This window comes from Thunnus thynnus, chromosome 18, assembly GCF_963924715.1.
Source record: "Thunnus thynnus chromosome 18, fThuThy2.1, whole genome shotgun sequence".
Lineage (NCBI taxonomy): Eukaryota > Metazoa > Chordata > Actinopteri > Scombriformes > Scombridae > Thunnus > Thunnus thynnus.
Window position 1 is genome coordinate 9329929 of NC_089534.1, and position 71263 is coordinate 9401191.

At 39.6% G+C, this 71263-nt stretch overlaps 4 protein-coding genes and 1 long non-coding RNA gene across 9 annotated transcripts in view; 4 read left to right on the forward strand and 1 right to left on the reverse strand.

Annotated features, from left to right (window-relative positions):
- Nucleotides 1–2154, forward strand: part of LOC137169715 (uncharacterized) — an 8718-nt gene extending 6564 nt beyond the window's left edge. For both annotated transcript variants that reach the window (XR_010924519.1, XR_010924518.1), the window contains exon 3: nt 1936–2154. This is a non-coding gene — a long non-coding RNA (uncharacterized lncRNA). The remainder of the gene's footprint in view (nt 1–1935) is intronic.
- Nucleotides 2155–9219: 7065 nt separating this feature from the next.
- Nucleotides 9220–12895, forward strand: zgc:153383 (uncharacterized protein LOC751751 homolog). 2 transcript variants are annotated; one of them, XM_067572870.1, is made up of 5 exons: nt 9220–9548; nt 9832–10047; nt 10300–10366; nt 11399–11496; nt 11586–12895. In XM_067572870.1, the coding sequence occupies exons 1-5, from the start codon at nt 9396–9398 to the stop codon at nt 11790–11792; spliced, it is 741 nt and encodes a 246-aa protein (XP_067428971.1). In that variant the 5' UTR covers nt 9220–9395; the 3' UTR covers nt 11793–12895. The 2 variants fall into 2 exon arrangements, with proteins under 2 accessions (XP_067428971.1, XP_067428970.1); XM_067572869.1 differs by having other exon boundaries at nt 9225–9548; nt 9832–10053.
- Nucleotides 12896–31883: 18988 nt separating this feature from the next.
- On the forward strand, nt 31884–36025 carry LOC137169370 (proteasome subunit alpha type-6). The gene is made up of 7 exons (XM_067572496.1): nt 31884–32070; nt 32999–33093; nt 33637–33718; nt 34181–34336; nt 34882–35060; nt 35425–35519; nt 35815–36025. Exons 1-7 carry the CDS (start codon nt 31995–31997, stop codon nt 35870–35872), a joined length of 741 nt encoding a protein of 246 aa, XP_067428597.1. The 5' UTR covers nt 31884–31994; the 3' UTR covers nt 35873–36025.
- Nucleotides 36026–37814: 1789 nt separating this feature from the next.
- LOC137169317 (NF-kappa-B inhibitor alpha-like) lies at nt 37815–40151 on the reverse strand. The gene is made up of 6 exons (XM_067572407.1): nt 39848–40151; nt 39169–39274; nt 38824–39031; nt 38620–38708; nt 38244–38504; nt 37815–38135 (listed from the first exon to the last, which is right to left on the reverse strand). The coding sequence occupies exons 1-6, from the start codon at nt 40078–40080 to the stop codon at nt 38106–38108; spliced, it is 927 nt and encodes a 308-aa protein (XP_067428508.1). The 5' UTR covers nt 40081–40151; the 3' UTR covers nt 37815–38105.
- A 10497-nt stretch (nt 40152–50648) lies between these two features.
- Nucleotides 50649–57701, forward strand: LOC137169196 (breast cancer metastasis-suppressor 1-like protein-A). 3 transcript variants are annotated; one of them, XM_067572231.1, is made up of 11 exons: nt 50649–50935; nt 51184–51274; nt 52076–52203; nt 52529–52608; nt 52786–52882; nt 53382–53471; nt 53627–53691; nt 53795–53834; nt 54187–54316; nt 55841–55932; nt 56241–57701. In XM_067572231.1, the coding sequence occupies exons 1-11, from the start codon at nt 50800–50802 to the stop codon at nt 56294–56296; spliced, it is 1005 nt and encodes a 334-aa protein (XP_067428332.1). In that variant the 5' UTR covers nt 50649–50799; the 3' UTR covers nt 56297–57701. The 3 variants fall into 3 exon arrangements, with proteins under 3 accessions (XP_067428332.1, XP_067428333.1, XP_067428334.1); XM_067572233.1 differs by having other exon boundaries at nt 50802–50935; nt 51129–51274; XM_067572232.1 differs by having other exon boundaries at nt 50650–50935; nt 55841–57701.
- Nucleotides 57702–71263: the final 13562 nt, after the last annotated feature.

Below are 71263 nucleotides of genomic sequence, written 5' to 3' on the forward strand. Positions count from 1 at the left end.
TCTCTTAATATGAGTAGTCTGAAGTAAATACCAGTTTATTTAAGCATGTAAGATTATTTTATTCTCTTATCTGAGGTATGTATTCATCATTGTTGTCATTGTTTGTGGTGGAAGGAGGAATAGTTTGACATTTTAAAAAATCTGCTCATTTGCTTTCTTGCCAAGAGTTAGAAGAGAAGATCAATACCAGTCTATCGTCTGACACTAATATCTGAAGCAACAGCCAGGAGACAGTCTTGAAATACTCCAGCATGAAATCCCCACAAAACCCTTTTTGTATGGATAGGTGATCATATTTTCAAACCCCCAAACCAGGACACTTAAATTATTTCAGCACATAGTACATCTACTGACACACCATGGACAGCGCCGCAAAAATTATGTTTTGTCTCCCAAAATCCACCACTATTCCACAAACTGGTCACGACCAGTTTGCACCTTGTAAATAGCAAAAACCGAGAAAGAGCCTTTAAAGAAAGTTACCTTTAAGGAGATTGCTGGGTCTTCTTAGTTAGAATTTCTTTTCTGGAGCTCTCAGGGAAACCACCACTCATGTTTGGCAGTCTTAATATGATCTTTTACATTGGCATTTCCAGCATGCGTGACTGAAAATGTACTCTTGCAGTATGTGCAGAACGCAGCGTTTTCGTTGCCGGGTACATTACGAAGGAAGGAGTAAGCCTCTTGAAGCTCTTGAGAAAAGACCGACATGCAGCACGACGACGCTAATCGTTAGCATACTGACAGGTCCTGTCAGAAAGAGCCGCAAGCGTCATAGGCTAGCAACAGCCTTGACAACGACACATTGACTGATCGACATACATACAGCAAACAGTGTTGAATTCAGATGCATAGTGCATTTTTTGTTTTTATATTGAGTTAGGTAATAATGAGCGGGCCAGAACATAATAAATGTCTATGTAAGTGCTGAAAACAAGTATATTATAATTATTATTTTAATTGTGGTGAAAACCGGGACAGTTTGGTAGTGAATGTTGAAAACCGGGGCATTTTAATGTTTTACAGATATGTGTTGGGACTCTGGGCAAACTCAAACAAACAAACCAGGACAAACTGGGACGTCTGGTCACCATATGTATAGATTAAACAAGCAAGATAATTTAACATGTTAATTAGTGAGCTTTAGAGGTGCTGGAAGGCAGATTTTGTTACCAATAGACAGAGCTCAGTTAGCTGTTTCCCCCTCTTTCCGGTCTTTATGCTAAGCTAAGCTAACTGGCTGCTGGCTGTAGCTTCTTATTAACTGTACAGACATGAGCTGGTATTGATCTTCTTATCTAACTCTTTGCAAGAAAGCATATGAGCAACAAAGTGTCAAACTTTTTAAATGTAAGAACATCAGCTGACATACAAATGATGTCACTGGAGCCTGGTGTATCAGTATAATTATAAATGATGATGGTACCAACTGAGCTGTGTTTAAAATTACTTGCTGTGCATCACAAACTGGGGGTTGCAGATACAGTGCACATATTCCTAATGATGGCCAAAGGTATCTGACTTAGAAACAACTGTATATTCTTACAATAGGAATGAGTGACATTATTATTTTTGGGCAAATAGGCATGGAAATTGTTTTGCTAGGTTGGCTTAGCACACAGAAAAGCAAGTAAACATGATCTATTGACAACAGGGTAACTCTGTGTCCTTCTTTTCCCCCCCTCTCCGTCGTGCACCCCTAGCATTTGCTTGTACTGCCTAAGCCAGCAGCCAGCTCTGTGCAGAAAATACACACTTGTGAGGTGTTAGGTGGAAGATTACATGCCAAAAAAACTAAATTAGCCTTGACCTCCACACAGCTGTGCCACTTTAAGTGAAGCAGACTTAGCAGTTCAGTATATTATCTTTGTCTTTTTGTCTTTTACCCTAATCACTCTAAATCACTTGTTTTTTTTTTAATCTTCCCTTTTTCAGCTGCACCTCGGCAATTTGACAGGAAGCTGTACGACCCACCTGGCCTTCAGTGACATAGCCAAAAAAATGGCTATTATGCTCCAGAGTGGGAGGATGGTATTTAGAGGACAGCAAGACAAAATGTATTCTACTGTTTTTATATGTGAAAAAACAAAATGTCACCTTGGGGTTTGAAATTCTGAAGTCTACACTTTCATTAAAAATCTGGAAATTGTTCTCTGTCAGACTTTTTAGTAATTAAAATGTATTTTAATAGATTCATGTTGATTCATTTTTTATATTGAAATATCTGCCAAAGTAAATTTGAACAAGTTAATAATACAATTTTAATATCTGCCAACAATACATGGTTTAGTGTTTTTACTAAGTTTGGACTGCTTCATACACAGTACAGTATTCTGGGGATGTATTTCAAAATGTCAAATTTGTACAGCATCAGATGGATTTCAGCAGAAAATTCATTAGTGAGACTTGCTTTAAAGGCAAAACATTGACTTATTTGAACAGACTTGTTGCCTTAGTATTTTTTCTGTCATGGAGAGTAACAGGAAATGGACCCAAATGCAGGACAGCAAACCGAGCAATTCTGAAAAAACTTCTTTATTAAAGAATCACAGACAAAAAACAAAGCTGGCTGACCAGAACAGAACGTAGAACACGACTAAACACACAGAACAGAACCAGAACGAAGGATCCAGCAAAGACTGGACTGAAAGCCAGAGCTAAAATACCAACTGAACTAATGAGGGAATGGGGAACAGGTGACTAGACCAGGGGCAGACTGGGAGTTGACTGGCTAGGGAAAACACTGGGAGCAGGGCAGGGCTAACGAGGACAATGCAGGGCAAGTGTGAAAGGAAAAGCAGAACAGAGACAGACACACCCACAGCACTCACACAGAGACAGACTGGGAGGCAGAGGAAAAAACACCAGGAAGACATAGAGCACAGACCAACTAATACAGGCAACCAAAGTAATATCATGTCAGATAGTCCTTCAAAAGTCCAACTCAAAATAAGCCCTCTCCCACACAGTCCAGTCCAAACAAACAAGGGGAAAAATCGAAAGGTCTCTAGAGGACTGGTGGAGAATGGCAGCTAGACATAGACATGACATTTTGAGTTATTTTTTAAATTATTTGATGAGCAAAATATGTAAAAGCACAAAAGAGTTAATTGAATATATTAACATAGTTTCAGTATTGAGCCAACTAAAATTTAGTTGTAGACTTGAAAATCCAACGTTTATTCAACATAGATAATAACTAGTGACTTCAGTTTGGTTTCAACGGTGGGCGTCAATGTAGATTCAATTACTTTTGCCTGACGACATTTCGGTGTTGTTTAAGTTGGATTTTTCTGTGGGTTTACAACTCGAAACTCAAAAACAAAGTACATACAAAGCAGCACAAAACACAAACAACTCACCAACAAACATACCATAGAAGTTTCAAGCAAGCAAGAAACAAGCATCAGATCACTCATGACTACATGACTGATCCCTCTTTAAAAACTACTTCAGTTTGAGTTAAAAATGTTCCCAGTCATGATTCATTTTGAGTTCTGTAGGTAAAGAGTTCCACATGTTGATCCCCCGAACAGAAAAAGCTGTCTGTCCAAGTGGAATTTACGAAAGGGCATCCTACAATTCCCAGCAGACACACCTCATTTTACAAAGCCAGAAACCCTGAGAGGTACCACCAGGTCACTGAGCACCTGAGGAGCCTGATTATTTAGGCAAATTCTGAAATTTAAGATGTAAGTCTAACATCAGGCCGAGATATTTTACTTGCGAAACCTATTCAGTACGTTGCCTATTAACCTTTCAGTTTAACTCATAAACTTCAGACGAGGACCAATCCCTGGAAGAAAAGCAAACTGGCACAGTTTTCTTAATGTTGACTGACAGACATCAGTTTTCAAACCATGCGGCTATGGACCGTAATTGCTATGATAGCTTGGTAATGACAGTTCTATCCATTGACTGTATAAAAATATGGACGTCACATCTCCGTTTCCTATCACTATGCAAAAGTGAAGCTAAAATATTTCCTTTCTGGGAGGAGCTGCCATGTTGCTTGTGTGATGCTATTTGGAGCCAGAGTCTACGCAGTAGAGTTGGAAGGCGGGATGACGGCCTGCGGGAGACGCCCCTTCAGTTGTCCTGCCGCCTGATGGAGGTTTGAGAGCGGCTGTCATAGCTGTCAATCATGATGTCACTCCCCCTTATATACCATCAAATAACTAATTAAAAAAAACTTGTCAGAAAAACAAGCACTTGGAAAAACATCAGTATGATAATAACTGCCTAAAATGACAGAAACCATCTTTGGGAAAAATTTATTTGACGTGTACTTTGATTTTTTAAGTTTGGCTCATGTCCCATCCATTAACATGGAGAGGGTGAGATTTATGACCTATACTGAAGCCAGCCACCAGAGGGCAATCAAGATGTTTTGGTCTTGTCATCCATTTTTATATGCGGTCAATGGTCCTACCAGAGACATATATGACCATATCGTCCGCACACATCTGGAAACCTGCTCCAAATATAATGTAGTATGTTGGATAAGATGAGAACAAACTCATGGAGCTAACTTTAGCTTGATTAGCTGGCTATAGCTAATAAAATCTGCTAGCTAAAGTTGTCATTTCAGATGGCAAAATTGATGGTTGCCAGTTAGAAATAAGAGGCCTGCTTTTGTATACCTCTGTCTGAAATCAAGTAGTAGTTAGTAGTAGTAGTTTCAACAAATAATCAATTAATAATTTCAAATGGTAAATCTGCCATCACTGTAAACTACATGTTCTGTGCGAGAATGGAAAGCTTGACATGCATAGCAACACGGCCATAATCTTAAATCTGAAAACGGGAACTGCATCGTGGACTCGCTAAGTCAAGCCTGTCTGCATGTATGAGTTGGGCTGCAGATGTTTTGAGTCTTTCTTTCGAGGTGCTTTCATAGATAAAGCAGAACATTTCTCTTATCTAATTCTTGTGTTTGATTAGTGTTATATCCAGTAGGTAAGAGCAGTTCAACTGCATGACAAGTAACATCCTCATTCACTAATTCAGCCATTCAGTGTGACTAACCTTGAGCTAAAGCACAGAGAGCACAATAACTGTTGGCCATGTAAGTGCTAAATGTCCCAGTGAGGAGCTGTGAGGAGTGAAGTTGAAGAAAGGCCATTTGAAGAAAAGTAGGTGATTCATTCTTGGTCTGACTGATGTAGCTTACATTAGTAAGTAATGAGAATGGAGGAATAGAAAGAAATAATGTAAAAGATTTCTTTTCTTTTTTTTTATTACCTCAATGTAACCACGCAAAATGTACATTTTATTCCAGCCGTTTTTGTCGATTCGCCCCCTCCTAAAACCCAATCCCTCCCGTTTCTGTTCCAGTGTTTTGCAGAGCTGTTAACAATACTCCTACAGACTCAGTGAAAAGCATGTGCGAAGTCATATAGACCTATAACTATCTGGAAGCAATGGGCCAGTGAGAGGGATGATTCACGTCGACAGCAGAGCTCATATCACCCGGAGTGTAAAAGGGACATTGCTGGAAGGGAACATACCATAATATGAATGCTATCATTAAAAGCTGGGAGAATGCTCTGCTTACCATGAAGCAAGGACACACACGACACATGCATTGTACATAACTGTACACGTATTCACAAAATACATAAACACACACAGTGCACACAGCTCTATCTCCCCTGCACACACACTTTCCACAATTCACAGAGCTTGCACAGGACACCTGAATAAACTTTGCACAGGGTTTAGGAATAATAGCTCCGTGCAATCCTAATATCTGCACCCATACCACCATCATTTGAGAGCCATTATACTGGAACTGATTTTATAAATATGCTCTTATCCAGTCTGGGCAGTCAAATCAGAAAGTCTTTATTTGAACATGCACAACTTTGTCTCAAAGGCAGAAAAGGTGAATGTTTCTACAAACCTGTTACCACTTACAGATTGCTTTTTATACCTTATTTGGTGCAGTTGAATCATATCCTGCACTGTTTACCCTCTTCGTTTTGGCTCCTGTCAGGAGAGGAGAACGCTCCAATCAAATCAGATCTGCATGAAACAACAAGCTCCCCGGCCAGCCTCATACAGGTGATTTCACGCCACTATTAAGTGAATCCTGGAGAGGGCAATTTAAGGTGAGAATCCAATCAAAAAATATGTACTGTCTCCTACAAAACCCGTAATAAAATGCACTTACTGATTCTTTTGGCTGCTGTAATTTTCCGACACCTGTCCAAACACCTCCTGGACCATAATTTTGTGGGTTTGACTGCTTACTGGACTTCTGCACTTGAAATGGATGCTGAATGAACTCTTAACGCTTAAATCACTCTGCGCACTACATCCTTTTATTTGTTGTTGTCCATCAGTGTTTTGGTGTTTTGCATGTTTATGTATGATTTGTGCTTTTTTTTTTTTTTTTTTTTTGTATATTCTCGCTGCAAACCAATTTCCCAGACAGTGAAATTAAAATTAATGGTCAAATATAAACTATTTATATTTCATTTCTTTTATTTATAGTACTTTATGTTTTAAAAAAAGTTGTTATTAGTGTCTACAAATGGTGTGTGAACACAAAAATCTATCTATAAATACCATAACAGATTTGGGTTATGGTATGGTTATGGTAACCTGCAGCATCTCAAAGTTCACCAACTTGCATCCTCATTTGAAAGCAGTAACCTTTTCATGAGATACTACAGATGCACGGTTGCAGTGGTTGTCATTTCACCCTTTTAAGAAATCCATAATTTTTGACAGCTCAAGATTAATAATGTTTTTTTCCAATAAACAGCTGACCTGAGCAATTGTGTGACTGATTACAAATAGCCTGCTTATACTCTGTTGTCAGTTGTTAATGGGAAACACCACAGAGCCAATGAAAAACTGCAACACAGTGTCGGATTTGGACTAATCCAGACAAACTAGGTGAGAGGAGGTGAAACTGTAAATCCTGGGAGAGCGTAAATTTAATATCCACAGAAATGGAGAATGATACTAAGAGAACCTATAAGCATGAGGGGATCCAGGGATTTTCCGGAGATGGGAAACATACTTTGGCTCAGAGCTAATAACACTGTTTAAAAATGAAGCTGATTTCCTTATGCACCTCAAGCAAACATTTGTGTGAAGCCACAAAATAAGGCTGACATGCATCTTTTATTGGCAGACTACAGCTTTTACATCTGATGACATCATAGGTCTGACAGGAAGTCTTGTGGTTTCTGGCCTCCAGTAAATTCTTCCAGTTGAAGTCGCTTTGCTGCAAGCCCTCCAGGGCGAAAGCAGGTAACTAAACAGAGGGATTGATTACTGAATGTGCAGATGTACAAGTTTCTGCTGGCGTTTTGTGTAAATCAAGATTCAGACCCAAATAACTCACTGCCCACTCAGACACACACAGCTGCCTAAGAGGAGTCAATTTTGCATTGGATGGAGCTTTAGTGACATCTAGTGGTGATACAAAAGTTAATTCAGGCCCGGGACAGGTCACAAGCTTTCTGCTTTGACTCAAAGATAATACTGACACCATGGGCAGACTATGGGCATCTGGGCACAGACTTGTAAAAAGCGCCCACCTCTAAATACTAGAGACATCCTATCCCCCACCCCTGGCATCATTTGTAGTGTCTATTTCCATAATATTTTGCAGATTAAACAAAATTCTATAATTGGTTGCAACTGGTTTCATGCTGGAGATAAAGAAAGGCTGTCTAAATCCTCTCCAGACCATCCTGTCACAAGAGATCCACTCTGACACTCCTCTCCACAGGTATCATTCAAATTACTGTACCATACTATACAAAACATTACAGGAAACCATCAAAGGAAACCTGTGATGCAGGTGCAAACTACTAATTACTAATTGTGTTACAGACTTACTGATGCCTATATGCATTATACTGTACTAAATAATAGTAGAAATTAATATCAGATCAGACTTGTAGATCTGGAATTACTTAAGATTAAGCACAGATGGATCAAAGGATCTGCAAACAGATGCAACACGGTCTGCAGTTGAAGTATGGGTGTTAGATATGGAGGCCGTTTTGGTTAGCCACATAAACCTGCAGCAATCACTAGAGAACCATCACTTTGTCCCAACTTAAATTTATTCTGTTTGTCTCACACACATGTATGCACACACCAACATCTGTTTCATAGAGTATGCAGATTGTTATGGGTATGTAATTCATTTACAGCCAAACGGCATTATGTGTGTTCTAGGGGCTCAATAGTTGACCGAGCAAGGAGTCTATAGGTATCCATGGTGACAGATATTTCCTGCTCATGGTGGAGAGTGGAGAGTGCATCCTAAACTATTTGTTTCATTAGATCCTCCTCTGCTGATTGCCTATTCAATAGTAATGGATCAAGATTAAATAGTATCTATCATTGGGAGACCAACTGAGCTATGAGCTTTCCAACAAGAAATGTTAATAAGAGCCACTTTAAACAGAGACAGAGCAACTTTGGCGTCCTCTGACTCCAGCCCTGAATAACCCATCCATTACTGAAACATGGGTTTTGATTTATATACAGTAGACCCTTTCACAATTATAAAATTCCCCTGTTCAGCTTTTACTACAGTATTTTATGCTTTTGTCTACACATTGAGTAGGAAGTTACAAAACTCATGAGTTTGGAATATAGGCCTTCTTTTACAGCAATACATTTTGACTTATTACTATTGTCATAGTAGGAAAAGCACGGGTGTTGCTAAAAACATTAATGATGTCTCCCTCCTATTCAAGTGTACAGTATGACAGTGTGATAGTGAGGCAGCATGCAGCAATATCAGGACCCTGAAACAGAAGCAGCTTAATGGAATTCAGCTGTCATAATTTCATTAATGTTATGATTTACACCTGTGCCTTTCCTACAGTCACATGTAAAAATGTCTTCAACACATAAGATGCATACAAACATCCTCCCAGTTTACACATATACTGTCATAGATAGATAGATAGATAAATAGATAGATAGATAGATACCAAACAACTCACCAAACAACCCTTCCTAATACAGCAACGTTTCATAACGTTTCGTTAGTAGCATGTAGACCTAAAGAAGTTAACAATTATTTTTTATTTTTGTCTTTAATTGATAGCTGATGGTAGATAGGCAGAAGGCAGGAAATAAGGGAAAAGAGACGGGCAAGGCTTGCAAACAAAGGTTGCGCATGCGCAGTAAACATTCGACTCCCAGTGCGCTCCGTAATTAACAATTATGGCATTAATTAGGCTAGCATTAGACTATATTACGACAAAAAAAATCGTTTTGTGCATGTGAAATTTGTTCACTAAGAAATTAGATTTACAATAGAGTTACTATTACATTTAAATGTTGCTATAATACCGCTGTACGTTACTACTATCCATGAACTGCACCGTTATTCAGTATTCCGCTCTATCTCTATGGACGTTACGTACAGTACGGGGATGCACGGCACTTCCGTTGTTGTGGGCGCAGCATCCAGAGATACAAAGAAGACGGCGACAATGGCCGATATATCACTGTATCTCACTAACGTTAATGTGTCCATAGGACAGAGCATGAATATGGAGCAGGTCGGTAAACAGCTTCCTTCTCTGTAGTCTTAAAGGTTATTTCCTTACCGTTGTATAACTGTATATGGCTGATAATGTCGCTCAGTGCCTGTAGCTTGTTATCACTTGTCAGCTGTGTCGTGTGGGTCTGTTAATATTACACCGAAATTTTTTTCTTTATTTGCCACAGTGTGTGTGTGTTGGGTTTTTTTTGTATGCTTTTTTAAAAATTGGAGTCAGAAACATTCACATATTATATAGTCCAACTAATTAAGACACACTGTCTTTGGTATTCATGTCCCAGAGTCCAAACCCAGCTAAGGACTTTGAGAGTGTGGAGCTTGGGGAGCTGGACAAGAGAGAAGAGCAGCAGCAGCAGGAGCAACAGAGGGAGAAGGTCCCTCGCAGGATCATCCATTTCTCCAGCGGGGAGACCATGGAGGAGTACAGCACCGACGAGGAGGAGGAAGAGGACAAGGAGCCAGAGAGGAAAGACCTGCTGTCCTCCCCGGTCGATGCGGTGAGGGTGAGGAAAGGTTGAGGGAAGGGGAATTCAAATGTGTGTGTGTGTGAGAGAGAGAGAGAGAGAGAGAGAGAGAGAGAATCATGTCTGTGTGTGTGTAAGCAGCTAAACAAGGACAAGGGACAGTGTGTGTGTGTGTGTCTGTGGAATCTGTGTTTTCTATAGTATATTTGTGATGCAGAGGTCATTTAATCTTACACATTCAAAAGTGTCATCTCACTGTATCGTTACACATTATTTGCGCTGCAGTCAAAGATGACCTGGGGTCCGTACTTCTGGTTCCACATGTGGAGAGCTGCCACATCCACCATCTCAGGTTTGTTCAATAACAGTGTTGTTTACAAATAAAGGAGATTCATACACTTCATAAAGAACCCTGTGCATACGTTTTGTTATAATAAATCGATGCCAAAGCTCAGACCTACTTGAAAAAGGCCATATAAGATTTTTTTTCCAATATTTCAGTCATGTATTATGTCATTGAAGCTCTAAATCTGAAGCGAAATTTGATTGAGTGATGTTGCTGCTAGTGAACACAGTGTTTGTAAAGTTAAGAGAGAATTGGAACAAGAATATATTTATATATATATAAAGGTTATTCATAACCTTGTAGGACTCTAACTTCATTTTTCTATTGAGGTGCAGGTATCATCACTGTCACACTCTTACTTATGATTGTCTTGACCAGGTTTTATGGTCCAATATTTATTTCAATTTTTAATTTTATTATGTTTTAATGATTTCATTACTTTAAATCTTTCATTATTTCATTCCTTATACAACTTAGAGTGCACATTAGTGAAGCAATTTAAATATTTGACTAACTGAAGAGTTTCACATTAAAAAAATATTACTTGTCTCGCAGCTTATCTTTGATGGTTTCCTATAATATTTTGTTCTAGTTTGTGTAACATTTGGATTTGTTGCAGGCAGGTCTGGAAACCTAAAGCAGCTCAAAACTGCTGGTTCTGTATTTTGTGGTTCAGCAGCTGGACTTAGTCTCCTGTTCAGTAATGAGACATAGTGAAAAATATGCTAGGATGTAACTCTAGTTCTGTGAGTTCTGTGAGAAATCCATTTTTACTCATTTATAACGTTAGATTGGACATCTGAAAGAAATTACAAAATATTTTCCCCTCCTGTTTGTTGCCCCTCCAGCTGGAGACCCCCCTAGGAGAACGCCTAGCTCACCCATGCCGTAAAACACAGAAACATTGCCACAGTCATAATGAAAACTAAAATTGCAGATCTTGATTAGTCCATGCAAGGTGCTGCATCGTCAGTTTAGGATGTTCGGTGTTGTAACGTCTGTATTCTGCAGACTCAGTTTCTCACTATTATCTTCCAGCGTGTGACTACCTTGGGGAGAGGATGGCGTCCCTCTTCGGGATAACATCAGCCAAATATCAGTACGCTATTGACGAGTACTACAGGATGAAGAAAGAGGTATGTTGCATGTTGTAGTTCTGTAGTTTTTTAATTATATTGTATTCATTAAGCAACTGCTATGATCCCCTCTTGTATCCCCGTGTCAGCGAGAGGAAGAGAAGGAGGAAAACTGCTTGTCAGAAGTGGCGGAACGATCCTTTGACCAGCTACGATCTCATGAGGACGAGCCAATCACCATGGCAGAACAGCCGGATGGGGCCGCCACTCACCCCGATGTGACCTATCAGATCGAGAACGAAAATCAGGCACCTTCGAGCACCATCAGAGTCCCTGCTATCGTCACGGCAAACTAACCATCCCTAGAAATGGACATTTCGCGCTTTACTGTCTGTTTGTTTGTTAAAAAAAAGGAACACTTGTCTTGTTTCACCAAGCACCGTTTGGTTTGTGTACGACACAGATTTAGATGGGCAGTGCTGCTGTATTGTGGGTGCAGTGTAGCAGCTGATAAAGTAATAAACAGCTGGCAACATCTGTTGATCCTTTGGATAATTAACAAGAGGTGTGCCATTAAAACACACAATGCTCGTCACAAAATGTTAGTGTTATCTGGCATATTTAACATTTTGATTACATTTTTATCCAATATAGAGGAACATTTTGGTGAGTTTATACATCACCTGACATCTATTGCATTATCAGTTGCTACAGCAGCCTCCCAGATTTGAACGTCTGCTGTGGAGTGAAAGTCAAATGTTGCTCCCCTGTGCCTCTAATGGACCAGACACTGTGCCTAAATCACCAATACAGCCAAGTCAGTGCCAGATCTGGACTAAGCATGTGTTTGAAAGTAATTTTTAATGTTTAAATAGCCCTTGATAGATGCTTGAGTATGCTCGGTATTGGGTAAACTGGTTGCATCAAGAATATACTGATGTATGCTCAACAGATGTGGTCAAACTGGTGCGTTCTCGATACACCTGGCTGCACCAAAGAGCTGACCATTTTAACACTCGTTCACATGTGTGTTTGCTGTCTGTTTTAATGCTTATTAAGCTTGTATTGCACTCAATGTCTGTGTGGAAGCACTGAGCAGATTTAGCCTTGGTTGTCAAATCATCTGTGGACCACGAGACTGACTGACATTTTGTTAAAAAACTGTGAAAACGGGTTTAGTTTTCTATGTTGCTCTTATCATCTGCCTTATCTACTACAGATATTATACATAGTAGATATGGTATGTAAGCCTTTGATAATGGCAGGGAGCGTTGTTACTCTAAGTCTGTAAAAAAAAACATGTAAACTTACATTTTTAACTGTTTTTATTGCAATTTTTGATATTTATGTATTTATTTTACTTAACTGACTGAACACTTAATTTAAGCATTTTTTCTATTGTTTTGGTAACACTGTAATGAACTGTTAATAAAATCATAGTTATTGTCTGACTTTTAAACTTGTCTGTGTGAGACTTTCTTCGTTTCAAAATAGGTAGTATGAAGGTAAACAGATCTAAAGGAAAGTCTTGTTTTTTTTAGTCTTGTCTTCCTGTTGAAAGACTCATAGTGCAGCTACAGTTTGAATGATGTGAGGGTTTGTCTTTGTCACTGGTAACAAAGAGCCTGTGTCATTCTGTAGTCAGGGCGCTCTGAGGTCAGGGACCCTGTCCACTCGCTGCACAATGTCACCATTCTCAGGTCAGAGTGGGTTTCTGTGGTCCAGCATGACCTCTACAGCTGTCACTCCCTCAAACACAACAGTCAAACATGGGCTCAAAAATGGGCATTATGCGAAGTGATAGCTGGTAGGTTTGATAGTGACGATGCCGTAGGGACTGCAGATGAAAATTAGCTATAAACTGACTCTGGTACAGTACATCAAATGGTAACATTTATGTTTAACACTACATGGTCCCAATAAATACATAAATAAGAATGTTAACATGCAGCTGTTTAGCAGGTATAATGTTTACCATGTTCACCATCTGTGTGTTAGCATGCTAACATTTGCTAATTAGCACTAAATTCAGTAAAACTGGATGATAGCGCTAGCATGGCTAGTACTTAAGATTAAAATTATGCCATCGCACTGGCAGATTTTTTTTCACTTCCTTAAGGAAAATAAGATTTTGAGGCCTAATAATATTGTTTGACAAAATAATCTTCAGTCAATGTCCCCTTACTAGGTTTTTCTGGAGCTTTCAGCCACATCTTGCATTGTCATTAGCAGATGGATTCTGTAGTTGAAAGCTCCAGAAAAGCTAGTGAGTGGACTGAAGCTGCTTATTTTGTCAAACTACTGTTTCTAAGGTCAAGAATCAACTTTCACACTCAGAAAAAAAAATAACTTGAATTTTTTTTGTTGAGTCTCAAAATCGTTGTTTTCCAACTCTGGGCGAGAAAATTCCATTTGTTTCCAAAGTGGTTTCATGTATCTTTGTGACATTTCCTTAAAATGAGAGGTTGTAACAAGTCAGAATAAACCAGTTTGCTAGTATTTTAGGAGTTAATGATAGACTAAATGAGCTATAATGGAAATGTTTAGCAGCAATACTTCAGAGCATGACAGAAATGTTCAGTTTCCCAATAGATGTTTCCTGGAAACAGTAAAGGAAGCCTTTACTTTGTCCTGCTGGTCACACAGCCTTGGGAATCATATATTTGGAAAAGAGTTTTAAACACTCGGGCACTTGTCATCTGTACAAACTCGCACACAAGATATCAAAGCAAAGCCTGCTGCTAGATGAAGCTCCATATGGTGGCTGTCTACATGTCGCACCACGTCATTATGGTGGTGCCACGATGAGACAGCTCATCTGTGATAGTCAGACAGCAAAGTCAATCCATACCACAGCCGGGCCGCACAAGGCAGCCTTATACAACATCCACACTGACAGACAATACCACCCACTGACAGCCCACACAGCAAAGCACACACAGTCATGAAACACTGCTGATAATTCATCATGCTGGTAAAAGAAAAAAAAGACACACAAACTAGATAGATTCCAATCTGAGATATCACAGATAAACCCTCACCCTTTTTATAAAGAATTGCTCCAGTATCAGTGGAAATATGAGCCTCAAGGCAAGACTAAAGTCAGTGTTCTTCCGAATGTGCCGTAATCGAAAGAGACTCATGTAATTCCTGAAAAACAGCTCCTGGCTGTTTTTATATTTATTATTTATTCATTCTCTTTTCATTCAATTATGTACATACTTAAAGCCTCAGATGGGACTTTTGTTCCTGATTGAACAGATTCTTCAAGAGTTGTTTGTTCATAAAATCGAATATATTTAAGTTGCCAGATGAGAAGGGTGAATAATAATAGCACAATAATGTGACACTTTACTGAACCCAAGAGACAAATTCCTTTTACTGCTGTGCCCATGAGATCCCTTACTGTGGTAAGTGCTTGATTAAAATCTATAAATTTTTATATTCTTATTCATGAATCACACTAAATGCACCTTACAGTTTTATATCCTGCTGACACATTCTGAGAAGTGGGTTTATACAGATATAAACACCTGTTCATTGAGTCTCATCTGACGCACGTTTTTATGTTGTCTGTGTACCAAATTGTGAATTAATCTACGCAGCTGTTTTATGTTGAGTTCAGCTGCCTCCACTCTAAAATAATTGGCTGTGTCCACCTTCAACAGACTGCAAAATAAGAAGGAATTCATACATTTCTGCTTATATTTCCCATATAGATATACCATTTTTTAGTCTATGTAAGGAGGTGAATTTGGTCATTTTATTTGTCTAATACATTATGCGTTTTCCCCCGAACTTTATTACTGTTTGGTCGAGAGAATATCTTTAGACATTGTAGTTCCTCATCTTTCCACTAGAGGGTAGTACTGTACTTAACAGATGAAGTGAGGGTTACTAAGGGCCAGTGACACCTTTGAAGTTCAAACTGTATTTAAATAAGCTAATTTTGAAGAAGGTTTTAGGGGGGAAAAAATAGCACATTGTGGTTTGAGAATGAAGGAGACAAAAACAGAAAATCTTCATAGTTTTTTAAAAAATCGGTGGTTAGGAAACATTATGTAGTTTAATCCATGTTTTTCTGTTTTCTCTTCAAACTTGCAATCTGACAATAAGAAACAGATTTCACTATGAGGGTCTGTCAGTCATCTCTATAACCAGTGGTGCAGCAGAGAGGAAACAGACTTCTCCAGTTGAGCGGCTTCCTTCTGGGAGATGTGAGACACACACAGCAGTCATCGGGCAATCGGTGATTAAGAGGGAAAATCCAGAATTGACAATTCACAATGCCATTCCTTGTGACTTAGTGTTTCACTCGGGCATGAATCAACATCTGCACACGTGTTTGTGTGTCCACATCTGTGTGAAAAACGGGTCCGTCCCAAACTCCTGCTTAAAGTCCCCCCCCCCCCCCCCCCCCCCCCCCCGCCCCACGCCTGCCTGTGTGTCCACGCGCTGGCCTCGAGTCGTCGGCTGCTTCAAGCATACCTGACATTTTTGTGGGCTTTGAGTGGTGGGGGTGGGGACAGGAGGTGTTTAGTGTTCTGGGGAGACCAGTTTAGCAAGCATTTTCACTTCTGACTTAGTCAAAAGTGTCTAACCACATGTCCTAAAAATGCAGCTTATTACACCACACCTGACTGCCATATGTGCTCATACATCTGCTCTGTGATTAATCGGGGCACACTTTTACTTTAGTCACTTGAAAATTACACTTACAAATAGTTAACATATTTACAATTTGTTAGCGTGACTACCTGCAGAACAATACCTGTCTGCCTTGTGAAACTAAATTACCCAGACAGGTTAGTGGAATGTTACACCTCTAAAACCTCATTTCCTTGAGGTGCAGACACTTTAAAAGAACAGTACAGCTGCTCCACAATGGTAAAGGAGACGTGTCTATATAAATGGAAACAGCAACAGAGGTGAGGAGGTAAATTGACAGAAGGACAGTGAGACATATAGAAAGACAGAAGGAGGGAGGATGATGAGAACAGCAGCAGCCCCTTTGATGTGGGCCTCAGTGGGGCTATGTGTGTCTAAGACGAAGCAGGCCTGCTGAGGGAAGGGGATTTCCAGCCCTGCTTGGTCTCCTGTCTCACCCCCTTAGCCTTTGCTTCCTCCTTGGGCTACAACAGAGAGCCCATCTCCTCTTAGACAAAGCCTCTATAGCCAACACCATTACTCTGTAATGACAGGCTTATTTTAGTGATAAGACGCTCGTTTTTTACCACATCCCTTTGGAGGTAAAGTGGGGCAGAATATGTTAAGGTGTGGCATAAAGTTCCTTTTCTTTAAGTTTGCATGCTACATGGGGATAGTGTGATATTTTCAGCTTTGCATCAAAGAGTTTTTGCTCACACAGCTCATCTTTGAAACATTAGACTCCTTTGGTGCATTAAAATCATATTGCATCCACAGTTTGCAAATCCCACAGTATTAACATCTATGAATATGGATATTTAAACCCCCTAATATGTCATTTTCCCCCCCAAACACACACAGAAACATTTATCTTTGCATGCAATAAAAGCATGTCTACTCTTCATAGTATCTCACTATTATGTTCACTTCTACATTGCTGCAAAAGCTTCACTGCATGTCTTCTCACTCTCATTGCAGTTTACACTACACTCACTCACTATCTGTCTGCGCTGCATTATGCCCTTTATACACCCAAACGCACACGCTTACACACACACACACACACACACACTGGGTTCTGGAAAGTCCCTGGCACTACTTACGTCCTATCTCAGCTGCATGTTTGATAGTACAGGTGGCTGTTACAATGGCAACAATGCTAAGACAATATGACCTGTGAACCTACATTGTACCAACTGCTTACTCCTTATTGCCCTTGTTTTAAGGGATAAAAAAGTTAAATTGCATGCAGCTGAATGACTTATCAACATATAATGTCTCCAAGATTTGAAATGAACACCAGCCAGTATGTGAATGGCAAGTTTAACCATGCAATTTGCAAGGTTTTTCATTATGTATCCACTGACATTCATTCTCCTTTACTTTGGATGAAAATCAGGTGTAATTTTGAACGCACTTGTAGCTGTTGTGTCTGGCGGGCAAAAACTTGCTATGATAAACGCTCACTGTTTATGGACTCTCTAATCAATTTGCTTTCATTTATCTCATGTTTGTGATTTAATTATATATTAAAATAACGTGAGTGGTGGCTAATTTGTGAATTTCATTGAATTCGGGCATGACAAATTGTAAGTGGAATTGCACTTACAGCAGAAAAGTTTCAACATTTTTTAGCAGAAAAAGATGTCCTAAATGAGTCAGTTCAGTTCCGTGATCAATAGAAGCACCTGCCTGTATCTTAACCTTATCATTGTCTTCTCATATGATTGTCAAACACGTTATGACTCAGACATCCGTCAATCAACAACCAGCAGCGGATACATTGCATGTTACAGTCTCTCACTCTCTCCTAATCTGGGCACTAGCTGTGATTGATTGACGTTAATGGTTTGTGAAAAGTCCCGTTGGGAGACTGAAGACATAAAAAGAATTTCACAAAAACTGTAGATGTTGCACCAACATCTGTCCATCATGCACTTTTATATGTACTTATATTTTATGACATAAAATTAAAAAGAGTGCAGTCACAAGGTAAAATAATTAACATGGTGGTTTATAGTACACATTATGCAATCAGGTCATTCTCACAAACTTTTTGCAGCTACACCTTTCACTCCCGGGACTACACCTCATATGTCATTTCCACTTGGAACAAGTAGCTGTCAGACTATTTTGGCCTTTTCACTTTGTTTAAGAAACCTTGACTGGTCAGTGGGTGTTTTGTTTTGCAGGGTGGAGGCCTGCTCCCTTTTTTCAGAATGGCTTATGTAACTATTGGTCAGACCAAAACGGTAGTGAGACATCCTCTGCAGAATAATGCGCCTGTATGGGTGGAGTGTGGTACTGCAAAAGCCATTGAAGTCCAGATGTATGTTTTAGGTACTTTCCTGCATAAAGAGCAGACCCCAGCATCTGTCACTCACGCTCTCACATCTGAATTACAGCAAAAGTCGTGTGAACTAAGGTTTGAAACAAGGAAGTAGTAAATATGTCAGTCCACCTCAGGGTCAATGACATAAAAGCTCAGCTTGTGGTTGTCTGTCGTTGGTGGCATAAATAACAGCATGGGGACTGTGCTTTTTGAAACAGTTTTATTTTAATAATTCACTTGACCAGATCATATAAAAGTAGTATTGAGAATTAGTATTTTAGTAGTAGTAGCAGTATTACAAGGAGGACAAAAGAAACACCACAGTCTAGGCAATTTGCATTTGCAGTGTGGAGGATATGCTTGGTTACTTTTGACCCACAACTGTAGTATTTCCATTGGAAGAAAGTGTTCATCTGTGAGTATTTTTTTCCAGTTTTGTCAACATCAGATCAAAGGTTTCTATGATGTTACATGACTACAATAAAAAATTTTTTTTAAATGCATAACATGACCAAGTAGCACAAATGACTTAAACAGGTGCAGCTCAGATATCAGAAACAGATATAAAATATATGAAAAATTATTTCAAGATAAATCAAAGTATTGGAGGACATAAGGTTATAAATATTCAGGAGGACGTATTCTGCACAGTACTCTGTGTTTCATATTAAGTCCCTTTGGAAGTGTAATAGAAAGACAGAAAGATAAATGGATGAGTACCTTTTTAATCATAGTGGGACATCACATTGTCACGGCAGCCAAGTCACATAACTCTGGATATAAACAATATTTTATAAGCTTTTTGAAAGCTTATAAAATACAGTGAAATTGTTAAATATTAAACCAACAGTTACCAGCCTTTTGGGAATGTGACCCCTTACAGCAGAACAGTGTTTTGTTGAAGTCCCCAAGTCTATGAGTTGTTACACAAGTGACATTTCCCCTCTAATCTCCTCAGATGGTTTCATTCAAGTAATTGTTTGAGGCTCAAATTATGCAGTGTTTAACCAACATGTGAAGATTAAAGACAAAAACCTTTTTTTCTTTCCTACACCATTAATCATCTTGGAACTCCCCAGATGTATCTTGTGACCCGTAGGTGGAGACCTGACCCCTACTTGAGAGCCATTACACTAAATGACCTAACCATATATAAAGTTCTTAAAACTAGTTCCACCTCCACCAGATACAACTGTAAAATACATTGATGCATCAGTGTTTATCTAATAATGTCAGATATAATGATAATAACTTAGTCACAGGGGTCATATTTGTGCACTAAAAGTACTTTTACTTGTTAGGCTTTAAAGTAAATTTTTCTGATAGTACTTCTGTACTTCTACTGAAGTTTTGAATGCAGGACTTCTACTTGTAATGTGTAGTTTTATAGAGTTCTGCTGGTACTTTTACTTGAGTGAAAGATCTAAATACTTCTTCCACAAGGAGCCTCATTGGAATTACATTGAGGAGTATTGCCAATAACAATAAAATAAAATATATATACCCATAGTTTTGTAGATATGTAATATACAAGTGTATGTACAGGTATGTAATATACAGATAATATGTAAAAAAGTATATGAGTATATAGAACTGTAGTAAATAGTTTAACACAACTAAATAATATTTAAACCTGCACTGAATGACTTTTCGGCCACTAGGGGGCAGACAACAAACATTGACATGACATTGATATGGCAGATGTGTTAGCAAAAACTTGGCTATTTATACACCCAGCACACACAGCGTAACATTAGCATTGATTTGGAGTCAGTCAAATGTAAGGCCAATGTTGACTCTCCTTCCAGCTCTGCGGTGGTCTTCACAAACTCCAAATATCTGGCTTTCAATGCTCCACTATGTTCACTAGCTAGTCACTAACTTTGTCCATCCGATGTTGTTGTACAGTGGATTTATTAGAACTTTTTCGCTGAAAATAGCTGCTTGCTGCTGCTGGAAATGACACTGATGAGAGCAGTCAGACTGACCCACAACAGTAACATTCTGGGCCAGAAAAACCAAAACAATATGCTGAAAGATGCTAAAATGCTTCACACAAATAAAGGTGAACTGCAGAGTGAGGTGATCATTTTCTGTGGGATCATGACACCTTTCACATTAAACATAGTCATGTGATCCATTCTTAGTATAAAAATATTGATTATTGCAGCTTTAAATACAATGTACTATAGATAAAAGATACACGACAAGCGAAACAGGGCCTTTGGACTGAACTTAGAGAAACGCAGCACACAAAACTGAACCTGAAACCTAAATACTTTTCATTTCTACAGTTAGATAGACTAATCCTGAAAGGAGAACATACATACACCGTGGTATTTATAGTGTAGCTTTTTGTCTGGTTATTATCTACATGGCGAATAGAAAGCAGAACCACTGTCTCAAATGTCTTAAAAAGACTGTATGTGCTTCAAATAGAATACCGCGCTCTCTTCACCCCATCTACTTTACTGAATGCGACAAATCTGCATTTGTCCAGCCACCTATGATCTGCAAAAAGGAGTAAAAGAGGCGAAGGTCAAGTGAATTGCGTGACTCTTCAGGGAGTGGTCATGTTATGTCATAGTGGTATCCACAATAGAAACAATCAAAGGACTCACCTGCATCAACACACCTTCACATCCCAAATTATGTCAATACACCCACATCTCTTTATCTCTCTTAATTTTTGAAGCCTTAGAATGCTTAATTACAGCAGACCGTTTCAAAATCTTAGTTTGATTATAGTCACAATGCACGCAAGTACACACAATATCAGTCCCTGGAGAACACTGTGTCCCTGGGGAGGTCGAGCATTGAAGTGCATTTGAGCGTAGGTCACTGTCAATCAGAACATCTTGTCCCAACTCTTGAAACACAAATATGAGGAAATCTCCCAACATCCTGGAGGAGAGGAAACTCCCTGCTTTTGTTGTGCTCTGGCCAACCCACGCAGGAACAAAACAATAGATATTTTTAGCCCTTTTGTTAAATATAACCCACTTACCAGCACTGTTAAAATGAAATTGCTATTTACATTTTTGGAGGCTTTTTACGCAAGAAGGAGCCTGTCTGCTCCTTATTGCTTTGATAAATCACTTGTGGTTTCAAAATCTTTGCATTTCTCCTCTGTCAAAATGAGGACGATGTGTGGTGAGGTGTGTTCAAAGACCATGATACCAAATACAGCCTCATAGTTAAGTGCTTGTTATGTCTGTGCCTCATACACAGTACTGTATATTTACAGAAAGACTTGGCTCTTTTATCTTCCCTTTAAATTTCCTTAACACAAAGGATCCCACGCCTCTGGAGTCACTACTCGACAAGCCTGTTTGTCTGTCTGTGGGGAAACAGTTCATGACACACAGAGGGAAATATGAGAGGAAGAACAGAGGGAGGCAGTCAAGCAACTCATTGTCCCGAGTTGAGGATTCAGCAGGACAAAATATATGGAGAGGCACAGTGAGAGAGGAATTCCCCCACTAAGTTCAAACGATTGCAGATGTGCGCCTGGCCGGCTGCTACTGCACACATCTGGGCCAGCAAGCTTCCCCAGCACGCCTCCTCTTCCATCCTCCCTCCCTCCTTCCCTCTCTCCTCCATGTCTCGTCTTTATAACACTGCCCTCTGCTCTACCCTGGAAAAGCAATTTAGGAGAACACATGGCTGGTGTAAACTACTATTCACCGGCCAGCCAGGCAGCCAGATCACACCGGCTGCAGCAGATCCACAGCGGAGTGTGTATCATGGGAGGCCTGAAAAGGCCATTATCTTGGTGGGCTGGGAGGAGAGATTTGGCGGAGGGAAAGTTTGGGGGATTTCAGAAGGGAGAACTGCAGCCTCCCAGTAACAGTGCTACTGGAGGTCAGCAGTAGTCAGTAGCCACCTCTGCTATACTGCACTTCTGCACAGTATGGTTGGGTTTGCACGTTGTTGTCTCATTTCTTGAAACCACTTCTGCAAAAAAAGCAGCTCTCCTTCATGTATGTGCAGTTATAGCTTGACATGCACGAAGCCAGTTGGTCCCATCAACTGCAAAAAGAAGAAGTTTAGAATAGAGATGTGAGTGAGCAAGCGTGCACGTTTGTTGTTACAGTTGAGCACAGCTTGTCCTCATGAACGTGGTACATTTCCAGGCGCTAATAATAATTCATTACTGACTTGAAATATCTCTCACACATAAACTAGAGGCATTTTGGCACTGTCACTTCTCACATGACACACACTTGTTTACCTTCTTAAAAGCAGGGTTACACCTGAGTCAGTCAGACTTGTTTGTGCTAACTCAGAGACAACAGGCGCTGCACATAGGCCAGAGGCCCGCTGTACGCATGTGCACACACACTAGTGGGAAATTCCCAGCAAAAATTCCACTCTAGCAGTCCTCTGTGTGCACATTCCTGCGTTTTTCATAACATCTTGCTGCTGAAATGAAAGTCGAATTTACAGTTGTGGAGCAGTTTTGAAGATCCAGCTTACCCTCAAGCTAGCAATAAATCTTCCTAGTCTGAGGATATTGCATGTAAACTTATATCCCTGTTAAATTTCCTGGATGCAGTTCATTTTGGGAATGTGGGGGAGCATGAAAGAACAGGCAGAGGAGACGAGGAGGAGGCAGAGACCAAAGGGTTTAAAAGAAAAGGAATTTTTTAGGTGCTAAAAGCTATTGGCAATTAATTAAATGGATTCATCTCTAAATAAAGTTTAGATTTTGCCAGAAACAAAAAATAGCATCATGACTAAACATCATATACAGTCATATCAGTTGTCTGATTTTTGGGAACAGTTTTCTCATTCCAAATTCCCCTAGCATTCCCCGCAATGATTTCACCACTGACTGTAGTTATTTATTTCTAGTCCTGTTTGACTATCTAACATAACCAAATAAGATCGATGAGAACATGTTTTCCATCTGTGGACAATGTGGACACTCAATTAATGAATGCATAAGTGTGTGAAAGGGGGATTTTTAAAGGCGTATACAGTAGTGTGCAGAAAATGAGTCACGCTCTTTGGTGACATGGATCTTTCACAGTCTCCCTCCTGGTGTGCCACAAGTGTGTCCATCAAAGTAGCGGTCTTGATCCAAGATTGCCCAATATTTGGAAATACAACAGTATCATTGTTCTTGTTGGTTTTTGAAATAGTGGTTCGATGCATCACTTTCATCATGTGATGGTCCAAAGCGCAGTTGGTTTGGCCGCCACTGCAAGGTACAGTTGGCATTGCTGTAATGCAGCAGGGTGTTTCCTCTCTTCTTAAGCCATCAGGAGATTACTGACTTCTCTCTGTTATTACTGAAGCCACTAGAAACTACTGGCCTCCAAAATTACTCTACAGATGGGTTTTCCAGGTTTTGTATCGCCCATCCGTCTGTACACTGAAAATTGCTCCAGTTTCTAATTGTATCGTTTTACTTTATTTTGGTTGATGAGAGATGTTTCTTATAATGGTGTTTATTATTTTTCAAAAATAGCCATTAAAGCTGCGCTAATCAGTATTTTTATACAATGGAAACTGATCATGGTTACAGTGATAAACCGCTTGGATATGGATCAGAAAGCTTAGAACAGAATCATTCTTATACAAATGCTGTTTAAACAATTTGCTTCATTACTTTATATTCATATAATAAATATACAAATGTCAATTAGATGATAATCTGCATGAGAAATAAAGAAAAAGAAAAAAAAATGGTTATAATAATCATCTGCCTATAGTGATCAATTTGAAACGGACAGATGTGATCACTATAAGCAGTTTGCACTGTATTAACAAAGACTCAAATGACTACAGGTCATGTGAATGAGGCTGCTCATGGTGACAAACCCACAAATAAAAAGGCCTGTACATCTTGTTAATAATAATGTGTTTGTTTCCTGTTGCCTCTATTTTCAAACATTAACAGTTACGCAATTTGGAACAGGCGAGAGGCTAATGCTAGCTAACGCCCTAGAAGAAACTACAGTAGAAGAATATAGGACACATTCATTGTAGTAATATTGGCAAAAAGCAGATTTGATATATGAAATCAGTCTTTAATTACTGTTGTAGTTGTTTAAAAGAGAAACACTGGGCTACTGGTAAAATGCTGCTCTGTCTGTTAGCAAATATTAGCTTGCATTAGCAATTTCTAGCTAGCTACAGTTCTTCAGGTTACAACATTAGCAGTGCTACTGAGCTGGCAGCCCCTTGTCAGCTGGAAAGTAAGCCTGTTTCTATTATTGTTAGAGCAGTTAGGAACAGTAGAGTAAGATTTGGGGCTCCATTGCACTATGCCATGATTAGTGATTAGTGGGTGAACAAAGTAGGATTTAACAGCTAAAAGAGCCAAATATTTCCCTCAGGAGCCAGACAAACCAGAGCTAAAAGTAGAATGAATACTGAACTTACTGTACATTCGTCAAGTGGTCAGACACATGACTACAAATGAATGGTAATGTCACTGTGTGTCTGTTGGAGGTGTAAAAAGGCGACACCATAACACCAAGTTGTACCAAACCACATTTGACATATCAACTTCATAAGGTGATAATTCCAGTGCTGTGCTTGCAGCTTGTAACAGAAAAAACCATACTGCTATAAATGAGTAACCTTTTGTGTGTTCAGCATAACTTAAACATGTCTATATGGTGTACTAAAAGTTAACTGTTTAATTAATCAAAATAGAATTGTAGCAGATAAATTAGTGCTCTTTGGATATTTTTAGCTTTATGCATCGGAGTAGCTTTTTTGTTTTCTGGTTTGAGGTCAACAAAGTGAAAGATACCGTTTCAAAGCTTCAGGGCAAGGGATAAGGTTGCGCTCGCTGTCACTTGGTGGGTAAAAACTCGCATGTCTGGTTTTCATACTGCTATCAAATGATGGGCATTAAAGGTACGCATAATGAGATAGCTCGGCATGAGGCATAATTTACCCAAGAGGATGATACAGTGAGCAGGGTATGAGGCATGGCTGACAAAGCTCACCAGTAGAACCTGATAGTTAAGGCCTGTCTGAATACGCCTGGTCTGCAGCAAGAGACGCTCAGCGAAGTTCTCAGCCTCAAAAGACAGAGGGAGACTACGAAAAAGAAGAAGAGGTTTTGGGTTTCCTGCTGCCCTGTGGCACGGCAGAGTGAGACATGTTTACTTCCTCGAGTGGTTACTCAAGAGAACGTGAAGCCAAGGTTGTTTTTGTTGTTCGAATCCCCCATTTAAATTTTTCTTCTGTTCAAGTTCAATCTGCATGTGTTTATTATGCTTTAAAGTGCTGGAATTCCGTTTTATTTCTATGCATTGAGATCCATTTCTAATTTCGCAATGTGGATATAACAAGCCTATTCTAACTAGAGAGTGTAATCAATTTTAATCCATCCTACAGGAGAGCTTTGTGGTTAAATGCAGGAATACGAGGAAGTATGTGGGAGTAAGCTGGCTGTCTAAAACAGCTATTGATCTCATTCACCACTCTGACATCCAGCCATGTGGCTTTCTTTGCATATTTATACAGTATTTTTATCTACATTACAAGCTGTACAAAGAACGTTCAGCGTCTGCGAATATAATTTGTGTTGTGTTGTGTCTATCTTGGGGCTTTTATGTGCAGGTTATTTATGGCTTTTTTCATGAGACATTTATAGTAGGTTATGTGGGATAAAACCACGGATATCCCCCCTTCCATGCTGGCTCTATTGTTACCGCAGACACCTGTTCTTAAATGGTTCACTCAGACAGACTAGCCGATGAGGTCCCAGTCAGCTCTTACTCACCATTCATACAGTCAACACATAGACTCAGTTTTACTGGAAAAAAGGAGAGATGACAGAATGGTGAGATGGGTTCGAAACTGGGTCAAGATCGGGACATTGTCATCACTGCCCTTTAGAGTCACTGATCTTTACAATACAGTTCTAACCGCCATCATGATAACTTTATACCTTGCACAAAAAAAGAAACCTTTGGAACTATCGAAACCTTTGAGAAACAGAAAAAGCAAGAGGTGCACATGATAAAGTATGTAACTTTCCATACAACTCTGCATCTGTGTCTGACAAATAACAGAAAAAGCCACATGTCAAAGCATACGGCGTAATTGCACAACCATCGTGACTTCTGCTACTGGCAGACTGCTTGCGTTCAGCCCTTGCCTTTGGCTCTGTTTTAAGTAAACTGCAAAGTCAATACACCACATGACTATCAAAGTTAAATGTTCAATTTTCCAGCTGAAACTCATCTAAATCAAAGGCTGTGGTATGGATATTGCGACCCACTTTACAAGCATTATAATGCATCAACCACATTACATAAACACTTCTAAAGTTACCTCACACTGTTCAAGAATCACAAACTGGGCCCGGTCACGCGGCCTTCAACACCAGTGTTGCCAATGGTCATTATGTATTTTAAAGTACTGCTCCACAGCAGTAGATAATACTTGGTACTGGTTTAAATAGTGGAAGTCCAGTATTTCAGCTTTAAACAATGTAACATACAGTATGTAAGATATTAAAATATTAAAGGGGCACTACGACAATTTTACACATGCAGTTTAGTTTACTCTACTCGTCACGAGGAGCATTACTCAGCCTGTGAAAACAAATGCATGATGTCTTCTGTGGAACTGAAGGGAGCTATTATAAAGTAGTAGGTTTGTTTTGTTTTTTTAGAAAATAACCCCAATGATGTCATCGGGTTATCTTAATTTGGGTTTGAGGTTTAAAATTTTTTGCTAACTTGGTAAGCCAGCATTGCAAACTGAATGTGTGGGCTTTGAAAGAAGTAGGCAATGAGGTTTTTATGAAAGATGATACTGAGTTGCATTATAGGAAATGTAGGATCCAGCATTTTTGGAGTTTAACTTAAAAGTTCGGACATATATCGGCCTCTGCTGCCTCGAGTTAAACTATTCTTTTTTTAATCTGTTTCCAAACCTTATTAAAAAGCAATACTAAGATATTGGTTATGTTACCTGATTTATATCTATCAAGGATACAAATTAGCCTATGTTGTCTGGTCTTGTGAGATACAAACAAAAAACACACACAGTAGCCTAACAGTTTGAAAAAAAGAAACTGTACGGTGGTTGTATGTGTCTGTCAAAAGTATCATTAAAAAAGCAATACTAAATTGCTGGCATACTCATTTTCTATTATCAGTTTTACCCCTGATTCAACATGCAATGTAATGCCTGCTGCAGAATAAAGTGAGGTATGAAGGACGAATCTGATAATGATTTCTATTAATTTTCTTATTACTTCCTTCTTTCCGACACAAATTTCAACATCAGTGTGATTTATAAAATCCAGCTCTGAACTTGCACGTGCCTTTTTAATCTGTGGTGTTAAAAGTAAGTGCTGAGTTTGTCTTTCCATTAGTAGTAAATTTTGTTTTCCCCATTCTCAAGTCTCAGTAGGTCTTAGCACATCCAATATTTAGCTAGAAGATAGTCAAAGCAGCACTGAAGGGAATTTGTTCATAAAAGCAGTGATATTACTTTAACAATGGTGGAATACAGTCAAGATATGCTATAAATATAGACTAACAGCAAGATCCCTGGCAAGTCGTTCAGTAAATAAAACGTGTATTAAAGTAGATTTGACACAGCTGGCATCTGATCAACTCATCGAAGCACGGGATAGAGAGGAACTGCTGGAGCAATACACATCTAGTGGAAAACAATACAAGCCTGGGTTTTCCAGATTGTGTGTCAATAGTCTTTTTTAAACACGTGAAGTGAGGATAGTTTGCTCACAAATCAGACACCAAGAATTTACGACGTTAGATCAGGAGATCAGAGATGGTTGCTGTTCTTGTTTTTTTTCCAATAATATAAACCAGGTATGATTTAATTTAAAAAGTCTGGTATCTGTTCTGTGCTGCAGTGTGTAAAAGCGTATCTATCTTATTGCTTGTTAAACTGTGTAAAGTACCCTGGTGATTTTGTTTTGAGAAAGAAGCATATACTCAGTGCGGTTTCACGCAAACATGACATGGTTCTATTTCATGTTAATTCTAAGAAATTTCCAAACAAGTGCGACACAGCAATTTTGCAACACACCTGGAGGTAATTGTGCAAGTATTTGCGTGTTTGCAACATGTCAAACCACTACATAATTTACAAGGAACAACATACAAATTCTAAAGAAGATGTGTGTGGTAAAAGGAAGCGAACACACAACATTGTTATCACTGACACGCTCACTTGAGCTATATCACTTTTAGTTCACTTTAGATAAGCTGTTGCTGCTTGCAGATTTGCAGATTCTTAGAAACTGTGTGTTTGGTGTGTGATGGAAACATATAATGAATATTTTGTGTTTGGGAGGAAAATTAGATTGTCTACTTTATATTTTTATGTTTTTAGATTTACATTGTGGCAGAAGAGTGCAGATACTACATCTAAAATACAGTTTCAGAGAGATGTATTTGGGAAATTTTCAAATACTTTTATAGAATATCCAAGGTTATGGAAAGTAAAGTAAAAATGAGTCAAACTTCTAAATGTCTCATTTTACGTTATGAGAGTTTTCAGAGAAAGGCCTCATCATAGCAATGTTCCCTTATTGCCTAAGACCTAAACTTCTGTACTTGGAAAACGTTAGACAGACTGTGGCTTAGCAACATGAAAATGCATTTTCATAGATGCTGGAGATCCCCCCGCACTCAAGAATTCAGTCCCACGCCTCTTCTAACAAGCGCGGGGGTGGGGGTCTTTTTTGCTTTAGATGCAGCGTGTAAATGCTGTGTGAATACAGTATGAATGAGCCATGCTTTCACAGGGTAAGAACAAAACCAGGAGGGGAGAAAGAGAAAGAACAGAGGTGGGGAAGAAAAGAGGAAAGGGGGAGGAAAGTGTGAGGTATCAGTTTGGAAGGGCATCAACGTGGGTGGGGGGGGGGGGGGGGTTGCTGTTTCGGTTGTGAAATATAAAAACAAAGGGGGTGAAGATGCTCTTCTGCAACATAACTTAGAAGTATTTTATGCTTTTTCTTTTGATAAAATATATATTTGATAGATTCACATGTTATAAAAATGAATGTCTCCAATTAAACTGCTCATTTCATACCATTAATGTAAGATGTATTTGTTTTCTAATGAGATATTAAAATTCTTATTATTTCAGAGTTGCAAGATACATGTTGGAAACTCTTCTATTTGTCCTTCAGCAGCTTTCAGTGTGAAAGAACTCTGTGGTTGTGTAGGAGTGGACAAACTTTTTTTGCAATACTGGATTTTGCATTCATTTTTCGATTGATGATGAATTGCTCATTGTATACATGGTGCGTGTCATATCTCCGAAAACGCAATACTGTGCTTGAAATATGAAAATGTGTGTTTTCCAGCACTCCCATATGTGTCAGATGAAGACTATGCCGTTTTTTAAATTATGATTATGACATGGCAACAGAAGACGGGGACTTTTTACTACGAAAGCCAATCAGAATATTTTCATAAGATGATTCCTGCTGGCATCTCAAACCTGATTCTGCTGATCACTGATTACAACACCACACCGGGTGCTTGTATGAGTCATTATCTAAACATGTTAGTAACCTATAAAGCGGAAGCTAACATCCTCTATTCAGCTGAATTAGTTACCTGGTACTGAGGGGAAAATCCCTCATGACACATGCACGTTTGCAGGCATTTTTTTTTTTTTTTTTTTTTTTCAGGAACAAGGAAATGGGAATTGAGAGCTTACCAAGTGATCTGACAGTGATTTTGTTCCACGAATTGAAAGAGCAAAAAGCTACTCATGTTCCATTTTTAAAATGGCATTATTTTCCCATGGCTTGTTATCTGATGAGGAAAAGTAAACCTGTGGTGTCATAAGAGAAACCGCTAAAGTTTATCTGATGGTTTTCACACACAGTAGTTAGTACAGAGTTCCAATTTTGACTTCTCAGTTTGGGTTATACAGAAATTGTGTCCATAGCAGGCAAACGGATGCTCCTAACACAACACTTTTAATGACAAAAACAGGAACCAGGGAGGATATTACACAGACAATTTAATATACAGTGTTTACCAAATGTATATTTATATATAACCCCTTTTCCTTGATTATTGATGTAGATGGTGCATTAACTCATGTCTATGTTAACATATTCATCTATGTGTGTGTAGCAAGTATATACACCAGATGCAAGAACACCTGCACAATAGACCATACATTTGATGCAATATAATACAGTAGCTCCGGCAACTCCTGTGTAGTTTTTGAGGCAGTAGTTATTGGTGGTTTTCTATTGAATTGCATTTATATTGTGAGGTGTTCCCTGAAAAAAAGGAACGTGAACACCATATTGTGTAATCCAATGCAACATTAATTCACCAGCTTCCTGACACAGTTGGGGCCAATGGTGAATTTTTACATAATGTGATAAAAAAAAAAGTAGTGTTCACAGCGCACTGCATGGCATGTTATAAATGCAAATAATACCGTTGTGCTATTCTTTACACCTGTCAGCGATGACACAAAATGATGATGATAAGAAAGTGTCCAAATCTCGTGTACTGCTCTCTATTGAGTAAATACTGAGCGTTTATTATATAGGAAGTAGTGAATGAATGCAGGAGGGAGTGATTTGGGACACAGCCAGGGAATTCTTACAGGAGACATTTTGACATGTCACAGTAGAAGAAGCACAGGTGTAGATAATAAAATTAATGATGGCTGAAATCCATTTAGCTGTTTCAGTTTCAGGGTCCTGGTGTTGTAGATTCTGGTGCACTGGTACACTGTCATGATGTGCTGAGACACTTGAATAGAACAGAGCAATTGTTGGTTGGTAACACCTGTGCTTCTCCTACTATGCCAAGTCAAAATGTGTGCTGTGAAAATTATTATTAAATATAATTATTAACTAGAGATATTATATAAAGAGATTTATTACACCTGTGCAGCTATTACTTACTTACTTAGGCCTTAGGCCATCAACAAAGGCCCTCCATCCTCTCCAGTCTTGTGCCATTCGATCAAGTTGTTGCCATGACAGCCCCTCAACTTTAATTTCCTGTTCTGTGCTTCTTCTCCAGGTGTTTACCCTGCCTAAGAGCCAGAACGTGGCCTCTGATCCTCAGGCAAGGCCCTCTTGGCTGTTCCACAGTCCAGACTAAAGGTGACTATAAGAAATTGCTTTTTTCTTTTAAATCCCTTCTAAAAAAAAACACTTTTATGTGAATCACTATACACAGATGTTTGGAAGTTTTGGGGCCACTGAGCGGTCTTTGTGTTTTTTGTAAATTCGTGGTCTATTTTTAATTGTTTGTTTGTTTGTTTTTATCTCTCGTATGACCCTTTATTCCTATTTTTATTAATACTGTTATTGTTTCATCCCTTTTTTTTATTTAATTGTAATTTTACATCACGATCTCCCTGGGTTTTATTGTATGCAAAGCACTTTGTAAACATTGTTTTAGGAAAAGTGCTATACAATTAAAGTTTATTATTTTTATATTGCCATGGAAACGAAGCAGGCCTCTCGTTCACACCGGATGGAGTTCCTATTCCCGCAGTTCAACGTCCGGGTGGAAATACTGTGCATGAAGTGAAATCTGCTTGCTAAATTCGTTTGGACGAACTTCACCTTGTAAAAATGTCCCGAGGCTCAAGTGCAGGGTTTGATCGACACATTACCATCTTCTCTCCTGAAGGAAGACTCTATCAAGTCGGTCAGTACGGAGGTTTTGTTCAGACAAACAGCCGGCTCGCAGGATGACTAGCTAAGCTAAATGCTCTGTCATGGTTCGCTTAGCTTGGCGTCTAGCTGATGAATAATAACCCGCCAAAGCGAAAGTAGTATTATATAAAACCACGAAAGAGTCGTTTGGGATGTCGGAGTTGTTATTTTATATATACTTTGCTGATGCTACAAAGAATAAAACAGCGCGAATCAAACTGGCAAGCTAGCTTATAGGCTAGCTAGCATTGTTAGCATTGCAGTCAACCAAGCTGATTCATTGCTCTACTGTTGAGTCCATTGTTACGGTTTAGGAAAGTTAGTTTAATGTGTTTTATTGATTAAACTGTCTGTATATTGACATCATTTTATAGCAATGATAACAGTGTCATAGTATTCTTAAGATACGTACGGCAAGCGGTAAATTGGATTAAAGGGAAAATCCACCCAAAAAAACATAGTAATCAGACATGTTGCATTTATATTTCACACTTAAGTTTTAGTTTGTCACTTTGAACCATTCAGTTCTTAAGCTGAACTTGACATGAATAGGATTTGTTGATGTAATCAAAGACTAATCCTGAAGGTGCTCCACAGACAATAAACAATAGAAACATTGCTGTTTAATCTATTGCAGGGACATTTACTGATTAATAGTCATGCACTCTGCACATAACACTCATTTGCATCTAACATGTCAAACAGAAGTTATTTATTAGTTAGTTGTACCCACAGAATCATGCAATAGTTCAATGTCAGTAGGCTAATCAGATGTCACAGGATTTGCTGAGGCAGCTGCTGTCTGTGTTTGTACATACTGACTGTACTCTCAGTTCTAAAGAACATAGTGTATCTGTTGAAGGGATGCTTTTTCTTGCCAAATGAATATAAATAGACACACTCTTGTCTCCCACTTGCAGAATATGCTTTCAAGGCCATAAACCAAGGTGGACTCACATCAGTAGCAGTCAGAGGGAAGGACTGTGCAGTTGTTGTAACACAGAAAAAAGTACCGGTGAGTTGATATCAAGTCTTTGTTTTCATACTGCGGTGAAAGTGAGAGATCTAAACTCACGCGGAGGTGAATATAAGGTGCATCCTCCTGCACCGATGACACTTGCTCCTCTTTCCCCACATGCAGCAACACCTACGTCCCATTATTATACATTTTTATTGTGGGAAGATATGACTGTAGTAGTTACTGACTACTGCACTGCAATGTATAAAATGCATTGCAGTGCATCTTAATCACATTAATTCAGGTAGATAGTGTTTAAATAAGTTGATTATTTATTTGGCCTGTAAATTGGTTGATGATAAGTGATCATTTAAATTGTTTACTTGGTCTAGCCAGTAGTTAAAATACTTGTAGTGTCAGTTTACAATGGATAAACATTTTACATAAACCAAGCAACAGTAATTATTTTTACGATTAAACCCATGTTATTGCTTTATGGGTGTGTTATTGTTATTCCAAATCCAAAAATGCACTTTTGTATATGTTGGAGTTAAAATTGCATTTTTAAAAGTTCCTCTCTTTTTTTTCTCCTTGAAACAGGACAAGCTTCTGGATGCTGCCACAGTGACCCACCTTTTCAGAATAACAGATAATATTGGATGCGTAATGTCTGGGATGACAGGTAAAAAAATAAAAAGAACGAATGTGGTCTTACAAAAACATATCCAGGAATCCAGAAATACAATTGATCTTTGTTAATTTTGAATGTAAAACATAGTGCACCAGCACTGTTAATAGAGGGTGCATAATGAGCAGCTTGTTTTCATTTTCTTCACAGTTTTCTCTTTTCAGTACACGAGAACAACAATTTGGAGGAAAACTGGTCTAAACCAAACTACACCTTTAGAATTGGTCAATTTGAAAGTGATGAACCATACTGTTCTCCTCAGTCACAGCATATAGTCTAGCAGATGGTTCCTCTTTCCATACACCTGTCAATTTTACCATAAGAACAGTGCTATCTGTGGATATCATGTACAGTAAACACTAGATGAAAAAATGAATGTACCAGTATGACAATAATTGATGCTTTGAAACAAATAGCCACCTCCTCGTCTTCAACACGCTCCCATCTCTCCCACAGCTGACAGCAGGTCCCAAGTTCAGCGAGCTCGCTACGAGGCAGCCAACTGGCAGTACAAGTACGGTTACGAGATTCCAGTGGACATGCTGTGTAAGAGAATTGCTGATATTTCACAAGTCTACACGCAGAATGCTGAGATGCGACCACTTGGCTGCTGTAAGTATAGATTTATTGATTCTAATCCATCTTCAGGGGATCTCATTCTTCACCTGATACACGTCATTGAAATTCACACTGCCTAATGACAAAATATGAACTTTTTTTTTTCGTTTTACATTTAAAATATTTACAATTCAGTGTGTTATGATAGTCCTGAGATATTTAGAGATCTTTAAAGTCTTTGTCTTTTCACGTTAGACAAATCCATCGGTGTTCAAGAGCAGCCAATCTTCAATATCTCCTCCTTAGGTTGTCAGAACATATACTAAAAAAAGATAAAAGATTCAGCAACAGATTTGTTAGCGTCAGAGCTTAGTGAATCATTTTCTTTTCCAAATAATTTTCACGCTCTAATTTTCACTCTCACATACAGCAAAACACACCCACTGAGCCTGAAAGGATCTGCATTTAATCAGGTTTATTATAGCCGATAACGAGCTATTCAAATATTCCTGGATCATCTCGGGACATCTCTACTAAGCACAAACACTAAAGTAAAATGTCAATGTCATTGTCCTCTCCACTAACCCCGTCACCTGCAGGTATGATAGTGATTGGCATAGACGAGGAGCACGGCCCCCAGGTGTACAAATGCGACCCGGCAGGCTACTACTGTGGCTTCAAGGCCACCGCCGCCGGAGTGAAGCAGACAGAAGCCACCAGCTTCCTGGAGAAGAAAGTGAAAAAGAAACTGGATTGGACTTTCGAACAAACTGTTGAGGTATAAAATCTCTAGCAGAACCTGCATGTTGCTGACGTAGCACAGGTTTGATAAGGAAGAAACACGAATGTGAAAATAACCTCAGTGAGTTGCAGTGGCTTCTAATCAGAGTCAAGATCTTTATTGTCATTACCCTGGCATAACGAAATTGCTATTGCGTCATCCTCGAACGGTAAATTTGTGTTTAAGACTTTACACATATTAACCTCACCCATTTTTATAAATAGATAAGACAGAAATATAAAAATATACTTGCCATAAATGAGAAAATCATTATTATCCGGTAAAATGAAAATAATGCACCTGATGTTATCTCCCTCCTACCCTACCTCCCCTTTTTTCCTCTCCTTTTTCTCCCCTTCAGACGGCAATCTCTTGTCTTTCAACTGTTCTTTCCATTGACTTCAAACCCTCTGAGCTGGAGGTGGGCGTTGTAACAACGCAGGACGCCAAGTTCAGGTAAATGTATGATAATTTGGTAAACACCAATTTAGTTGGAATTGCCATTGTAAAATGAGAACAGCAGGTCGTTGTGTCACTTTAATTACTATGAGTCAGTTACTGCTGCTCACATTCAGCGTGGTGTTTGTTTGATTTCTCAAAGGAAACACTTAGCAAACATTCAGACCCTGAACAACCAGTGAGGTGTCAATGACACTGATTTGGTTTCACTCTGATATTTCATACTGTATGTTAAAGTACGTAGTTCTCAGGTATGAGAATCATTGTCCATCTCTATGTCTCCGTTCTCCAGGATTCTGACAGAGACCGAAGTGGACACCCACCTGATGTCCTTGGCAGAGCGGGACTGAGCGAGCAGAGACTTGTCACCCGTTGGATCAAGTTAGAGCATGATGGGATATGCAGTTCCCAGATGGAGACTGGTGTTATCTTTGTTTGCTGTACATTTACCCCCCACTGTTTCATTCAACAATAATAAAAAAAAAAGTTTTTGGAGTAAAATAGCAATTGTTCTTGATGTCTTTTTCCTCTTTTACGGTGATGATTATGATCAATTTTGCAAGCAAGCTGTCAGAACTTTCACAGTTTAGTCAGTTTTATATATTATGTACATGAATATAGCTTTTTAACTGGCAGCTGTGTAACTTAATGCGTCCTGTCTCATCAGCTCTGTTTTCATCTGTCAAATTTAGAAGCAGGGGAGAATGTTTATGGGAACTTGAGCGGTGCAGAGCTCTACCTCTGAGCTTCCTGTTGTGGCTCTCTATTGCACTAAAGTCAAATGACTTACAGAGGAGTCGTGGAGAATTTATTTTACTACACTGTGATGTAGACCTGACTTGACCTCATTTTCTCAACATTTTGGCTTTTTTTTTTTTTACGCACATGTAGCATGTCAGAAATAGATTCACTTTACCGGATGTATCATACAACATAAGTAGTTTCTCTTTGCAAAGGGGAAATTTGCTCCCCCTGACAGATAAGAATAGTTTTCACAAAGTCGACATAAGGGTTCTAGTGCGTAGTGAGGAAACAATCGCTAAGCATTTAAGTCAGTGACCCTGTCCAGCTCAGCATTAAGAGGATTTGTCATCAACATATGATCAGAAATTATGTTCATGTCATCTGCTGTTTATTTTCAGTAGATCACTTTCCATCTGTGTCATCACATCATCTCTTGCCCCCTCCCCTCCCCCCTCCCCCCTTATTTCCCTCTATGTGTTTTTGTAGCTATTATAGAAACACAAATGCTGCTAAAAATGTCATGTTTTCTTACCCTAAATGTAGGAATAATCTGTGGGACTTTCTGCTTATGTAGATAAATGTTTTAAGTCTGAGTCTTTTACAAAATTTCCCCTGTCCTTAAGAAGGAACAACTTGCTTTTTGTTCCCTTGGAAAGAGCAGATCACCTGAGCAAAAGAAGTATCTGAGACTTTGTCCTCAGAAGCAAATGAGTTCTCAGAAAATCCCCCTGGAGTCCTGTACAGGTCTATAGCCCAGTAAATGTTTACAGCCCCGAGGACAATTACGGGCAAAGTAAGTACAGTACATACCACTATTAGACTTAATCACTCAAGGACATTTTCTAAGTACCAGTTAAGTGTTGGCTCCTGTTTAACTTCATAATCGGAAACAGTTGCCGGTTATTTCAGGTAATTCCTTTCTTAAAAAAAAATCCTGACTTTTGTACACTCATCAGTCAGCTGACAGGGAAATCTTGTACTTCCCAGACTCTGGCAACGTTTCCTGCTTATTATGACACAGCAATGACACTAATCTGTTTCTGGAAGATATTCCCATCTTGGTAATATACATTTCCTCCTTAAAAAAAAAAATTTCCTTGGTATTTCTACCCAGCGCCTTGCTGCCAAAGTGTTAAGCTGTAGTTCCAGGGTAGGGTGGAATTTTTAGTACAGTATGTTCCTCTTATGCCGCCCAGGGACTTTCAACAAAGTGACTCAGAGACCCAGTGACCTCGCCCCAACAAGGAAATCCCAGAGTGTTCCAAAGGGGCTGAGTGTGATCATTTCACGTCTGTGTATCTTTCACAAGTCTGGGTGATGACTCTCTGTCGTCGTCATTTTGTGTAAGTGAGAGATGATGTTTTTACTGAGTGAAAAGGACACGAGTCAATGCTTACATAAAAGGAAACTCATGCTGAGTGGAGGAAACACACCAGTCAAAGGTTTTTTTTTATATTGATAAACATCTTTTTATTCTCAACATCTTTTTTGTTAATAGTGTTTAAATTCACACAATATATTTACAAGTACAAAAATAATATCTCTGTATTTACAATATATTACATGAATGATCTGGTATATACACATCAATATATATTTATACAGTTTATGGAGCGACTATACAGAGGTCATGGTCATTGCTGTAATGCCGATCTTGGCACAGGAAGTTCTGTGATCCGGACCGGACTTGACCAGACTGGACGCCTTCTTCATTCTTGTTTGAAGGGCCAGCACCTGTGGACTTCCTGGATGCGGGGTGTCCCTCGTCGGGGCCTTGGCTAGGCAACCCTGTAGCAGCTTCACTGTCTTCACACCACCAGAAGAGGGAGGTTTTTTTCTTTACTTTCCGAATTTTATGTCATCGTACAGCTGCAGGAAAGAAAATTAAAAATGTTAAGACCCCATATCACATGATTATATGAAATCTAAGGTGTATGAAACCAATCATAAATCTGCTGTTCAGGATGATAAACTGACCTCATCCTCAGAAAGGTCCAGATCGTCCATGTCGCTCTCTTCTGATTCGCTGTCAGGCAGCTCTCTCAGCTCCTGTGCCGTCCTCTCGTACAGCTGGCAGCGGATCTCGTCGTTCTGGCGGCCATAGGTGAGGTGGTACGGCGTGAAGCCACCGTAGTTCAAGCTGTTAACGTCAGCGCCGAGGTCAAGGAGGCGACGGACCAATGCCTCGTTCTGGAGATCTACAGCCAGATGGAGCACCGTCCGTCCGCTGCACTGTTCCTATGGGAAACAACATAAAGGATTGATGTTAGGTTCCTGCATGAAACTCAGCTTTTTTATATCCTGGCTTTCTATTTAGAAGATGCATGTAGGATTCTTGTGTAATGAAACCTACCTGTGCATTAATGTCTGCTCCCAGCTGAATGAGATTTTCCACCAATGAAATGTAACCATTAATGGACGCCAAGTGGAGACAGTTGTGTCCTAGAAGAGAAAATCAAGGAAAGCTCAGTTAATAACCAACTTCACCAAACTGCCAAAGTGGCACAAGACCACCATCTGTGTGTATATATGGGTGCTATTTTGACTTAATGCTTACCACTGTAGTTGGGGAAAGACACGATGGAGGCGAGGTGTTGCTGGCAGTTCTGGGTGAGGACGCCGAAGGAGGCGAGGGAGCCCCTCTTACAGGCGATGTGGAGAGCCGTGTTCCCACTGTCGTCAGTGAGCCTGGGGTCACAGCCGGCCTTCAGGAGTCTCTCTACCAAGTATGGCTGTTCTGTGATCACTGCTAAGTGGAGTGCAGTCTGGAGAGAGAACATTTAGAAGATATATTTAATTATTATATTGTCTGATTGTAATTGTAATTTGTGTGTATTTTGAGGAAGGTGAGGATTTGTATTGAGCTGATAATCAATCATTTAGGTTTGATTTTGGTTATTACCTGTCTCTGGTGGTTCTGTACATTGAGGAAGGAGTGACTGTGAGACAGTTTGATCATCTGAAGGGCATGTTCACTTGCTTCATGAATGATGGCCAAGTGGAGAAGCCTGTGGATAGGAGGGGAAGGGGGGGGAGGAAGAAAAAAAAGAGAAAGAGGTTAGTTAAAATAGTGCTTGAAAAAAAAAATTACGCACGGAGGAAGTGGTTCCAACCAAATAAGAAAGGACAAAGCTTGAGCAGTGGAGCGTTTCGCAAGAGTGGAGTTTTGTCGGGTTATTTCCACCAGTTGTGGCTTGACACATCTGATGCTTTATCAGTTACTGGCAGCGGGCCAGGGACTTTCCTAAACGCGCAGAGCGAACTTTAGCCCCGCCCCGACTGCGCTCTCAGCCAAAGTACACACACACACACACATACACACACACACACACACACACAGAGTACGCTCTGCGTTGCACGCACACACAAACACACACACACTTTTAAAGAGCTCTTGTTTTCGTGCAACTCTCGACATTTTCATGCGTATTTTTGCACTTTTTCACTTGACTACCAATGCAATAAGTTTGAAGTTTAGTTGGTGCGCTTTAGTGCAAAAACATCCACTTAAATCGGGCGAAAGGCTCACACTTGCAAATGCGTACTTTGCAATAATATTAATCCACAGAATTTTCACTTACGTGTCACCATCTTCTGTCACTACAGCTCTCCAGGGCTCGTAATCATGTGTGCGTTCCTCCCGTATGTTCACAGTCATGTCCTCAAACTCGTTCACCAGCTCGTCCTCTTTAAGGGAATCCAGGCCGCTGTCAAAACGGTCCTCTTGGCAAGGTAACATTTTCCCATGTTTGGGCTCCATGTTGTCTAAGTTATAATCCATTTGATCGTGGTTATGTACTCTGTGGACGTCCATGTTGACTTTGCGACTGTCACAAGAAACAGCTCCGTCGTTATCCAGAAGTCAGTGCAGAGTAATGCAGCTGAGACAGGCGCACTTGGTTTTGTGCGCTCGGTGGGCGGAGCTTCGGTGGGGATTTCCAATTACTTATCTTAGAAAAAGCAGGGAAATCACACAGAGCTGTGCTTTTGTGAGAAAAATCCCCCCCCAAACAGACTCAGAATGAAAACTTGTAATTTCCTATTAGACACCTTTTTTCACCTGTGATGTAGGTTAGGGGACATTATTATTTATTTCAATGAATGAGACATGATGTGCATGAATGGGAGGGAGACGGCCCCTGACAGGCTCTTGAAGAATTCCCTTCTGCTTGGGGAAATTATCTGTTTCAAGTGGCTAACCAAAGTGGCATTGAATGTTTTCCATTTCGTTGCTTCTGGCCTAAATTGGCCAAATTTGGAATTAGTTGTAAAAAAAGAGACATTCATGTTTCTAATATTAAAGGTTCACACTAATAATGAGCTACACCTACATTAGTTACCACAGTCGCTTATCATATAACTGGTCTGAATTCTGTGGTTGTTATAACCATACAATCAGTTCATTTGAATTTGCTTGCAAAGGATATTTATATCTTTGCCCTATATACATTAGGTACACTCTCATACACATGTAAATACCAAAACATATGAGGAATACATTTTATTTAGATAAAATAGTGTGTTTTTAGATTTGTGATGTTTCTTTCCAGGATAAAAAACATATTTATATGTATGCATGTACTGCATGTATGTACTTTGTTTAGTCATTCATTCTACCTTAAATGTGCATTCTCAGTCAACATCAAATACTTCTACAGTTTCAAAAGAGTTGATAAGCACCTCACTACTTTCATTCTATGATTAGGTCTACCAATATTAACCCTCAAGCCAACATAAAATTAGTTTTTTGTGAACTGCATATGGGAAAATAGTGCATGATCTGTAAAAATGACAACAATAAAAAAAAAAAAACCTACAATACAGGATTTCCAAACTTCTTTATAGGACAAATTGTAATTACGCAGCACACTGAGTGCAGAGGAAGAGGGGAAAGATTGTTAACTTTCCTCATGGAGACTCCCTTATGAAACCAGCACTGCATGTTCCACAATAGGATGTTCTGGACTTACCGGTCTAGCATTGCACATGCTCAACATACCTCTGGAGGTGAAACAAATGCACAAATTGGCTTTGATCCTGGAAAACACTGTGTTAAATCATGCAGAAAATGTGCAACTTTAATATGATTTTTTTTTGATAGGGATTTTGAATACTTTCTTGTTTTTATTCAACGCACAGTGCATGTGTTGAGTGGAAAAAAAATGTTTTGCTGAAACTTTCCATGTGATCTTTTTGTTATCTTGTTTGCATTTGTCCCTTAGTTGCTTTAAGGCAAGTCTTAAAGAGGAAATTCCTTTCTCTTGCGTAACATTGAGGCAAAGTGCGGGACAGTGCTGCCTGTCTGTGCTGCCCTGACATTTAAGGTAAAATTCCCAGGATCATTTCTGTTTGCACTGTGAAAGGTAGGCTCGGCGAAAACATAGCAACAGTTTCCAAAAGCAGCGAAGCATTCACATCTCTGTACGGCAATTGTCAGTCGAGATTACACTATACAAAACAAACAGTCATACACACACACACCCTGCAGGGCTATGATGTCAGGCTACTGTATCTGTCTGAGTGTCTGTGAGTGTGCGTCACATCAGAAAAACGTCACACTCTCTCTCCTCTGTGTGCCTTGAATTCCACACATTCTTCAATCCCTGCCAAGTATCATAATGAGGAATCTGGGGACAAACTGTTCTTGCAGCCCTGTGTGTTTTTTTTGTTTTTTGTTTTTTCTATCCCCTGTTGCCAAGATTGCGTGCTTGTGTATGTAAATGGTCGGATATTTACCCCACATGGGAAATACTGGGACTTCCACTTTACATAGTTTTTTTTTTCTTTTCGTAAAGACTGTGCAAGTGCTCTTGCCTCCACTTGCTTTGTGTTTACTGCTGGTTGCCATGGACACCAACCGCTGGGAAAGCACTGACGCCAGTTCAGAGTCAAGTGCTGTACATTGCCCTCTGTCTGTGTGTTGGTAAAGCACCACTTATCTGAGTCTGTATAGTGCCTCAGGGGGTATCACGCCCTGTTGATGAAGTGCTTAAGTCATGAAACTCACATTTTCTTGATGGACCAAGTAACACCAACCTCACCCAGTATTCTTTGAAAAGTCAGGGGGGGGGGGCCCGAGCGATTCTCAGTTGCCAGTTTATTAAGTCTACCTAGTAGGGTGTGTAAAGTGTTAGAAGCAACTCTCAGAGTGCAATACAATTCAATTACACTGCAAACTTCAGCCTCCAAAAAAAAAAGTAAAATATATGTAAATCAACCTCTCTGAAAGAGCTTTCACAAAACTGAGCGTTATCATTATAACCTATGAAGATAGCATTATTGCAGTATTGTTGTATTAGACTGCGTTAGTTGAGTATGTTAGGCTGGGTTTGAACAAAGCGAATGAGTGCACAATAAAGTACAAAAAACAGTAATTCAAAAAGAATTCTGTATATCCATTTAAAAAAAACACTCAGTATGTAAAAAAGCTAATTATATAATGATTTCAATAATCAATAATTTTCCATGCTCTCATTGCAGCAATCAATTTTAGTGGCCCAAGCGGTAGGTTTCGTAGATTTAAATGATGCATTACGAATGGAGTGTTTCATACAGTGATAGCATGACATAAGATGAAATACATCAGATGTGAAAGGGGGGAAAGGGCAGGGGAACAGAATCAAATAAAGTACTAATACTGAAATTACATCATGGCTTATTTGTGAGATTGAAACGCTTGTAATTTCTGGAAACTATCTATTTACACTTAATGGACTTGTATTTTGGGAAATGTGCTTATTTGCTTTCGTGCCGAGAGTTAGATGAGAATATTGATACCACTTATTATACAGCCTGGAGACAATTAGCTTAGCAAAACTGAAAGTTCACCCCCCACTGGAAACAGGGGGAAACAGCTAGCCTGGTTCTGTCTAAAGTTAAAAAAAAATTTAAATGCATAAAATCATCTCTACAAGTGAGACATGTTATATCTCTTTTGTTTTGTTTTGTTTCTTTGTCTTTTTTTTGTCAATCTGTACACAAGCAAATACAGTGGAGATACAACATGTTTAAAGGTGTATCTTATGTTTGAACTTTGGAAAGAGCTAGTCAAGCTGTTTCTGTCTGCTTCCAGTTTTAAACTGGGCAAAGCTAATAGCTAATAGCCATGCTCCTGGCTGTAGCTCCATAACTGGCATACAGACAAACATATATGTTGTTTGTAACTGTTGGGGCACAGAGGTGATATGATGTGTCATTTCTGAAGCTATAGAGGTGTAAAGAGTCAGGCTTTCTTTTTCTGTCAGACAAAACATGTATCTTAGTTGTAACTGTTTGGGTACAGTGATAAAAATGTGTCAATTATGAAGCTTTACAGGTGCTGTTATGTCTATTTTTGAACTTTGCAGAACTTTGCAGGCTTGCTGTTTCGGACTGCCTCCAGTCTTTAACCTGCGCTAAGCTAATAGCCTCCTCGCTCTACCTGCATAATGAGAGTAGGTACAGAAGTGAATAAGCATATATGTCGAAGATTTAAATGATTTATTTGACCAAGCACATTTTTGAAGTGTAGGATAAATTTAAATTAAATTTTTATAGTGTTTCTATAAGTAGAAAGTCACGCTGTGTGAGACACCTGGGTGATTTGATTTTGAAAATGTGATTTATGTCACTCAGTCATATCAGTGATCTGCACCCAGCTGTCTAAAAATAGCATCAGCTTCCCAGATGTGTGCTTGTCATTCATGACAACTTCTCTTCTGTTTCAAAAGGAAGTTGTCACTCCATTATTACAGTAATCTCTCAGTGGACAGCTAACCTCAACCAGTCCATTACTTGTGTGGGCCCAGTGTGACAAAACAGTTCTACACCCACATTATGTTTTCACAGTGTGTGGCTTGGTGAAAAAAGGAGTATTTTAGTATGGCAAGTTCACACATGGCTGTTTTCCATGGCTTGTATTAAATAATGGGTAGGCATGCTCGCTGTGTAATGATATGAGTCAGGCTGTTCTTGCAGAGGGACTTCACCACAGCCAGGCTTTATGAAAAGAAAACATTATAGGTGGTTGTTATCTAATTACATGCCAGTACACGCCTGTCACAGTACATGAGACACGATTTTAATGAAGAGAGTCATGAAGATAAGAAATGGAAAAAGATCATGGAATGTGTGTAACCTTTACTCTCATGACCTTATTCAATGATCTCATTTATTGAAAAGCAAAGGAAAAAAAAATACAAGTTAACTCAGTGTGTTTCCAGAACAAATAAAACAGGTTTCCATACCTGTAAAAAGTAATTCCCTAACAGTGGCATCTAATGGTCATGAGATTTTGAGAGTATGAAAGGTGGAAAAATCTCTATGCTATAGCTTCTGAAAAGGTGACTGAAGACATCAGAGACGCAGGCTATCGATTGAAACTTTCAAACTGAGGTGAAAAACTCTGAGAACCTCCCCTTTCTTGCCTCAGTTTCGCGCTGAATGTGCAAATGCATATTTTTTTTCGGGGAAGCGTAGGTGTTTTTCGGAGAAGGGGTAATACCTTTATTTCCCTCCCCAGGCATTCCCACGGTGTACATACATACATATAGGCTACACACACCCACACACAGTGGGATTAATTATATGCAATGTGATCTGTTGTCCTACTGCCCTACTGCAACCAGGCATCTCTCATGGACATAGTATCACTATGTGCTCCAAAGTTGTTGGTTACATTTTATATAAGCATGAAAACACATTAAAGGCTCAGTTCATCCAAGTTATATATATTTAAAAAAATATAAAAAAAACATTTCCGTCCTTACTTCTAGTGGTATTTGACCATACAGCTAGTTTTGGTTTTATTTTCAGACATTTTGAGATATTTGTTTCTGAGATATCTGAATTGCAATGGAATAGTTTGACATTTTGGAAAATGCTGTTGTTTGCTTTCTTGCCGAGAGTTAGCTGAGAAGATCGATACCACTCTTATTTTAAAGTATAAAGCTAGAGTCAGCAGGTGATTAGCTTAGCTTAGCATAAGGCCTGCAAGCTAGGGGGAGACAGCTAGCTTGATATTTAGCATTCAGATATCGGAGTGGTATTGATTTTCTAATCTCTCAGCAAGAAAGTTAGATTAGGATAATTTCCCACTATGCTTTTAAACTAATGATTATACAGTGAATTTTTTTTTTCTTTTGTGAAGTCAAAATCACAATGTGAAAAAAAGCTGACATTGCTCAGCCCCTGTGGAAACACTGAAAATAACCACAAAGCATATAACTATACGCAGTTACTGAGCCAGAAGGACGGGAGGATCTCAGGTTGTGCACATGTAAAACCGAGAGCTCAGTAATGCAACTTGATGGGTTTAAACATGATCATTAAAATTTAACAATAAAGGAGGAATGCTAATGTTGGGGATTTTCAAACACGTTGCTTGGCCGCAATTCAAATACTTGCTGCAGCTCTCTGAACTAGTTTGAGATCCAAGAGAGACTTTTGTGTGAGGTGTGAATAGAGAGAGCTACAGTAGTTCAAAGGAGAAAAGATAAAAGCATCAAGCAACTACTTGGTTGTCATTTTTTTTCAATTGGAGGAAGCAAGTCTTGTTCAAAAGCGAGTCTTCTTCAAAAGTCAAATCAAAGTCAATAATCTGATCGCTGGGTTTGTTCAGAGAGATCGATTCTCAGATACAGGACTCTCTTCAACAATATGAGACTCTTTGAAAGGTTAAAGTATCTTTTGAAACAACAAGCCTCAAATCATATCAGAATTTTTTTTTAAAAAGGTAGAACTTGCAGCCTATGTAAGCAAATATGGTTTGAGGTCATAGATTAACATTGATTACACATTGTTATCACAGTGCTGACTGCCATGTAAGTGCACATGCAAAGCGTTTAAAACAACGCGAATGATATTGCACTCAGAAATTCTTCCAGGGAGCAGACATAGTTTTACACAGCTTTAAGTAATACAGTTGCAAGGGACCTTGAAAACAGGCCTCTTTTGGTTTTTTTCTGTGCTTCTTGAGTTTCCTCTACATTCCTCTGTGTGCAGCTGTATCGATTGTCTATTGTGTCAGCAGTCTGCGTAATCCTCACCATGTGAGATTATCAGACAAAAAAAGCTCAGTATTATGAAATAAACCACAAAAACAGTCCAGACTTTCTTCCTCCACACTGTACTGCCCTAAATACAAATTAGGCCAGTAAAGTTTCCTGACACACTCACAGCAGTGTGAGAAAGGACCTGACGGTTAGCGTGATCCACACCACGGAAACAGTGACAAGCTGTAGTCAACTGAGTAATATTTGTCAGTCTCTCTAATATTCTCATATGAATATATATATTTTAGGAGTTTCAAGCAGGCTCTCTGTCTGCTCTGTCTGCGTACTTGTGATCACAAGTAAAACTGTAGCTTCTTGTTTTGTTTGTTGATTACATCACAAGTGTTTTTTTAATATCTTTGATACTTGATGCTCATTTTTACAAGTATATAACTGTTATATATATTAATTATAGCATTAAGTATTAATATATAGCAAGCATTTATGTTCATTATTTCTTCATTAGCATTTCTATTTAAAGTCTCTTCATTCATATATTAGTTTAATAATTGTTAGATTGTTTATTTTCTTATTTCATACCTGTCATTTTATCATTATCATGAATACTTGTAGTTTCAGTTGCAGCATAAACGAAACTCTCCAGGAATAGTTTAAAACTGAAGACCTGAAAAGCTGTAATTTCAACACTCAGTAAAGATCTTTATCGCCTTCATGTGGTTGAAATGTGAATTGCAGATCATGAGATTTCAGGTCCTTCTCAGTGTCTCAGTCCTTCTCCTTATCAGTACACAGCATAAAAAGACTTTTACTATCACTCTTAGAAAATACATATGGATAAAAACCTCACAGTATATGTAATTTAACATTGCCCACAATGACCTAATACACCTAATACATAGATATATTAAAGGGATAATTACTTAGATGTGATGCTGTGGCGAAATATATGTTTATTTCGCCAGAACCTAAATATAGAAAGCCAGTAATTGCCAGACATAAATATGTTAAATACTACGTTTGGTATTTTCTTTTTATATACTTGACAACAAGGGAATTTAATTCTGTAAAATTAAAGTTAAATCACAGTTAAAGTATGATAGTGTATACCAATAATGAACTAACTAACCCAATTATAAGAAAATATCTATCATTAAATACATGTGATATTAAGAGGAACAGATGGAGGCGGTTCATTTCACAATGGAAAGTTTTGGTTAGAGCATCAAGTGAACTCTGCCCCAAATACCGTGTTCTTTGCTGGAGTAAAGTCAACTTTTGTTTTTAAATTGAAGCACTGAAATGTTTTCTACTAATATACTTGCTCATTCAGCTCACACACACACACTGTACTGTATACTGACGTCCAACTGTCCATCACACCAGTAAACAGAACCACGGCTCCAACCTCTCCAACCCCTTGTGAGTCTGTCCATCAACGCCAACCAGGTGAATGAGAAGAGAGTCAAGCAGCAAACCGTGACAGCTTTGGCCCCGAGGTGCTTGAATCATCTGCCAGTCAATTCGCAGAGACTTTTTGGCAGCTCTTCAACATCTCCCTGCAGCTGTACAAGGTGCCCTCACTGTGAAAACCTTCTGTCTGTCTGAGTATTAAACAGTGCTGGAAGAAATATTCAGATCCTTCACTTAAGTAAAAGTACCAATATAGCAATGTAAAAATAATCCATTACAAGTAAAAGTCCTGCATGATAAATCATACTTAAGTAAAAGTACATAAGATTTAGCAACAAAATGTAGTAAAAGTAGTGGTTTGGTCCCTCTGACTGATATATTACTATATATGACATCATTAGATTATTAATACTGAAGCATCAGTGTTAGAGCAGCATGTTACTGTTGTAGCTGCTGGAGGTGGAGCTAGTTTGAATAACTTTATATACAGTTAGCTAATTTAGTCCAGTGGTTCACAACCTAGGGGTCAGGCCCCTCCAAAGGGTCACCAGATAAATCTGAGGGGTCATGAGATCATTGATGGGAGAGGAAAGAAGTAAAAACAAAGTTCTGTTTTCAGTTTTTGGACTTTTTCTCTGATATTTGATTTTTGTTGAAATATTGGATCATTTGAACATTTATTGAAATGAAACCATGTGAGAAGTTTAGAGGGAAAAATCACTATTTGGTGGAGCTGTTAACAACTCATAGACATCTGAAATGTGACCCCGCCTACACACTGCTTTTTGTAAAACGTCAAAACCCGAAAAGGTTGGAAACCACTGGTTTCATCTTTAACAATGTGTTGTATTTTAAAAGCTTATTATGTCAAATCTTCATGTAATAGCTTTATTTGTACAGCAACTTTCATACAAGAAATGCAGCTCAAAGTGATTTAGGACAAAAGAAATTACATGCATCAAGTGCTTCACATGATAAGGACATAAAGAGAGAAAAAACATCAACATAAGATGGAAAATAAAACCCATTTGATATCTTTAATAAAAATAAGATAAAATAAAACTTAAAGTATTTTGTCATGTGTACATAATCTGTAAATCGGTGCCTAAGTCTCTAAAGCCGGAGGCATAACAGAAACTCCCTTTTCCCAACGGACACAGACTCACCACCGGTCTTGATTAACTGAGATAAGCCTCTTTCAGCTTACCCCAGAACATCTTCCCACTGGTTTAACCTCACTGTGGGTTTTATCTGTGTCAGGCGCAACCCAAAGCTGCCCCCACAAAGAAACCACCCTTAGAGGTGTTTCATCTGAAAAGTAACTAAAGCTGTCAAATAAATGTAGAAAATACAATATTTCCCTCTGAAATGTAGCGGAGTGGAAGTATAAAGTAGCATCAAAAGGAAATACCCAAGTAGGACTAAACACATCCTCAATCATGAGTCAGCACATACGTATGATGCTACCTCTGCTTCCTGCTGTCATTCTTCCTCAACACATTCTACTGTATGTATGGACTCCTGTAGATTTATTAGTATCAACTTATATTTTCACATCTTGCATCATCATACTGCTGTAAAATCATCTTTATTCAGTTTCTTATGTTATGTTTAGTCTTAAGTTTTTATTTAAGTGACATAATTTGGTGCCACTAATAAGTCAGCCTTTATAAAGAAGTTAGAAGTTATAAATAATAGCTGTATTCATGTTAGTAAATCATTTACTAATTATATACCGGTAATCATAATCATTTTTTAATAAGCCATCAGCTAAACATACTGTGTTGTCTGCAATTATACATGTTAATAAGTTATTATTAAAGGCTTCATGGTGGGGTCTTCATCATGAACTTAAAAGCTAAAAAGTCAAAGGAAGCAACATTATAAATGACTTATAATACTAATGATTTATAAAACATTAGTAGATGATTTATTAACCATTAATAAAGCTATTAGTTAGCTTATGTGACTTATTAGAGAGCACTATCCATGATATATTAGTATTAAAATAAGAATTGTGCTGGTGAGAAAATCATAAACGTGTAGGCCTATGACAGCATCACAGACAAAATAAAACAATACAACAATGACAGCTAAAATTAACAAAGCAAAACAAAACCAACAAAAGTACAGTGAAATAACTACAATAACATCTCCTATACACATTTTTTACAATTCAGCCAATAGCCTATGGATTTGGTTTGCCTACCTAATGTATGGAAGTTAACCCTGGTTGTTTATATATATTTTTTAATTCTTTGTATTGTTCTATGTATTGGTCATGGCCACGCACCAGAGTTTATCAGTGAAGTTTTAACTCCTTAATGTCCAAAAAGGCCTCTTAGATCTGCTGAGTTAGGCTGTTCCAGACTCCATGTTAAGGTTTGATTGAGCTTTTGCTGTACTGGCACCACAGCTTTGGAACAGTCTCCCAGTTTGTATTCAGTCTGCTGACACTGTTTCTGCTTTTAAATCCTGTCTTAAGACACATTTTTACAGACTTGCCTTTTCGCCTGATAATGTCTTTTGTTTACATAATACTCATTTCTGTTGTGTTACCCCCTGATTTTAAGTTTATTTTAATAGTTTCACTTGTTTTTCCTACAAATGATTTATTTGTAAATTTCTTTTATACGTTTTTTTGATTATGTGCTTGTATTTTTCTATTTATATTTGTGATTGTTTTTTATGCTGTCTATGGAAAGCACAAATAAAATTATTATTATTATTGTTGTTGTTACTATTATTATTATTAGCATTAGCATTGTTAGCATTATTATTATTATAAGCGAATTAAGTATGATGTAAGGTTAATAATTATTACATTTCACATACATACACCTCAAATACCTGCACACACAGTTCATATCAGGTGTTCAGAAGAATTCGAAGAAACTACAAGTCCCTGAAATCTTCCTGCTTCGGTTAGTTACCCATACAAACATTTGATTGGACGGACTCAGTAAAGCTGTCTCTGATTGGTCGACGGTAGCCATGTTTGCATTTCCAGCTGTCTAGATGCGAACCAGCTAACCGGTTAGCTGTCTGAGCTACATTTGGCTCTTTATTCGGTGTAATAGTTAACTAACAGCGCTGCCACCCCGTTAACACCGTGTTATCTGTAAGTCGCAATGCCGGTTCACTCCCGGGAGAAGAAAGAAAGTAACCACGAAGAAATGGAGGTGGATTTTCCCGAGCAAGACGGCAGCAGCACAGACGAGGAGGACACCGTTAGCTCGTCCGTGTCTGAAGATGGAGACAGCTCGGGTAGGAAAAAACAGGCCTTAAATATCAACACACAGCTAAATTCATCAAACATGGTTGTCTGTCAGATGTTGGTCCACCGGGACACGTAGTTTCTGTTAAACGTTAGCTGTCACTTTGACCAGGGAGCTGTTGCTGCAGTGTGGAGTGGAGATGCTACTGTGTGATGTTGAGGATTGTTGTTGTTGTTGGGTAGAAAAAGCAGTTGATGTGGAGGTGATGCCCAAGCTGTCATGTCTTCATGTGAACAGAGATGGATGATGAGGACTGTGAGAGGAGGAGGATGGAGTGCCTGGATGAGATGACCACCCTGGAGAAACAGTTCACAGACCTGAAGGAGCAGTAAGTTTCCTTTCATGTTGTTCCCAACGAAATAAACTGCTCACCTAACTACTGTCACCTATCTACTGTCTGGCCAACGCAACAGGCTTAAGAATTCCTTTATAAATCAGTCTATCCTGTTGCTAAACCAATATCAGTGTACTGCTAACTGAGATCTTAGTCCAGTGGATATAATGTGATTGTCATGACTGTTTGATGTGTTTTGTACGTCTATGAAAAGTGACATATGTCAGGTGAGATGACAGCGATGATGCCATCTCACCTGCCTTCTTAGCATACTCTCCCATAGACCACATTATCCCTGTTATCCTCATAATATCCTTAAAATCTGATGTATCTGCGCTCAGACTTCCATTTAGCTGGAGCCTTCTCACAATAACGGTCTGCCATATACTCTACACCGCTGTAAAACTGGTTGTAATCTTAGTGAGAAATGTACACCAGTCGCTAAGCTAAGTGCTGGTAAATATATTAGCTGCTGCTGCTCTGACTCAGTCTGCCTTACCAGCCATTTGGTATGTAACATGCCATCATTTGGAAGTGAAATTGTGTTTTGAAAATGTGTTTGGCCGGAAATATGTCAAACTGTCAAACATTATCTGAAAATTCAGTCAAATAACTTCACTCACACTGGAGCCATGCCACAGATCTTGAGAGATAAGGACTTGATTATTGCCATTTGCAAGACCACCTCACAACTCTCCTCTATTCTGCTGCTTGTGCTCTTTTCTTCATTGTCTATAGTTTCTTAAGACCTGTTGAGTTCCATTCAAACTGCTATATTATTTTTATCATGCTTAGGTTGTATAAGGAGCGTCTGAGCCAGGTGGACATCAAGCTGCAGGAGGTAATGGCTGGTTGTGCCCAGGAATACCTGGAACCTTTAGCCAACCTGCAGGAGAACATGCAGATCCGGACCAAAGTGGCTGGTAGGTGCCAGTAACCCTACAGTCATCGCTGTCACATACTGTCCACATATTTGGGGGACCTTAGGGGAGTGACAGGGACCTTGTTATATAAAGTTAAGAAGGGCAAGGTTAAAATTACCAGTTATATGTCAAGTGAAAGAAATACTCTTGCTGTTTGAATTCTTTTAGTGCCTATGCCCCTGCCTAATAAGAAAAAGTCACACAAGAGGAGTATCTGCAAAGATATGGAACTAATTAAATATGCTGCTTTGTCACTGTCTAAAAACAAATTTTCATTTTTCCTGCTGGCCTCCTCAGATCGATTTACCACTAATGCTTTTTGCAGGGATCTACAGGGAGCTGTGCTTGGAATCAGTGAAGAACAAGTATGAGTGTGAGATCCAGGCTGCCTGCCAGCACTGGGAGGTGAGAGGTCACCAAATGAGTCAGGGGTTGTGTAAGGTTTAGGTTTGTGTTACCTCTACAGTGCAGGAAATGTACTAAAACATTGAACGTTTGGATGTTTTGTCCCAGTATTTCTGGAGATGAATGATGGTTTTTTCTGCCTGTGTTGACCCGTGTGCCTGTCTGTCTGTCTTCCAGAGTGAGAAGCTGCTGCTGTTTGACACTGTGCAGAGTGAACTAGAGGAGAAGATAAGAAGATTGGAGGAAGACAGACACAGTATTGATATTACCTCAGGTACCAATGAGGGCTTCAACCCACAGTTGTCTAAAATATAGTTTTTGATTCGTTCTCTTTTCATCATTTAGTAAATGAAATGTCAAAAAAAAACATTTTGTCAGTAGTTGAGCCCACAGTGACATCCTAAAGTTGCTGACTTTAGGAATCAAAAACCCCAAAACAAAAAATTATTCAGTTTATATTGATATAAAATAGAGGTAACCATTCTTGACATTTGTTAAGTAGAAATTAGTAAGTATTTGGTATTTTCAAATATCTAAAACAATTATTACAACATTGTTAAATTGGAATCTGCCATTTGACAAGCCTATTAATTAATTAATTAATTAATTAATTAATTAATCGTTCAGTGCTCGTAACAACCATACCTTAAATACGATCAGGGACATTAATGAATATGAGTTATTGTCTATAAAACAGGTTAAAATATGAAATGCAGATATGTGACATGAACTGCAGAGCTTCTCCTCTCTCTAATCTGTTTTTGCTTTTCCAGAGTTGTGGAATGATGGATTGCACTCACGGAAAAATAAGAAAAAAGACCCATTCTGCCCCGTCAAGAAGAAGAAGCCTGTTGTTGTTTCCGATATCCTTTTCCATTGTCCCATTCTCGCCATCTTTGTCTTATTCTTCCCGTCATTCATCTGCAAAACATTACGCTGCAGCACTTCAGCGTTATTCTGTTAAAACAGATGTTTCCTGCCACTTCACTGCACAGTTTTCTTTAACCTCTCTTATCACGGCCTTATATTGTTTACATGCTGCAAGATCTGGATATTCTTGAAGACTGGACCGCAATAAGAAAGGTATTACACTGAGAATAGGAAAAAAAACAGGTTGACTGTGGATGTAGATGTTAAGTTGTGGTTTGACCTTTTGAGTTGTGTTTGCTTCCCCCCCCACCCACAGGCGATGGCGTCTCTGGGGCCGCACAGGGTGAAGGTTGATGGTAAGAGTTTCTCCTCGTCCTTGGTTACAGTCAATACCTGGCTGAGTGCAGCGATCGACCCGCAGTCACATTCAGTTAAAAGTGCTCAATACTTTCAGCTAAAAGTGCTCAAGTTCATAGTTGAATAGGAGACAATTTGTCCTCAGCCCACCTAACATCACTGTCTGTTTTGCTTTTTCACCTCTTCCTCTCACTGCACATTGACTCTCAATCTGTCTTCCTCCTTCTCCTACTTTCTTTTTTTTAAACTTTCTGTGCCCGATTGCTTTTTTTCATTACCTCACTTTGTTGTTCTCACTTTCTGGTCTCCCCATCTCTCCCCCTTTTTTCCCTTCTCTCTTTTTCCCTCCAGTCCCTGCAGCCAAGCCTGACAGACATCACCATGTGGCACGCTCAGAGGACGGTCGGCTTTTCTATGACAACCAGTGGTACTGCAGGGGACAGGCCATCTGTATCAACAGGAAGGACGAGTACCCGACTAGGTGCGTGTGTGGGAGTGATGGCTTTGAATTGCAGCCTATGTTTGGTAATAGCATCAGCAAGTTTCAATACTAAACAACGCATGTACTCATCTGGAAATGTGTGTTTCTGACACATTGTGAGAGTCTGTGTGACTTAGAGGAAGTGGTCACAGGGTGGGTTTTTTTTTTTTTTTAATAATGGAAATGATCATTTAAACGAAGGGAGATGATGTGAGTATGAGGTTGAATGATTGTGATTTCTTTGTGCGTCCTGCCCTGTGTGTTTTCCAGGACAGGATGTACAATGAATAAAGAGGTATGCATTCACCACCACTGAGGGGCAAAACAAACACAACAGGTGGCTGCTATGAATGAGTAGAGCTGTGGAACCGGTATCTGTGCAACATACCAGACAATCAGTAGTCTGTGGACATTAAAATTAAGCCAGGAATTTCCAGACATATAATAATCTTTTGCACGCACATTACAGACAGGTGATAAGTTAAAAAGGAAAACCTGAATAAATGAGTGGAGAACAATAAATGCAGATGCTTGAACACCTGCAGGAATATTAATACTTCTGCCTGCTGCACCAGTCGTTAAAACCTGTCAGTGAAATGAATGGTTCAAAAAGTGCAGTTTCACCACTTGTGCTGCATCAACAGTGCACCCATTTTTATGCTTCGTTCTGGATATGTAGCACTTGTGTTGTTAATTCGTCACATTTAAATGTTTGATCAGCAGTTATAGGTTGTCTCATCATCAAATGTCAGAAATGTGATCAATGATTTAGTTAAGGGAACAACAGACTTCCCAAAGTGCTCCGTAATAAAGGATAAAAGATCATAAACACACACATCACTCTAGAAAACCATTAGTATGCATGTTGTTGTTTGCTTATTTCATTTGATTAGTTACAAAATACTTTATTGTTCCCTCAAGGGGGCAATTTGAGGGAAGTGAGTTTGCAAATAATAGTACACGTACAATTCATTTACACACATAAAGACAATCTTAAAAATACAAATATGATAATGTTAGAAAGTGTTAAAATACACAAGGATTAATGGCATGTGTGTTCCTATCAAAAGTGTCAAAAGTAGTGCATCTGGCCATTGAAGGTATGTCAGACTGATTGCATTCACAAAGATGTGAAATTATATTTCAGTTATTTGTGGACAAGGTGTTAAATTTTTTTTTTTTTTTCCATGTTTCATGAAATCTGTGTGCTTGTTGTTACACAGCCCCTTGGAAAATATCACCTCATGTTGTTTCTGTTTTCTGTTTCCTTTGGCAGTCTGTGAAAACTTGCCTGAATTCTTTCTGAATCTGCACAACAGCTCATTTCCATTTTAGCCCTGTTTTCAAGTTTTTTTCCCCCCCATCTGGGAGCACAATGGCTGATTCTGACTGGTGCATATTTGCCACTTGGAGGGAGTAACCATGGAGTACAATGACATCACTCTATACTGTTTGTGAGGATTGTGGTTTGGTGTTTCTCTAACATTATTCTGTCTTTTTTTTTTTTTTTTATGTGTCGTGCAGTGCCATCATCACCACCATCAACAACGATGAGGTGTGGTTCAAACGACTGGATGGCACCAAGTCAAAGCTGTACATCTCCCAGCTGCAGAAAGGCAAATACACGATCAAACACTCATAAAAACACACTGACACACACACAAAACCATCATCTTTGCCATGTTTCTCTGTCTCTTTTCCATGTTGTATCTTTATACATGCTTGCCATAAGTACGCACACACACACACACACACACACACACCTCAGTTCACTCTCTCTGTGTATGAGTAACAAAAAAAAAAGAAACTGTACAGAAACAAATATCAACTGACCCTTCTCATTTAAGGAGACGATCTTCTCTGTAAATATGTATGTATGTTGATATTACCGACAAGGTCACAAAGTGTCATTTTCTCTGGAAAGGAGATCAATGCAAAGTGCTGCTAAAAACGAAGGGAGATAAAAAACCGGAGCAGTAGCGAACTGTGAACCACGGAGCTCAGTCGCGTGCCTTTCTGAGACGAGACGATGCCTCGGCTGGGAAAAAAAAAAAAAAAAAAAAGTCTGGAACTATCAATGCAGCGAAGCCTTACTCTGGACTGGAAGTGGGTCAAAGCGGGTCAATGAATGAGTGAGTGAGAAGCCCCGATCCAGGTGAAGATGTTGTCAGCGGTGTGTTTGATTTTGCCTCCCCAGACTCACCAGTTAGACTTGAATTTCATGCTCCACAGAGCCTAATAAATCTGTATTAGGATCCCCAGGGACCCCAGTTTGAGAGAATGATTTAGAAAAAAAAAAAAAAAAAAAATTGCACAAGTGTCAATATGAAGATGGAGGGTGAAAGCGATGATTAATCAATTTTGAGTTAATGATTATATTGTGAACGTAATTAGATAAAAACCTTTCTTCAAAACCCTCCCCCGGGTTTTGTTGAAACCCACAAGGGGGAGCCGCTGTATTAAATGATCTCTTGATGTGTTGATGTTTTAGTGTAATTTTCACAGCACTACATTTTTAAGTTCAAACCCAGGCCACCGTCCCATATGCACTGAGCAAAGCATAAAAGTTGCAAAAAAGAAGCCTACTGTATTTTAAGTATACGGTAATGGGAGGTGTCCTGTACATTGAGACAACTGCGTGTTTTGTGTTTACGTCACTGTGATTCTTCCCTCTGTTTCCTGTCATGTTACCATGTGTCTGATAGTGCCTAGAACTCAACATTTAAGGCAGGATCTAGGCTTAGATGGGTCAGCTCACCTCCACAGGTTCGGACTGCATTTTCTTCTGTGGTGGCGGGATCATGACAGCCTTAAATTTGTAATTCATAGTGCCATTTTCAGTTTTTTTTTGTCTTTGCCGAGCCTTTTTTTGCGTCCTCTCGTCTTAATTCATCCTCCTCAATTGTCATTTCTTTTTCTCTTACCTTTGTCTTCTTCCTTGCTGTCAGTAAACATGTTCCTCAACATTAATGTACAAAGAGAAAGCAAGGTTAAGGGATTTTCTTGTGTGTACAATCCGTCCAAGTGAACCTTTTTGTGTAAGTGTATATTATGTTTAGATCTTGCTTTGCATTGTATTTACGGTGCTTTAAATTTTCACCGTTGCATACATATTTCAAAGTATTACCTGCCAACAGTATTGTAAAAGAGAGGTGCTTGCAACATTATATCATAAACAGAAATGTGACAATGTGGCATCCACCGAGCAGAACTTCTGATAGTTTGTTGCAAGTCTTTTGTTTTTCCATTTCTACTTTGTTTTTATCTTTTTATGCATCGTGGTTCCTCTTCCACATTAGAGGTAAAAAGAGAAAACTTGTGACATTGTGCCAATGCATGTACAGCTAATTAAAGATTTTGTTTGTATCATTTGAAGAGAGTCTAACCTGCAAAGAAACAATTCTTTTTATTCCACATGCAATAGAGAAAAGAGAGTCTTTACATGTGTTTCTACTGTACTTTTCTGCTTTCTGGCTGCATTTTTAGCAAAAAAGGATATTATGTGTGCATTTAGATGACTAAAGTATCAACCTGCCCTGCACAGCTTGGGTCAAGTTAATATCTTTTTTTAAGACTTAAGAGCTTTGGATAAAAAAAATATCTCAGCTTTGCATAGAACTTAAATATCCTTTTGGATTTGCCCTGGCATGCACAAAAAACCCAGATACAATCTTATATAATGCTCCAGTGTAAAAAGGGAGAAAGTCCCTGACAGTGCTCAACCCAAAGTCACCCCGGAGATTCGCTGAACCCTGCTGTGACAAAAAAAGTGGCTTATTTGGAAGAAAAATGCTGAGCCAGTCCTATTTGATAATGGCTCTTTGGTCTGCTGTGCTGTTCAACCTTTCAGTCACTTATTTCTGCCAGAGGGCCACTCACTAGATTAACACCACATACCGGTATTGATTCAGGATCTACGCTGATGTACCCCCCCCCCCCGACTGTCCATCTGCCTGCCCTCAGGCCTGTACAGACACACCTCATGCAGAACCACTGGAACCTCTGATTGATCTATCGGAAATATTGATCAGATGTGGCAGTGTAGCCAGAAATTCGAATGAATCAGTTCAAAGGCTAATCGGTTAAAGTTCTTGGTGGTTCTAAATGAATGTACTGTACTTCCATAATTTACCGCATGGTCACATAAGGTCAGCACCATGAAGTTTATGAAATGTTTAAGCTCTTTCAAACCACAAATGCCTCCTTGTGCCTTTGTGTTGCACTACCATGTTTCTGGCCAGAAGGTGTCAGTATTGCTCCACAGTTGAGAGGCAGCTACCTCTGCACTAGATGGGAGGAGGGAGGTGGTCTGAGAATCTGGGGCACCCTGCTGCTGAAGCCTTCCAGCTGATGAGAGAGAGAGAGAGAGAGAGAGAGAGGAGGGATGAAGGCACAGTTTGATCACAGCTCGCTGGCCACGTCTGCTACTGCAACAGAGAGAGAGAGAGAGAGCGAGAAAGAGGAAAATCCCCATCACCGCGTCAAAGGCAGCAGCAGCAGCGGCAAGCAACAGGGATGTCTGTCTCCCTACACGCCATGCAGCATCTCTCTAGAGCATTCCTTGGATCTGCTTGTTCTTCAGACATTCATGTGAATGTGTCCATGCACGCATGCGCCCTTGTCCATGGTCAGAAAAGAAAATGCTTTACCCTCCCCGACATGCACCTACACACTCATAACAGAGAAGAGAAAGGGTTTCCTTGTTAGATTTCTGTCTAATATTATCTGCGGCGTCGCTGGTTGAACCTGGATGCTTGGTTCTGGAGGGTTCTAGGAAGCTACTACTGTGATGAGTCAGGTCCTGACGGATGAGAGGCTGGCCATCAGCTCCATCTATACTTAATGAGTAACCAGAACTGGAGGGTCATTGGGACATGTTTACTGCAACACTGGGGCTAATTAGACCGTGAAAGTGTCACACTGTGCTAAATTACTTCTATCTCTGTCCCTCTGTGTGATGTACTGTATGTGCGTGTGTGTTGCTATGTGTTTTCAAGAGAGCGAGACTGTGTATGTGGATCTCTTTGTGCATGCATGCATGTGCTGTGCGCCAGGCCTGTGCGTGGGTGTGTACCTTTGATGCTGATTGTGTAAGAGAATGTTAAATGCATATATCCATAAGTTAACATCAAAGGGACGAGGCAAGTCGCTCATGATCAGGACAGACGGAGAGAGAGAGGCAGGCAAACGAGAGTGAGGTGGATTCAAATGTATAGAGCCTGCAACTTGTGATCTAGATGAGGATGGTATCACCTCCCTTGGTGTGTCAGTGGCAGTGCCCTAGAATTCGCCATTAGCATTCAGGGTATAGCCATTTCTTCATCTTATACTGTCTAGACTCTTCTTGCATCGAGTTGCCTCTCTAAAGACCGGCTTAATTTGCCTTTAACACTGAAAACAAATGGGTCTTACTTGAAATGCAGCCTACTGTGCAAGTAGCACTTTATATTTTATGTAACATTTATTTTATAACCTGAAGCAATGTAGTAATCCAGATTCTAATTTTAAAAGATAAATATCCGCTGGATACGATTCCATGGTGGTTTCAAGAGGGACAAGGCACAGGGAAGATGACTAGTTACTAATTTCTTTCACATTCATGTTGCTCTTCACTGGAAATGTCTGTATTTTCCACACAGTTCTTCCATTTGTCAAGTAAATATAGGTGATTCATGTTTAGCAAAACTCAAGCAGAAACAAACTTTTCTTGCTCAAGGTGACAACTGTCTGTTGGAAGAAAAATTTCAAATTGAAGTTGAACAACAATGCAATCACTTAATAGTACATCCCACAGGACGACATTTATAATGTTCTGGGAAATAGGCCCATTAGTGAACTTAAGATGTTATTCATGATTGAGAGTTGTCAGGAGAAGAACAACAAAATCCCACTCTAGGTTACTGAAAGGTCTGTCTTATAAGGCAGCGCTTGTTAGAGTAAACATATGCTGTTTGTTACCACATCCACATATGCAAAACAAAGATTCAGTATCTGTCTGAGACCCAAAGGATGATTTCATGCTACTCCTAAGCATGTTTCTGCCTGTGTACTGTGGTCGAATAACCAGCTCTTTTCAATGAGGCCCAATGGCTGTTTCACTATTTCCAGTGTCCTCACATGATGGAAAACCATTAGTAGTAAGAATACAGAGCCGTGTGTAGGAGTTGATGCCCCTGTGCATGAAGCACTAGTCCTTCTCCTAGTTTTGTTGTTCCCCTCCTAACCTTCATACAATTGAACAGGAAAACTTAGATGTTTTGCCATGTCATCCATCCACTCAACCATGCATTGCCACTGTGTCTGGGCATCTGTGACCTACCTCTGACCTCTTTCATATGTCTTGGTACCTTTTGCAGGGATGACCAAAGTCAGGAAGATGAAACAACATCTAAGAATATGTTCCTCATGATCCAGTCCACAATTGCTGTTTTGATGTGTCTCAAACAGCAGGCGAGATTTTTAATCTAAGAAACTGTGTCTTCTGTCCTGTATCGTGCCTGAGATGAATGATTTTGATGTTGAATTAAGTTGTTTGTACCTTCATGTCCCAAAATACACTTACTCAGGTCTGACTGGGCATGACTCCCTGCAGCAGTGGAATACAGAGGTACAATGGGGTCCTCTGTCCTGTCCGGACTTTTCAATGACCTACAGGCTATCAGATTGTTGAGGCAGCTCAATGAATGCAGCACAGCAGAGTAATGACAGCCTGGACTGTTGTGCCTCATGGCAGAATGCACACTCCCTGCCACCACAGGGTCATCCACCCTTGGGAGTAGATGTTTTACTCAAAACCACTGCTTTACTATACTCCTCTCCTCTATATGATTCTTCATCTGTAGGAGAGTCAGACAGGACCAACTGCCTGTAAACCTGTCTGACCAAACTAGAGCCGTATGATATGCTGAGATGTCTCAGCTAGAATTCCCAATACTGTGTACTGTTGTCACTGGCAAATGGCATGACTGGCACAATGCTTAACTTGTGGCAGCCAAGACTTGGATCCTGAGGCAGACAGGATTGACCCTAGCAGTGATGGAGAAAAATCCCAGAATGCAGTCTGCCATTTCTGTGTGCAAGGTAAAATGGCTGGAAGCCGTGTGAGGAGAGGGAAGTGACCCAGAGAGCTACCCAATCTGTTCTGTACCCTCTTTCCCGTCTGTCATGCTCTACTATTAAGATGTATACATCAGATATCTTTTCTTGTCATGTGGGGTTAGACTGAGAGGTTTATATTTAACCGCTCTCTCCTAAAATTGACTGAGGCAGCCACATCCTGTGATACACTTCTCTGCCAGGATAGAAATGGTAGAAATTGCCGGTTTATACCCATTGGGCAGGTGCCTCGAAAGCTGTTATCCATCACGACAGCATTGCTGCCTGCCCTGACAACAGGTAAGAGGGTGAATAACTCGTTTGCCCTTTTGGGCAACCCAAACTGAATGCTAGTTGAGAGGACCTGAGGACACCACTACCTTCAGACAGAACCTTCGCTCTTAGCCAAAAAATACTAAGTTTGTTTAGGTAGAGGATGGCTCGGTTTCAGTACTTTTTAGGCTCAACCCTGTGGGATACAAATAAATGAAAAACTGCATCATGCCCTGTGTGATATTTGGCCTGATATACACTTATACACTATACACAGCACATTTTCTGCTTTGTGGACAGTGTCGGTAAACCCCCTAAGGCTCACCCACTGGCTGAACAAGGGCATCTTGCAAGCCTATGTATTGGCATACAAGGCTGTTTGTGTACACACCACATGGAGCGCAATGGCATCGACAGCCTTGCTCAGTGGAACATCATGATTGAGGCCCTGCATGAGTTTTTACATCATGCTCTTGCTGGTGAGCAGACTTTATTAGGGTCTTAGACCTGTTGCTAAGTCTCCAGCTCCTCCTACAGCAGAGACAGGTGTGGTGTAGCATGTAACTCACACTGCTCACCTTATTGCACTCAAAAGGCCAAAGTAGCGTGGCAACTGGTGAGTTCTACTTGTCTACATGCAAATTTTCATTGTGCAGATCCATAAAGACAAGTGGTCAGACTTGTTAGAGCCCTGATCGAGGACCAGTGTCCGTACAACTTGGGTTGTAATGTGTGTCCATCATTTGTACTGCGCTGTTTTAATTAGGAATAAGTGCAATAAGCTAATGAGTAATCAAATGTGTGATGATGAAAAATAAAAGAAGTAGCAAATAGTAAAGTGTATCCACAACCTGTTTGACAGCAGATATTAATGATATTTGAACATATGTTTGTAAATGGCCCCTGCTATGACAGTAGAACTCTTAAACACAGACCTTTGCCTTAAATAACTTAAAAGGCAAACTTATTTTAATCGTTATGACCTTAAACTCCCTTGATACTCTACCCCTGTTCTATAACAGAGCTGTGATAATTGATTTCTAGAGTTATAACTCTTTTTGACTTGATAGCTTGAAACTGAAGAGCTCCAACAGGCTGCCGGGCCTGTATGTGTCAGGTTTATTTAGCTGCCCAGACGAGGTGGCAGTATCACCTTCCACCTCCACACCCACTGTCCTCAGACACCATACAGTATCTCCTCATTATGTCAGATCTGATATGCAAAGTAGCCCCGGGAACCACTGTAGCATGGCAGTGGCAGACAAGGGGCAATGTTTTTGTGTGTGTGTATAAGAAAGGATGTGTGTTGATGTCCTTCTCTGTCTGTATCCGTGTGTCTGGATGGGCTCCCCCGGCCAGAGGCAGCACTGTTGCTATGATTTTACATGGGGAGGGTATCAAATTCACCATCATGTCCCCAAACAAGAAAAAACGCACACCTTATCCGCCTCTCACAGGCTTAGCCTCATGTGCTTAGTGCAGGCTGAATATGGAAATGTAGTCAAATGGCCAACTGGCAACAGCGTCAGGATAAGAGACTACAGAGACTTTGGTAGTCAGGGCGATTCTCCTACTTCAGAATTTAGATACAGGCCTCCTTTCTCACCAGATGCGTGTTGTAATTGTTTACTGTACAAAACCGTGTGCATAAAAGTGTGTGTAAACACAGGCACATATATACACGTTTTACTTGGATGTACAGTACACTTAAATGTGTGTCAGCCTTGTTTACTGCATGTGTGTATGTGCATATCAGGGTGTGTATGTTTGTGCTGGACGCAGAATCAGTGGAGTGAGAAACAGAAAGCTCACCCAGCCATTTGGCTGCAGTCCTAATTGGCTGTGTGTTGTTGACAGGATGCTGACAGAGCACATCGCACAGACAGGTACTCTGTTTCTCTCTGTTTCATCTTCTGGGTTTGTGAAAATATTTCCTCAGAGGAATTCCCTGCTCTACTCATTTCAAGGCGTAAAAAAAAACCTTAAGTGGCGCCCTTTGACAAGTTACAAAGCTTGTTGTTTTTCCAGTGTTTGGATACAGAAAAAAGGGAATGGAGAGGCTGGAGATAGGCCAGCCTTAATGAGACTGTTCTCTGCTGCTTGCTGCAGGCCTGGGTGGTTTACTGTTCGGTGACCTGCTTGGCCTTTGAGTGTATGTGTGTGTGTGTTTCTCCATGTGGACAAATATATGAACACATACATGCACACACACCGCTACATAAATGAGCAGCCACACAAACATACTGGGATTCCCTTCATTTTCAAGAATGTAAAGGTATGTGCACGCACAGACCGCTACAAACAGCTAATTAGCTTTGCACTTAAAAAACTAGCTTTTTAAATATCATTAATTTAATTTTCTTATTTTATTGTTTATTATGTATGTTAATTTATTATTTTGAATCACTTCCTACCTCTTCAATCTGTTTCTTGTGCTGCTGTAATGTGAACTTCCCATATGGGGATCAATAAAGTCTTCTCTTATAAAATTAGATAAACATTGTGGGTAGAGATAATCAAGAGCACTGTAAGAGATACACACACACTCACACAGGGCTTTTGATGGACAGCAGTGGCCACTGGGATGCGAGTAAAAGAGGGGGAAGGGATGCGAGCAACATTTGAAATGAACCATGTCTAAAGAAGGCAAAGATTGCTGCTCCAGGGTGCTTTTACCCAACACTTTAATCTGATGGGTCACAATGATATCACTTAATGCACTTCTTTCTCTCTCTGCCTCTCATTCACAAATACACTTACTGAATATGAGATCCCTTCAGGTGTCTTTTTTATATTGTGTAAACTTTATGTGAAGTTATGTCATACACTGTATGCCTTCCAGGGGTGTAGATGCACTGTATCCAGTCAGCCATGTTCACAAAGAATAACAGAATCATCATGTCCGTCAGTCTAGACTCAGGGATAAAGGAGATACTGTGGTTAAACCATTGGGGCTCCTGGGTTGTGGAAGACCTGCTGTAGACTAACTAAATCAGTGTCATCTTTTTTATTTTACCCAGGTGTCTTTTGCTACTCTCCCACTTCTTACCTTGGGTACAGCCAAGTTATTATGGCTTGGCTCTAGGGATGGCGAGTGGTCAACCACTTTGGTCCAGGCTGAAATATTGGATTTCTATGAAATTTTGAACTGACATTCACGGTTCCCAGAGGATGAAGACTACTAACATTGGCAATCCCCAGACGTTTCCTCTAGAACCACCATGAGGTTGACATTTGTGGTTTTGAGTCTGGTACACACATTCACGTTTTCCTCATGATAAATTGTAGTAACGTTGGTGATCCCTTAAACTTTTCGTCTAACATAATCATCAGGTCAAAATTTTAATTTGTTGAATACTTCAGTTTATGACCAAACATCTGTAAAATTAATGACATTCTTATCACTGTCAGCTGTAAATTACCATAGTGATAATTAGCAAATGTTAGCATGCTAACACACTAAGCTAAGATGGTTGTTAGCATTGTCCTTGAGCATGTTAGCATGTTGATATTACGTTTGACGTTTAGCTCAAGGCACTCAGTGCTTAAGTACAGCCTCATAGAGCTGCTAGCAAGGCTGTCGAGTCTGTTTTGTTTACTCTCTACTATTTCCTCTGCATACAGTAAATAAAGTAGCACTCAAGTGAATAGTTAGTTAATTGCTATCTGTGGCCATTACTAAACTCAAAATGTTGCTACTTTGTATCACTGTTAATTAAATTGTATTTATGAGACTGATAAGCAAATTTAAGGCCTTATTTAAGGTCATTATATTCGGCCTTTTATTTACTACATAGTCAATCAAATGAAAGAAATTATGGATTAATTGATAATGAAAATACTTAATTTATTATGATTATCATCATGTCAGATCAGAGCTCATTCTTAATAGCTTACTTCTTTCAAGGAATCTTCTGGACAAAATGGGCGACTGATATTCGAGGCTCATGGGAAGCTCTGCATTGAGATGAGCTGAAGCGTCCTTAATTCCCTTAAACTGGAGAGAGAGAGTTGAAGAGGTGAAACTGCTGTTGGGCTGAGTGCAGAGAGGAAAACAGATGGGAATCTTAGACCCATCAGGGGATGATCCCACATTTTAAAGTACAGTCTGGGTCTCATCTCTCGCCGTTGTGCACTCCCTGCCTTTTTTAATGTTACATCACTTTCTCCTTACTGTAGGTTTTCTCTCTCACACACACATTGTTTTTTTCTTTCTAAAAACTAGTTACTGATGTGTTTCCGCTTCAAATTCACTAACTGAAAATATGGCTTAGACTTGAGAGACACTGAGGAGACGAGATCACCCAAGTTCAATATGCTTAAAGCACTGAGAGTTCACCTCATGTTGCTATAGATAGGTTTAGCATTTTGAAATATTCAGGTGGTGTTCCAATTTTAATAAAGCTCTACCGCCGGAACTTTTAATACCAACTGAGCAAATGGCATATGACGTGGGTGATCCTTTGCTTTTTTCCTCTCTCCTTAAAGATGTGTGTGTTTTGACAGGAACGTGTAGCAACCAGCAATGTGGCATCTGCCCATGATATCACAACTTATGCTGTATGTATATAACATGAAACAAAATGTTAAGTAACTGATGTACATGTGTTTGAATGCATAGGTGTTGTTATTGTGAGGAAACAGTGTCTCATATTCCTCCTAACCCATGTTAGCAAATGCTCATTACAGTGCATTTCTTTCCTGAATCAAACAGCTGTTGCCCCATTTGACAAATTTCATGCGTCGTCTACAGAGTCGCAGTGAAGAAGTGCTCTGCTCTAAGTGCTCTTAGAAGCGTACCACCCACGTCAGAATCCAACCATTTTACATGTTTTCCAATGAAGTTGTCCTCAGTTGGCCGTAGACCGGTCACCACAAGTAGCTAGTCTTTTTATATAAGACGATGCCTCTGACTTTTATCCATGCATATGAGTATCACCTTTAAGATGTGTCCCCTCAGTTAAAGTTGTTGTCTGCAGCAAGTGTTTTGTAACATAGTGTACTGTAGTTATTGCTGCCCTGCTTGGGAGCTCTGATGTCCTTTTCCTTGAGCCTTTCTGTTTGTGAAGTCTGATCTTTTGGATATACTCCTTTCTCTATTTGCTCAGCAATTATGCAAGGTACCGTCAATGTCGACTATTTTCTCACTCAATTAATCATTTGGTCCATAAAAGGTCATTAAATAGTGAAAATGCCCATCACAGTATCCTAGAGGCCAAAGATGACATCAGATGGCTTATTTTGTCTGACTAAAAAATCCACAGATGTTCAATTTACTTTCACATAAGACAAAAAAAAGCAGCAAGTCCTCACAAATGAGACCTGGAACTAGGGAATGTTTGGTTCTTTAACTATCAAGGTAGTTAGCAAATATTTTTAACCATGCTAGCAGCATGGCTCTATGGATGGTAATGTTGGTCCGTCAGCTCACCACTCTGGCCCAGACTAAAATATTTCAACAGCTATTAGATGGATTGCCACACAGTTTTGTATAGACATTCATGATCCACAGACAATGATTTCCTTTGACTTTGGTGATCCCCTGACTTTGCCTCTGGCACCACCATAACATTGACACTGTGATTTTTTTGTGAAATCTTTCAACAACTGTTGGATGGATTGCCATGAATGTTCCCCTAAGGATGAATTGCAATAATTTTGGCCATCCATCAACGTTTCATCTCTCGCCATTATCAGGTCAAATTTGTAACTTGTAACTTTGTGTATAAAGTCCACACATCCTATCTGTCAAAGGATTTCTCCCAGCAGCACCCAGCACACTTGTAAGTGTTTAGAACAGCAGATGTAAAAGCTTTTATATCAGTCACTAATAGGAAGTACAGTTTGATTTACTTTCCTGTCTGGATAAATATGTTGAATGTGTCCTCTGATGCTATTACAGAGACCTTTTAGATAAAGTGTAGAGTAGAGTGTAAATGAAACCTACACAATGCATCATTGATTTCTAAAATTGAGTTCCACTCGTGTCTGTGTCACCCATATTCAACTTATTATGCCACGTGAAATGCACAGCTGTGAGCTGAGCAACGCTGCCAGGGGATCAGAGAGTACAGCAGTAACACGAGGGTACTTGTCAATGTCTGGGCCCGTAGGCTTAGCCTCGTCACAACTCTCCAAAGCTGACATCAGATTGGCTGTCATCTCCATTTATTATCAAGAGTCTGCCTCTGTACTGTCAAAGCTACAGTAGCAACACGCTGCAGAGTTTAAAGGCAGGTGTTGAACACGTGGTCAGAGCCATCCAAGGACATGATGGGAAGCACTGACTCATGAACACAAGAGAGAACACAGTGTGAAATTGCCAAAGTGCTGCAATGCCTTTCCAAATCAATTTATTAGGTTATGCAGAGGTCAACATCATTACAATTCCAGCATGGTTGATGGGTCGGTTGATAAGCTAATAATGTGAGAGAAAAGCAGCCGTCCAGATATGGATTCATCACAAATAACCCAACACAAACTCACTGACTGTGCTGAACATTTACACAAGTCATATGCTGGACAGATGCTGAATTACAACATACTCAGTTTGTCAGAGTTGTTGAGCAAAAGACCCCATGGAGGGAAATCGAAGATGTGAACCACAGTATTCACCGGCCAGACCGTGTAAACCTGAAAGCATGTCGGGGGGGGGGGGTTCCGAGTTCGTGCATGTGTTTCGACATTTGGATGTGCGTGGGCAGGCGGGATGTCAAGAGGAAGACGGAGAAGTAGAGAGAGAGAGTTCCACCACGCACGCATACTGTACAGCACGAGTGTACTTGTGTGTTTTTGCACAATGGGGATTTCTCAGCGCTGATCTCAGCGAATTCTGTTGCGTCTCCAGCAGAGTTGGCAACATGAATATTCATGATGTCCTCTTGTCTTTGGTAAAAGCCTTGTGTTGTTCACCAAGGGAGGGATGGGGGGGGTTGTGTGCACTGCTGAGGTGAATTAATGTTTCATTGCAAGTTCACCTTTTGGTGTCTGGGAGAGCCGCGGGGAGGTCATGTCACTCAAGACTGCGCTGGAGCTTTTTTGCATACATGTCTGCACTTCTGTTTCTGTCTGTCAAAATCAGTTAGAGACACAGAAGAGATGTGGACACTGGTAATTGTGTGATCTACATATCGCAAGTCCTATCTCTGCTTTACATCTAAAAATGTGCACACAGCCCAACAAAGCTGAACAACACTCGCCATGTGAATGTGTTGAAAAACCAGCCCTCGAGCTCTCTATTTATGAATAAGTAAATAGAATTTCCTGTCCAGCAGTGACTCCATTTGCCTCAGCCCTGCCCACCGCTTCTGGCTGTTTTTTTTTTTTTTCTTCGCCTCACATGGTCCTCTCTAACATACACACACACATCCACATACACCTATCGGCCCTTTGGCTTAACAGGCCTACTTTCACCTCCGGCTGCAACAGCGCCGGTATGCCTGCATCTTCTATTCTTATGTAACCCTCAGAAGCAGGGCAAGCAGTGGAGCAGGCTCGCTCTGTCTTTATGTGCTGGCTTCATTGAGCCTCAGTGATGCCCAGGGGTGCGTGTTAAGCCCCACAGTCTGCGCACTGGAACATACATAAAGAAAGAGCGCCCTCAGAGCAAAGCGCAGGCCCTTCTACCTGACCCATCCATCCATCCACATACATGTTTAAAGCGGAAATGAATAGGCTGATGCGTCTCTTTATAAGGAAACGTTCTGTTCCCTTTATCTGTCAGCGAACTAATGCAGGGGGCTGCGGAGGGCTGGAAAAAAAAAAAAGAGAGGGCTTTTATTGTGAAATGGATGCATCCTTTAATGGATTAGAGATTGAGAGAGCAAGACTTCACGAGAAGGAAGATGCAGAGAAAAGCGCGAGGAGGCACTAATGGAATCCACCATCATCCAATCGTTTTTCAAGTCCAAATAATTCCAATAGGCTTTTTATAGCGACAAATTTGCTCCGCTTCTGAGGCGATTATAACCGTACACAGTCTGATGTAAGTATGCCTTATTATGTCATAATAATAATAATATGAGTGAGCACTTCCAAAAATGCAGGATTTTCCAGTGGGGTTACAAGAGTACACCTGCCCTCATTAATGTTTCATCGGGCTAACAGGAGCATCATCACTGATGAAACGCATACAGCTGTATGACAGGCAAGAAGGTCCTGGGTTCAGACTCGACTGGGACCTTGTGGAGCTCGCTTTCATAGAGTTGAGAGATAGTGTTGATGATCTACTTTAATTATTTTTGCTTATAAATAACTAATAAATAAATAAAAGAAATAATAATAATTAACTGCTACCTCATTTGTGCGTTGGCCCGGAGACAAACTGGGCAATCTCCAAGAAAATCTGGCTGCAGACAAGATGGCGGACATCAACCGCAATTGTTATCTGTGTACAGGAAGTCATGTGACACCAAGCAATTTAAATAAATTACTAACGAGAACTGAAGCCAGGGGGGTTTCTTCTGCCTTTCCCATCATCTCTCATTTACTTTGTCTCATGTGTAATATTTAAATGACTATACAGGATCACACACTATGTCAAATATTATGTAATGGCTAATTACTCACTTTTACTGTTACCGATTGTTGAGATACACACTCTAAACTGTACAGTACATGGCTAAAAGTATGACCTAAATTTTTCAACCTATGTGTGATCGTTGAACATGTAAATACAAAAGCATGTACCAAAAGTACACAACATATGTGTGCAGTAGTATACATATAATTGCTTTTACGTGCATTATTAGGTTACACTTTGTTAGAAACACTGTCAGTATACTGTCATACATTTCAACAGCAACACAAACAGCGTCTCTAATGACCATAGAGTTGACCAATAAAAGAGTAACTCATATTCATTAGCCACAAATAGCATTAGCTGAAGCTACATTTTCACATGGCAGCACTTTATAGTTTGATTCACAGAAATGAACAAAATGACAGATTCTAGCTTGTAGTTTCAATCAATAAAAGTTGAGCTTGGTATTTTACTTGTTCCAATAATAGCTTAACACTTGCAGCCATAAAGAAATCAGACATCACCATCACCACTGTCTTCTCCTTGGTCCTCCTCTTATAGATACACTGTGTAATGAAAAAAAGAAAAAAGCAGAATACTTATCAGGAATCAGAAAAAAAAAATAGTAAAAAAATGGCTATTACAATTTCCTAAAGACTAAAGCTGTGTTTTGACCACAGGAACTTTCAGGACCTGTACCTGTGTTTCCACTGGAAGGACCAGGGTCTAAATGAAGTTCCAGGTAGATTGTTTTGCCCCACAAAAAGTCCCTGCTTGGGGGGGTAGTACTTTCCAAAAATACAGGAACTTTTGGGCGGGGTTTGCAGGGATGACCGTCACTGATTGGTCAAACACACACAGCACGGCCGCTTTAACTTGTATACTGCTTCATTTGTAAAAGAAGGAATTACTCTAGTGTTGATTTAGAACCAGTTTAGGACAAGGGGAGGACATTTCTCTTTGTTTCTTAACGTTAAAAGTCAAGTTAGGATTTGTTGTTGCGTGCAAGCTCTAGCGAGAAAGAACATGGCGGTGGTGGAGTGAGCCAGAGACTGAAG

What these genes read in the sequence shown, in the direction of transcription:
- LOC137169317 (XM_067572407.1), bottom strand. Translation starts at nt 40,080, where the DNA reads ATGGACGTCCACAGAGTACATAACCACGATCAAATGGATTATAACTTA. An exon ending in TACAGAACCACCAGAGACAG is followed by an intron (nt 39,032 to 39,168) that starts GTAATAACCAAA and finishes TTCTCTCTCCAG; the next exon opens with ACTGCACTCCACTTAGCAGT. An exon ending in GAGCAGACATTAATGCACAG is followed by an intron (nt 38,505 to 38,619) that starts GTAGGTTTCATT and finishes TGTTTCCCATAG; the next exon opens with GAACAGTGCAGCGGACGGAC.
- LOC137169196 (XM_067572231.1), top strand. Translation starts at nt 50,800, where the DNA reads ATGCCGGTTCACTCCCGGGAGAAGAAAGAAAGTAACCACGAAGAAATG. An exon ending in TGAAGATGGAGACAGCTCGG is followed by an intron (nt 50,936 to 51,183) that starts GTAGGAAAAAAC and finishes TCATGTGAACAG; the next exon opens with AGATGGATGATGAGGACTGT. An exon ending in GAAGCCTGTTGTTGTTTCCG is followed by an intron (nt 53,472 to 53,626) that starts ATATCCTTTTCC and finishes CTCTCTTATCAC; the next exon opens with GGCCTTATATTGTTTACATG.
- zgc:153383 (XM_067572869.1), top strand. Translation starts at nt 9,396, where the DNA reads ATGGACGTTACGTACAGTACGGGGATGCACGGCACTTCCGTTGTTGTG. An exon ending in AGAGCATGAATATGGAGCAG is followed by an intron (nt 9,549 to 9,831) that starts GTCGGTAAACAG and finishes TTCATGTCCCAG; the next exon opens with AGTCCAAACCCAGCTAAGGA. An exon ending in ACTACAGGATGAAGAAAGAG is followed by an intron (nt 11,497 to 11,585) that starts GTATGTTGCATG and finishes TCCCCGTGTCAG; the next exon opens with CGAGAGGAAGAGAAGGAGGA.
- LOC137169370 (XM_067572496.1), top strand. Translation starts at nt 31,995, where the DNA reads ATGTCCCGAGGCTCAAGTGCAGGGTTTGATCGACACATTACCATCTTC. An exon ending in TAACACAGAAAAAAGTACCG is followed by an intron (nt 33,094 to 33,636) that starts GTGAGTTGATAT and finishes TCCTTGAAACAG; the next exon opens with GACAAGCTTCTGGATGCTGC. An exon ending in ACGCAGGACGCCAAGTTCAG is followed by an intron (nt 35,520 to 35,814) that starts GTAAATGTATGA and finishes TCCGTTCTCCAG; the next exon opens with GATTCTGACAGAGACCGAAG.